The 72,089-nt window shown below is 41.3% G+C and overlaps 1 protein-coding gene across 1 annotated transcript; it reads right to left on the reverse strand.

Annotated features, from left to right (window-relative positions):
- Window positions 1–2,757: 2,757 nt before the first annotated feature.
- LOC124805748 (myrosinase 1-like) lies at window positions 2,758–53,931 on the reverse strand. Its single transcript, XM_047266316.1, has 11 exons — window positions 53,778–53,931; window positions 51,260–51,393; window positions 44,615–44,749; window positions 43,190–43,312; window positions 32,968–33,151; window positions 29,867–29,961; window positions 25,914–26,058; window positions 24,250–24,398; window positions 16,115–16,249; window positions 12,079–12,185; window positions 2,758–2,884 (listed from the first exon to the last, which is right to left on the reverse strand). Exons 1-11 carry the CDS (start codon window positions 53,929–53,931, stop codon window positions 2,758–2,760), a joined length of 1,488 nt encoding a protein of 495 aa, XP_047122272.1.
- Between the last annotated feature and the right edge of the window lie 18,158 nt (window positions 53,932–72,089).

Below are 72,089 nucleotides of genomic sequence, written 5' to 3' on the forward strand. Positions count from 1 at the left end.
CCGTTCAAGCGTCCAAAGTTTACGCTCTTTACACTAAGCGAGGCGTCATTTGGCATTTACTGTGGTGTTGTGTGGCCAATGAGCAGCCATTCGACCATGAAATCGCCGCTCAGAGAGGCCGAGCGGTTCTAGGCGCTACAGTCCGGAGCTGCCCGACAGCTACGGTCGCAGGTTCGAATCCTGCCTCGGGCATGGATGTGTGTGATGTCCTTAGGTTAGTTAGGTTTAAGTAGTTCTAAGTTCTAGGGGACTGGTGACCTCAGAAGTTAAGTCCCATAGTGCTCAGTGCCATTTGGATTTTTTTCGACCATGAAATCCCAGTTTTCTCATCTCTCGCCTAACTGTCATAGTACTTGCAGTGGATCCTGATGCAGTTTGGAATTCCTCTGTAATGGTCTGGATAGATGTCTGCATACAACATATTACGACCCTCTTCAACAGTCGGCGGTCTCTGTCAGTCAACACATGAGGTCGGCCTATACGCTTTCGTGCTGTACGTGTCCCTTCACTTTTCCACTTCACTATCACATCGGTAACTGTTGACATAGGGATTTTTTGAGTGTGTAAATCTCGCATATAGACGTGTGACAAAACTGACAGCCAATCACCTGACCACGTTCAAACTCCGTAAGTTCCGCGGGGCACACCATTCTGCTCTCTGACGATGTGTAATGACTACTGACGTGGAGTACATGGCAGTAGGAGATAATACAATGCAGCTAGTATGAAAATCGTATGTTTTTAGGGGTGTACGGATACTTTTGATCACATAGTGTATGCAGATTAATAAAAAAAATGGATCAGAAAATTCACACAGGACGGCTTCCTTATGTACATAAACTAAGGAGGTTTCAGCCAACAGGTATTGCTTCCATATTTCAAGCTGAAACATTCGCTGTTATGGGGCAATGGGACAGTAAAATACAAAATATCCTTCAGATCCCCACCGTCTCGGAAAGCGTTCAAATTCAATTTTATCACTGAACGGTAGACGAGAAGAGGGAGAATGTGAGTAAGGAAGCAAAATAAAAACAATGTCGGTGCAGTAATGCAACGTCTGTCTCCTCTCGTATATATATAAGAAATGTATGCCTGTCATTAGAGTGTAGCATATCATTCTTCAGCTGATTAAAAGACTTAAAACTGCTTGAAGTTGAGGGAGTTATTCTTGCCTCCGTCAAAATCCTACATTATGAAGACGATATTTACACTACTGGCCATTAAAATTGCTACACAAAGAAGCAACGCAGATGATAAACAGGTATTCATTGGACAAATATATTATACTACAACTGACATGTGATTGCATTTTCACGCAATTTGGGTGCATAGAACCTGAGACATAAGTACCCAGAAAAACTACCTATGGCCTTAATAACGACCTTGATACGCCTGGGCATTGAGTCGAACAGAGCATGGATGGCGTGTACATGCAGCTTCAACACGATACCACAGTTCAACAAGAGTAGCGACTAGCGTATTGTGACGAGCCAGTTGCTCGGCCACCATTGACCAGACGTTTTCAATTGGGGAGAGATCTGGAGAATATGCTGGCCAGGGCAGCAGTCGAACATTTTCTGTATCCAGAAAGGCCCGTACAGGACCTGCAACATGCGGTCATGCATTATCCTGCAGAAATGTATGGTTTCGCAGGGATCGAATGAAGGGTAGAGCCACGGGTCGTAACACATCTGAAATATGACGTCCCACTATTCAAAGTGGTGTCAGTGCGAACAAGAGGTGATCGAGTCGTGTAACCAATGGCACCCCATACCATCACACCGGGTGATACGCCAGCATGGCGATGACGAATACACAGTTCCAATGTGCGTTCACCTCGATGTTGCCAAACACGGATGCGACCATCATGATGTTGTAAACAGAACCTGGATTCATCCGAAACAATGTTTTGCCATTCGTGCACCCAGGTTCGTCGTTGAGTACACCATCACAGGCGCTCCTGTGATGCAGCGTCAAGGGTAACCGCAGCCAAGGTCTCTTGAGCCGATTGTCCATGCTGCTGCAAACGTCGTCGAACTGTTCGTGCAGATGGTTGTTGTCTTGCAAACGTCCCCATCTGTTGACTCAGGAATCGAGACGTGGCTGCTCGATCCGTTGCAGCTATGAGGATAAGATGCCTGTCATCTCGACTGCTAGTGATACGAGGCCCTTGGGATCCAGCACGGCGTTCCGTATTACCCCCCTGAACCCACCGATTCCATATTCTGCTAACAGTCATTGGATCTCGATCAACGCGGGCAGCTGTGTCGCGATACGATAAACCGCAATCGCGATAGGCTACAATCCGAACTTTATCAAAGTCGGAAACGTGATGGTACACATTTCTCCTCCTTACACGAGGCATCACAATAAGGTTTCACCAGGCCAGCCGGTCAACTGCTGTTTGTGTATGAGAAATCGGTTGGAAACTTTCCTCATGTCAGCACGTTGTAGGTGTCGCCACCGGCGCCAACCTTGTTGCTCTGAAAAGCTAATCATTTGCATATCACAGCATCTTCTTCCTGTCGGTTAAATTTCGCGTCGGTAGCACGTAATATTCGTGGTGTAGCAATTTTAATGGGCAGTAGTCTATACTTATGAGTCCACCAATAGTCTGGATCAGCAGCGTGTGAGCAGTCAGAAAGAACGGGCTTAATGCATAAGATATTAAATAGTTTTATTTACAAATGATTTCTACAGAAAAATATTTACAATGTTTATTTTTAAGTTTGCCTTGACACATTTACAGCCAAAAAATTATGTGAAATACTCTTCTGGTACACTCATGTTTCTGTAGATGCCAGCAAGGAAGCTCGCAGATGCCTTGGGTGTTCTTGTCCTTTCAGTACTGTTGAAATCCACGTGGTAGATTCCGAATTTCACTCTGAAAGAAAGAACATAAGAATGAATTTCAATTTTTTTCAGAAGCGGCAAATTATTGCAGTACGAAATTTCAAATTGCATTTAAACTATTGAATAAAAGACCTGGGCATTACTAAAAAACAATGGTTCAAATGGCTCTAAGCACTATGGGACTCAACATCTTAGGTCATCAGTCCCCCTAGACTTTGGACTATTTAAACCTAACTAACCTAAGAACATCACAGACATCCATGCCCGAGGCAGGATTCGAACCTAAGACTGTGAGAGCACCGTGGCTCCGGACTGAAGCGCCTAGAAACGCTCGGCCGCAGAGGCAGGATAATACTCAATACTGCTACATATAGACACATCTGTCATGAATGTCAAAGTAAACCAAGCTTCCTCGGCGTAGTTCGCTAGAGAGCCCGTGTCTCCAATTCTGAATGGGACAACTTTTCTGGCCGTTACTACACGTCTATGAAATGTAGCGGAAGATATTTTCAAGCTTAGACCGTTGGTTTTCAGCACTCGAAATTACAGGTGAACCGGTGACGTCATTCGTACATTCAAGCGCTGCTGTGACAGACAAATTATTGATGAACTTCCCCGTTCTGGTTGCCTGCTGTCAATAACACAAGCTAATAAGCATGAAAGGATATCTATATATCTCTATATCCATTCATCCTCAATTTTAATCTCACTCCAGAACCTTCTTTTTATTTCCGTCATAGCTTCTTCGATACAGAGACTGAGCAGGAGGGGGGATAAACTACATCATTGTCTGACAATCATTTTTAATGCAGGCACTTCTTGGTCTTACATTGTCACTGCACCTTCTTTGTTTTGTGTGTATTGTATATTGCCCGTCTTTCCCTATAGCATACACGAATTTATCAGACAATTTCGAACACCTTGCTCCATTGTACATTGACTGTTCTTTCCGACATGTGCGAAAGAGCAGACACCACCCCTATATAACTTGGGCGAGAGGATTCAATGGCTCTTTCTATGCGGGCACACACACACACGCCCGAACTGCTAAGGTAATTGGCGATCGCTACGAGTAGTAAGGATAACGGGCAGGCGCACTACGTAAGTAGTATGTGGAGATGGCAAAAACGTAGAACGTTCAGGGACTGTGTCCAGAAGGCACAGGCGGTCGAAGTAACGGTTCGCGATAAACGGAGAAACTCGAGTTTGAATCCGCGTCCGGCAGAATTTTCAACTTTCCCCAATAATTTACTTCATTTTACTATAGCAGCTACTGGCATTATTACTTTGATTATCTGAAAGGAGATCAGTGGAAAGTTTCGCTGATGACACCGCTATCCTAAATGAAAGCGAGGAGCAGGACATACTGAATGTAATGAACGCTCCACAGCAGATATATTAAGAGCAAAGCCAAAAAAGACGAAAATAATGAGCAATAGCTGAGATGATGTTAGTGAGAAATTATCAACATTTTGGGCTAAGAAGTGAATTAATTGAAGGAATTCTGCTTCCTTGGAAGCAAAATAACGCATGACGGACGAAGTAAGGAGGACATGTAAAGAGCAGTCAACTGAAAACGAAAAAGATGTAGAAAAGTAGTTGAACTGTTAATTATTTCAAAAGTAATCGCCATAACTGTTAATACGTTTATCCCACTGGAGTATATGGCAGTCAATGTAACGAATGACTTTCTTCAGGACTCTAAAAATAAAAAATCTCTTGGGATGAAATCGGGATTGCATGGAGGATGTGAAAGGGCTCTCCTGCGATAATTGTGCCACGTAGTCGAAATAAGAGAAACACCATCTCCGGGAAACTCGTGATGACATTTTTCTTTGACTGCAAGGGATTGCTTCTCATTTCACTTCCGGAACACGGCGCCATAACTAACTGACAGCGATACGTGAACACTTTGCAAAAATTAAAAGTGCGCCACCAAGTCCAAATGTCGAGGAGTATCAACGGACGGCGTCAGTCTTTTGCAAGATAACGCGCCCCCACAAGCTGTTGAGGTTGTTTTGACTACGTTGCAGACATTTCGGTGGGAGGTCCATACACATCCTCCATAGAGTTCCGATTACTCTCCGTGCGATTTCCAAATTTTTGGAGCGCTGGAGAAAGGCATTCGTGTCTGTCGATTTGCTTCGGACTGAGAGGTACTTGCCTAGGTACAGTCATGGTTTCGTAGACAACCCTAAACGTTTTTCCATGAAGACTCTGATCGTTTTGCCTCACAGTAGGTTAAAATCCTTGACTAATAGCAAAGAGTTTCTTACTTTTTTCCAGAGGTGTTTTTTTCATTCGACTGCCACTTACAATAAGTTAGTTCGTTACATGTTCAATAGATCACTTGAACGATTTTTTTTATCGAAATGATATGGAACGAGTCAATTTACGGGATGCGTATAAATGATTAGTGCTAACTTAAATAAAGTTTATTTTTTATTTACTGTTTTTATTTCATTTCTTTTCTTTAGTGGGTACCAGTTTTTACGTGGGAATACTACAATGGAATAGAAGAAGTCCAGTGGACCCGCTTTTAAATTAGATTTAACAGTTATTTCGCTACGAATCAGTCATTCTATTTTATTGAGCATATGATAAAAAATTTTTATTACTCCATACTGAATTTCTCTCTGAGACATTAACAGATGATTCAAATGGCTCTGAGCACTGTGGGACTTAAAATCTATGGCCATCAGTCCCATAAACTTTACAAATACTTAAACCTAACTAACCTAAGGACAACACACAACACCCAGTCATCACGAGGCAGAGAAAATCTCTGACACCGCCGGGAATCGAAGCCGGAAACCCGGGCGCGGGAAGAGAGAACGCTACCGCACGACCACGAGCTGCGGGCAGACATTAACAGCTTGGACCATGGGTAGTAAAGTTTATTTTTGTCTTTAACGTTGTAGGTATGTGCATCACTGCCCTTATCGGATTGTGAGGGATTATTTATGACGAATTTCGTTAGCGAAAATATTAACTGCGACAGCGTAGTTAAAATGCCTAGTTCCTTGGAGACGTACCCATATGACACCCGTGGTTAGCACGACATATTATTTCCTACTCCTAGTTTTTGAGAAATCAACTTTTTTTTCCTAAGTGATGATGGTTCAAATGGCTCTGAGCACTATGGGACTCAACTGCTGTGGTCATAAGTCCCCTAGAACTTAGAACTACTTAAACCTAACTAACTTAAGGACATCACACACATCCATGCCCGAGGCAGGATTCGAACCTGCGACCGTAGCGGTCGTGCGGTTTCAGACTGTAGCGCCTTTAACCGGTCGGCCACTTCGGCCGGCCCATCCTAAGTGATGAGTTACCCTAGAAAATTATTTCATACGACATTATTGAATCGAAATGTGCAAAATACGTCAAGAAGTTGATACGTTTGTTGTTTCCAAGATCAGCAATTGTACGAAGAGCAAATAATCAAACAGGCACCGTCAAAGAAGGTGTTCCTGACCAAAATAAGTTCTGTCTCCTGAAGCTATACAAATTAATGGATGTCCTCTTACCAAACAATGGACACGCACATACAACTAAGTTCTCGAATACAGAGTGACAGCTGCGGGAATGAAGACGTGTGATCAAGAATCAAAGCGATCTGGATGCGATTCAGAGACGTCATTGGTATTCTTTGTGATAAGAAAATGGCTATCAACCTAATGTGAACAATAGTGAAGGCAGTAAAATTGTATAGTGGCGAGTGTTGTCACACACCTAGAAGTGTTGAGTAATCACAGCGTATCATAGAAATGCTACTACTGAGAAGGTCATTAGGTTTTTGCTTGCTCGATCGCATCAGTAATACAACGATCAGACAACGAGCTGGCTGGGGAGGGGGGACTTTCCGATTAATAAAAAGATGTAGGAATGTAGACTTCACTATCATGGACGCATCATATGGGCACCAACTGCTTCAGTCATCAGCTCGGCCTCTCATCTCACTGTCGAAGGCCAGATGCATTGTTAAAGACCTACATACACTTTGGTGGCTGGACAGTATGACGACAGATCAAATATCAAGAACCCTAATTCTACAGAAAGCGTTAGAGCATAACAATGGTGTACATTGACCCTGCTCCAACGGGACGGCGCTAAGAATAAGAGGGAAAAAAAAGCCAGAGAGATTTTAATTTCCCACGTGTGCAGAGATGTAACTTATGATTCGCATATTATTTTGTAGTTTAATTGACAGTACAGCTATTTTCGTAGTTTTGGAAAAATCATTCTGTCTATCTTCGTTCCTGATTAATCTAAGCCAAGACACACCAGTTGAGATGCAGGTGGTTAATAAACCCTTTGACTTTTTTCCATTTCAGCAATTTGTCGAAGAACCGTTTTACCTTTTGCTGAATGACTATTTGTCCTCGGCCTATCATCCGAGTTCAAAGCAATCAGTGTCTTAGTAAGCACTATAATCATATACGAGAAAAAGTTCTTTGGCCTCAGTTTCTCAAACCGACAACATGGCGTTCCTTCAGGCAAGTTGTAGACGAAATGGTGATTGCTGTCGACAGTTCAAGGAGTGATAACGAATTTAAAAGCTAGGCAAGATTGATGTAATGCAGCAAAGAACACAGAAGAATCAACTTTAACGATTCGCTAACAATCAGAACCATGGCGGAATAAAATGTGGCCGTTTCGCAAGAACCACTCCCTCATCACCTGAAGTTATTTGAGGAAACCGCGATACTTGCAAATAAAAGATATTCGTCGTTGCAGGTGCTCAAACTCGTTTATTTCACTGAACAGCTGAGGAGTGTTACTCCCACATCACTTGCGAAGTTCCAACACACGCGATAAGTTATAGCTGTTACGTCTCATGTGTTCATCTACATCTACACCAACTTCTGCATCTACATGACTACCCTCCAGTTCACAATTAAGTTCCTGGCAGAGGGTTCATCGAACCACCTTCAAGCTATTTTCCTACCGTTCCGCTATCAAACAGGGCGCGAGAACAGATAGATCTTTCTTTGCGAGCTCTGATCTCTCTTATTTTATTATAATGATCAGTTGTCCCTACAAAGATGGGCGCTATCAAGGTTTCTCGCTTGCAGAGGAGAAAGTTGGTAATTCAAATTTCTTAAAAAGACCCCTCTACAACGAAAAGTGAGACACCAACGCTGGAATCATATCCGTGACGCTCTCTCGTCTATTTAGCTCTCCGTACAGAACGAGCCGTACTTCTTTTAACAATTTGATGTACTCTGTCAATCTTACCTGGTAAGGATCCCTTACCGCAAAGGAGTACACTAGCGGAGGATGGAGAAAAGTGGTGTGCACAGTCTCTTCACTGGAATTGTTGCTTACTGTAAATCGGGGGTAGCCAACATACCGGCATTTAACCTACCGCCACGCCACTATGGCTTAGTGCTTGGAGGGGGCCGAGGGAGATACTGCAAATATACGGCATTTACACGGCAGGTTTCAAATTTCGCGTTCCTCAGCAACACAGATCGCAAACAAATGTACAGTACTATTAGGACACATACGGACAATTTCATAGATTTTCGTATCGAAGATGCGATGTAATCATAACTTATTTTGTTTCATATTCGAAGAAAGGTCTTCCCTACAAATATGCCGACCGAGGTATTGTAGCACTTTCGCAACCTCATTATGGAGATGCGGAAAGTCTGCCTGAGGAAAGAAATGTACACGTCCTGGACAGTCTTAATGTAAAATGATTTATCATTAAAACAGGAATTACCTTACAAGTCTATCAGTTACATTTGCAGATGCAGAGGGGCGCTTTCAACTGAAGCGACAAACGGTCTCAAAAACAGCTCAAAAACAAATGTAAGACTGACAGCGTCCCCAAAACGTTTAGGACACTATCTTCGTAATTCTTTCAACGCCACAACGAATTCTCTAAACATCTCCTTTTCTTTAACAGCAGTGAGCGTAGGGAACTGGACTGTCATTGTTAGAATGCGTCCCTTTCATAACGCGATTTTCTTTATAAGCACATCGCCATCAGATCAGAAAGAAATTGTTCCTCACCTTACAGCGTCTTACTATGGGCCGTGTACAGTCAAGACCACTTTAAAAGCGACGTCTACACTGCATTATGCATATAGAAGTCTTGAGTTCGAGTCTCAGTCCTGCACACAATTTAAATCTGCCGGGAAGTTTCATTCTGCATATTCTAATTTTCGTTTCTGCACTAATTTTTCCTTCATAAATATAAAAATGTCCGGGTTTATATCGAAAGTTTGTCTGGGTATTCTCCTTGACTTAACCAACGTACTATCCCGTAGTACATAAAGTATCCATATTCTCGGCCAGCCTATGTGGTCGAGCGGTTCTTGGCGCTACAGTCTGGAACCGCGCGACCACTACGGTCGCAGGTTCGAATCCTGCCTCGGGCATGGATGTGTGTGATGTGCTTAGGTTAGTACGGTTTAAGTAGTTCTAAGTTCTAGGGGACTGATGACCTCAGCAGTTAAGTCCCGTAGTGCTCAGAGCCATGTATCCATATTCTCCATTCAGTTCCATCGAAAACTGTTGTAGATGACATTGGAAAATGAATGCGAGTTTAAAAATTTTGCTAGTCATACCACCAGTTTTTTAACGCGCTGAATGCCTAAAAATTTATCAGAAAATGCTACTTGAGCTAATGAATAATGAATGCCGTCTTTCGGTAGTTGTAATTTTTTGCTCTTTCGGTGTCGATTAAATCATAAAATTCTTTCTGCATAGTTTGCAATATAGTTTCAGAGTAAAGACGCGTCAAATGTTGCTTATGCTACTGCATAACTGATATTGAGAATTCTCAACCCTCTCTTCTGTCATTCCCATTCGTTTTTAAAGGCTTGTTACAATAAATCGCTAGACTGCCGTTTTTCGTGCAAGCAGCCGCTGGACCTGTGAACCTGCTCCACATCGCGAACAAAGAGCGAAGGATTAACAGCGCTGAATCGCGGTTCTGTCGAACTGAAGAGAGTTGTATCGAGCAAAATATGCCATTCTCTAATACTAACTGAAATGTCGCACTTACCAAGTACTTCCAGGAAGCTACGAGCAAAGTGGAAACAGGCCGGGTATATTGCTCGCACGCGGGTTGTACTATCGCCCCGCGTGAAGTTTCACACGCTGTGACCGACCCTGCTCTAATTGTTCTGCCAATGAAACTTGCGCTTTGGTTAGCTTTTCCCACAAAATTATCAATGTGATCGTTTCAAATTAAGTTTTTCGCAACTGTCATCCTTAACCCTTTAGCTGTATTTACATCCTTTAGATTTGTGTGACTTATTGTGTAACCGAAATTCAGCGGGTTCCTTTTAGTAGTCTTGTGGATGAGTTCACACTTCTCATTATTTAGAGTCTGGTATCACTTTTCGCACCTTACAGATGTCTCGTCTAAATATTTTTGCAATTCGTTTTGATCATATGGTTGTTAGACGTTAATGACACCGTAATTCGAAAAAAGTCTAAGAGGCTGTTCAGCTTGTCTCCTTATCGTTTACGTATCAGGAACATCAGAAAGCCTATGCCAATGTTCAAATGTGTGTGAAATCTTATGAGACTTAACTGCTAAGGTCACCAGTCCCTAAGCTTACACACTACTCAACCTAAATTATCCCAAGGCAAAACACACACACACGTGCCCGAGGGAGGACTCGAACCTCCGTCCGGACCAGCCGCACGGTCCATGACTGTAGCGCCTAAGACCGCTCGGCTAATCCCGCGCAAGCCTATACCATTCGGTGGGAAACGTCCAATATTTCTGTTTCGCTCGATGAATTTTCATGAGTTATTATAGATTCGAGTATTTCTGACAAAAAATTGCTTGCATAATTAAAACGATACAAACGATGCTCCACAGGAAAGCAGTTTAAAAGAAGTTCCACTACAGCACTGCGTCAGGTATCTTCATACACATAACAGTGGGAATACCAGTTCCAATGCTGGTAGCTAATGCTTTTATAATAGGATAGTGTTTTAAAAATCTCTGTCAGATTCATGAATCCCTACTACTTGTAAGTTCCAGCGATATTGTATAATTTTTTCGAGTAGACTCAAGTATACGATATTCCACAGACTGTATCTTTGTTAGCCTTACACAATCTCCTAAGTTTGTGAGAAAACATGAACACAAGATTCCAAGATCTACCAATTAAATTCATCGGACGAAATCGTCAGGACTTTGTTTTATAAATTTTAATATACTGTCAATACACCAGTCTTCGTTCTCCTACGAATTTTCACAGCACTACCAGTTGAGATGTTTAAAAACAACTGCTCATCATAAGGGTAATAAGCACCCATCTTCTTATTCCATGTTTTATAACACCAGTGATAGACTTCAATAGACTTCATTGTGACTATTAGCAGCTATTCACCGAGAAGCTCAATATTTGCCTTGAGAAATTAATAAGTGGTCAGGATCGAGCCAGGGAACAAGTTTAGCAGAAACAAACCGGCACGAAAACTCCCCGGCACTCAAGTTCAGGATTTCGTCGCCTGTATTAACCGTAGTCATTATGAGGAGACAATAGAGGCAGAAGTCTGAAGTTAAATCCATTGTTTCCGTTTGTCGCGGCTAGAGAAATGAGACTGTCTTATCGAATTAGGTCTCGCGAAAGGAGCCTTTTCCTTGTTAGTCGAGCAGTTCTAGGCGCTTTAGCCCGGAACCGCGCTGCTGCTATGGTCGCAAGTTCGAATTCTGCCTCGGGCATGGATGTGAGCGAAGTCCTTAGGTTAGTTAGATTTACGTAGTTCTGTGTCTAGTCCCATAGTGCTCAGAGCCATTTGAACCTTGTTAGTCCTGTGGGATGACAATGCCGCTTGATGACATGACAAGGAAACTACGAAAGTGATCATTTGCGACCTAATGTGGCCTTTTTGTGGTCAGAGGGTCATAAATGGTAGACAGCTGCAGAAAGTTCTAACGTAATATCCTCTCCAAAGTCGAGAACATCCAGTTTTGTTCCGGAAAGTAGGATCAGGGCCTTCATCACGTTGTTACTTAATACGAAATTTGAAAGAAATACGAATGTAATGGTTTCAAAAACAGAACAAAATGAATGATCTAGTTCATCGAAGTAAGAAGGCTTGAAGAAGTTTACAAATATGATTCTTGTGTTACGTATTGCATCCCTTTTTACCCTTATCGAAACATTTCACTTACGCTGCTGACAAGTGAAAGGACGTAGTATGTCTGTACACAAGACCACGCCGTATCATCTAATATCAACTTACTCGTAACCAGAGTTCCACTCTAAATTGTCCAGAAGGCTCCACGCTGTGTATCCAATTACGTTGGCTCCATCTTCGTTAATAGCTTTCAGCATTTCAGCCATGTATTGCTGAAAAAGGTAAGAAAGATGCTGGTAAGTTCACTCAATGAGATCAAGCCCACACACGTTTTTCAGTAAAATAATTGCTTCCAGTTAAAGAACCGATCAAAATCCAAGTGTATCCCTTGAGTACTGAGAGAAAATATGGAGCTATAGTAGTACATCTCATTCTTGTCTTGTAATGTTTCATTCAAATCTGATATCTTGGTTGAGTATCTCATGACGTATTCAGTTCGTTAATATATAACTGTGAGAAAGAAATACCATGAATATAAACTATATAATGTTATGTGCAAACACACTGCTCCTAGATTATTTACTAGATCCAAACGTACTGTCTTACAAAGTAATTAGTGAAATAACCTTTGGCAAGAAAGTGTGAAACATCTAATCACTGAATATGGTAATGTAAGAGGTGGTAAGGGGTTAAGTGTTTCTGAAAGATATTACCCAAAGAAATAACAAAAAAAGAAATATATATATTCAAGGAGATAAGTGACTCCAGTTCACTCCGTATTGGCAAGTTCTTCCGGTCTGGTCCTGAGACAGTGTGGTCATAATAATTAATAGTCGTTGGTACTACAACGTGAAGGTCGAGTTTGCCGTATACACCCAGTGTCAAGATTACTCCAGATTCTCGTTCCAGAGTATTCGTGGCAGGCAGATTACTCTTGTCACGAGTCACCTCTGGCAATACATGCGCATTACGTCTACCACATAACCCTGTTAGCTGACACATCTGCATGCACTTCTACATCTGCACCTACATCAGTACTCCGCAAGTATCCTGACGGTGTGTGGCGGAGTGTACCTATGGTACAACTAACTGATCCCCCTTTACCTGTCCCACTCGCTAAAGGCACGTGGGAAGTGTGATTCTCGGTGAGGTTCTGTATTACCTCTAACTACTTGAATCTTCTCGTCGTGGTAATTTCGCGAGAAGTATGTCGGAGGAAGTAAAATGTATCCGACTCTTCCCGGAAAGTTGTTGTTGTTGTGGTCTTCAGTCCTGGGACTGGTTTGATGCAGCTCTCCATGCTACTCTATCCTGTGCAAGCTTTTTCATCTCCCAGTACCTACTGCAACCTACATCCTTCTCCCGGAAAGTATTCTATCTAAATATAAATAGCAAACTTCTCCGTAATGCACAACACCTCTCTTGAAACATTTGCCACTTGCAGTAAAACTGATTACGGTGATATAAATTTACGAACCGAGCTTGGATCATATGAAATGACCGACTTCCAAGTTGAAGACTTGAAACCCAGAAATCCATTTCTTTATAGCTATACGAAAAATTATAAACTTCAACATATATAATGTAAAAAGTTAATGTAATTACAATACTGATTATGGACTTCTTGAAAATATAAGCAGTAATAAACAATAATTTGTACTTTATTTTTGAAATGTATATTTCAAAGGTGATTTTGCAGAAATGGGTATATGATAGTACTTTCTTTGCTACGTGTTGTTAGAGGTAAATCTTTGTCCTTGGGCAGTTCGAAGGACGAGTCCGAAGTGCGAGGATGAAGTACAGTTTCATGTTTATTGTGTTAACATGGTGGTTGACGTTAATATGTATTGTGAAGTGACACGACTGAAAATATGTCTATTCGACTACAGAAAGACCACCAGTGTTCATATTATTTAACAAAATGAAGCCGAGCATCTTCTAGACAAGGATAAAAAATTGCATTTCAGAATGGACAACGAACCTTGAAACTTACAACAAAGAAGAATAAAAGAAGAGTATTATGAAAAATGTTCATTCAGATTCTACCGTTGCTAACTCTCCCCGCAGGCTGTCACTAACTCACCGTGCCAAGTGCTGTGAAAATGTGACCAGCTGCCCAAATTATTAACTTAATTCAACCTTAATAAATCGACTTTGGGGTACAAGATGGTGGTGACGGTCAGAATATGGTGACGTCGTCCGGTGTTTTTCAGAAAGTGAAATGCGAATACTGTGTTTGGCTATTTTTCTTGTTGCAGTTTAAAAGTATATATATATATATATATATATATATATATATATATATATATATATATATATATTACGAAAATTTTATCTGAACGAGCGGCGAAATATGAACCATAGTTACGAAACAACAACAATAGCAGCAAAAGGAGTTCGCAGTCAAGAAGAAGAGAGGGATGAAAAATAAACAGTGAGGTGAACAATTAACAACATCAGCGTCAACAACAAAGTTAAGTATTGGAAGTATTTTATTTACTTTTTTCTTTTACTGATGGTGTGTTTTGTTGAATAATCATTAACAATGACACTCATTGAACAGGAATCTGAAATAGTGGTGAGTAATACAGACATGGGAAAATTAAGGTAAGGAAATCTTTATTGATGAAGCAGTAGGACAGAAAAATGACGCCGATAAACCCTGTAAATTAGTAAAAGGAGACGCTAATAATGACATAAGTTTCGTGTTGGCATTGTTAATAAAAACGAGTAATGAGTACCTTGCAAAAATTAATGAGCAACTTGGAGATCATAAACAAGAAAGTGAGGGCCAGTTCAGAGAATTCGGTCATTCAGTAGGAGCGTTATTTGATTGCATCGGTAAAAATACCGTTCAACTAAACGACCCCAGATTTACGAGATATACGCACTAATCCCCTAGTGAATCAGCCGATCTTTTAGTGAAAACAGTATCAAAATACCTACAGTGTTCCAGAGATCAGACCGCACATACATACAGGAAAATACGGTGGTGAACTCCAGTCTGTAGTATGGTAGATATACATGTTGCGCTAACGAGGGTTATCTATTTCTGGGAAAGAAGGCAGTGCCAGTGGACGCAATCTATTTCCCATCTTTGTCTGATCTGCTATCTGCTGTCAAAGGAAACATACGGAAGAATACACAGCAAGCAGTCAGATACATTTAAAATTCAAGGGCCATGTTTTGTAGTTGAAGGTACTCATAAACTCAATGTTACCTCTACCCAACTATCGTACAAGTACATGGAACACGAGAATCATCCTTCCCTAACTGTACCACTCCCAAACGCATCTTGGGAAGACCAAATGGGAGCTCATTTTTGAATCATTAAATATAGCTTATAATAATGCCAGATTTACGAGGAATACTGAAATACTGGTAGATACTGAGTATTCTATACTAGTTCCTTCTCGGTAAGATCCACATAATACCAGCTACGAATCACACATGACGTTCGAAAGAATTATACTATATTCCGCAGCGGCAGCAATCTGTGCTGATTATCAAACTGCAAATCCTGAAGAACGTACTCAGTGCATTTCTTTTATTATTATATTGCTTTAGGAAGAAGCGACGGAAGGCTCAGTTAATATGACAAAATGTGCCACCATAGCACAATTATCCGTCTTTTACTGTAGACTACCGAGACAAAAATCAAAGTCAACACAACACATCGGTTTCAACAAACAGTGTTTACAACGCAAAATAATGTCAGCATATAGTCAGAAGAAACTCGTATTCTTCACAAAGTGCGTACTCATCTAAAAGTGATAAATATGACAGTCACACCCAAGCGGCACCTATGTGATTTTCTGTTTTTGATAGTGAAGTACGTCAATGAGTGAGTGCTCTTTCTCATGCTATATTAGTGGAACAAAACAAGAAATAGCTACGATTAATAATGTGAATTTACCTCTAACCCAAAATTGCAAACTAAATTTTTGCAAAGTGAAGTTAACCTCCCAGCGTTGATCCTTCCGACAACTAAACAAAAGCTGTAAGAGGAAAGATTTAAATACAATCCTTCCCACCCTCCAAATAAAAACAACTACATGTGATGCAGAATACGTTAAATCCTGTTGAATGTACGCAATATAGTGCTTTTCACTTATTATTATGCGACGGTAGAATTAGTTTACGTGATAGAAGAGTAGCAATTATTTACTAAGATTTCCATCTTACAATACGTTGTACTTACGCCATAATAGCTGATGCGTCCTTGATCGTCCAGTTCTCCCGAATCAATGTAGCCATTCTCCGTGATAAAGATTGGATAGTTCGGGTACCTCGTTGACACCCAGTTTATAACTTTTCGGAAACCCCACGGCACAACCTAGAGGAAGAGACAGTCAACGAAAAATATAAAATAAAACAAAATCTGATTCTATTTTCGTCATACTATGTTGTACTGCACACAAAGCAATGCAAATCAAAATTAGGTGAAACTTATCGCACGGAAATGAGCAGGAGTGGACTACGCGCATAGTTATTTTTTTAATATGAATATCGGCATCCTGTTTCAGAAAGAGGCGAGAAATACACTCCTGGAAATTGAAATAAGAACACCGTGAATTCATTGTCCCAGGAAGGGGAAACTTTATTGACACATTCCTGGGGTCAGATACATCACATGATCACACTGACAGAACCACAGGCACATAGACACAGGCAACAGAGCATGCACAATGTCGGCACTAGTACAGTGTATATCCACCTTTCGCAGCAATGCAGGCTGCTATTCTCCCATGGAGACGATCGTAGAGATGCTGGATGTAGTCCTGTGGAACGGCTTGCCATGCCATTTCCACCTGGCGCCTCAGTTGGACCAGCGTTCGTGCTGGACGTGCAGACCGCGTGAGACGACGCTTCATCCAGTCCCAAACATGCTCAATGGGGGACAGATCCGGAGATCTTGCTGGCCAGGGTAGTTGACTTACACCTTCTAGAGCACGTTGGGTGGCACGGGATACATGTGGACATGTATTGTCCTGTTGGAACAGCAAGTTCCCTTGCCGGTCTAGGAATGGTAGAACGATGGGTTCGATGACGGTTTGGATGTACCATGCACTATTCAGTGTCCCCTCGACGATCACCAGTGGTGTACGGCCAGTGTAGGAGATCGCTCCCCACACCATGATGCCAGGTGTTGGCCCTGTGTGCCTCGGTCGTATGCAGTCCTGATTGTGGCGCTCACCTGCACGGCGCCAAACACGCATACGACCATCATTGGCACCAAGGCAGAAGCGACTCTCATCGCTGAAGACGACACGTCTCCATTCGTCCCTCCATTCACGCCTGTCGCGACACCACTGGAGGCGGGCTGCACGATGTTGGGGCGTGAGCGGAAGACGGCCTAACGGTGTGCGGGACCGTAGCCCAGCTTCATGGAGACGGTTGCGAATGGTCCTCGCCGATACCCCAGGAGCAACAGTGTCCCTAATTTGCTGGGAAGTGGAGGTGGGGTCCCCTACGGCACTGCGTAGGATCCTACGGTCTTGGCGCGCATCCGTGCGTCGCTGCGGTCCGGTCCCAGGTCGACGGGCACGTGCACCTTCCGCCGACCACTGGCGACAACATCGATGTACTGTGGAGACCTCACGCCCCACGTGTTGAGCAATTCGGCGGTACGTCCACCCGGCCTCCCGCATGCCCACTATACGCCCTCGCTCAAAGTCCGTCAACTGCACATACGGTTCACGTCCACGCTGTCGCGGCATGCTACCAGTGTTAAAGACTGCGATGGAGCTCCGTATGCCACGGCAAACTGGCTGACACTGACGGCGGCGGTGCACAAATGCTGCGCAGCTAGCGCCATTCGACGGCCAACACCGCGGTTCCTGGTGTGTCCGCTGTGCCGTGCGTGTGATCATTGCTTGTACAGCCCTCTCGCAGTGTCCGGAGCAAGTATGGTGGGTCTGACACACCGGTGTCAATGTGTTCTTTTTTCCATTTCCAGGAGTGTATTTTTATGTGAAATTATTTGGAACAGACAACTATTAAAGTATTGCATTGCCTAATACATTGCCTTGCCAGAACACGATAGACGATTTCAGCTGGTTAATGGCTCATACAGGATTTAACAGGCATAACTGCACATTTTTTATGTGTAGTACCTAAATATGTACGCACATAGGTATGTTGGTTGTTGTTTATTTGCGCTGAACAGTCTTCCCACAAACACGTCACGAAATTTACATTCTGATATTTTGCTACATGGTGGTAACTGCACCTCTAAGCGAGATACGCTCGTCAGTATAAAATGCCTTCCTTGCGTCCACACTGCAACACCCCAGGGAAAAAAAGCATTACTGGCTTGCTCTTGACACATGTACTTGGAGGAACTAACCAATCTAAAAACAAACTACTAGTAAGTGGTACTCGTACAATTATTAGTCTGCAAATGTAAATATTGATGTAATGTTGTTCATTACGTCGTCTTTAGCAACCAACAGAGAGATCTGCATTTATACCCTTACACCCTGTATCGTGTGGCAGCTGAATAAGCTCATCGACACGTTTGTGAAACGTATCTGCCACAAAACTGAGGGTTCTCTACGAATGTCGTTGCTGGAGAGGTCCGCAGTCGCACATGTTTATTCTCTATATGTGTCTGAGAAAATTCTTCCGCATTAATCATTTTACTAAATGTTTTGCTTATTGAAACTAACTGGAACTGTCAGTGATGAATGCAGCTAATGAAACAATAAACATCATATTTTAAAAGACAGAGATTGGTTGTTATGTATTATGAAGAAACGCAAGAAAAACAGAGAAACATTGTACATGGAACACAGGTGCAAAAATTTTGACTTTTCTTCGGAAAGTATGATGCGTTAAATATATAAGAAAAGTTAAAAGCAAACGATCAAACCAAAAGGAAATTCGGAAATAATCTTTGTAATGGATACGCGAGATAAGCGGTATAAATGTACAAGGGCATCTATTTCGAGACAGCAAAATCCTGAAAGAAAACTGGAACGTTTCAAAAATCACCAGGACCGAAAAGCGTTCCACGATGATTGGAAATATGGACTACGAGCTGATTATGTAACTGGACCAGTATCTCTCATCGTTTAGAAATAAAGAGCCTTGGCTTACGATGCATGTTTTCACAGAGTGTCGTCTTGTGGAATTATGTCCAGCGGCAGTGAACACGATATGAAAAAGGTGTATATTTTACAAGAACAAGCAGTAAGAACACAGTGTGAAGTACATAATCGCGTAATATAGTGTAAAGTAGATGGCTGGAAAGCGTGAAATGATCGTTTTGAGGAGCTCAGAGTTATTACACTCACATCCAAGTACATTTACTCCTTAATGGTCTTTGTTGCTGATATTAAAATTGTGTTTCAACTACACTGTGATTTTAACAATCGGAATACAAGACGTAAAAAAGTCGGATAAATTTTCCCTCCTTGGCTATTGTTCACAGTGGAGTTACATAATCCAGTGCAGTGGTTTTCAATCAGCTCTCTTCGAAAATAAATTAAGAAACGGGAAGACACTACCAATTCAAGACATATTAGAAACGTACCTCAATAGTCCAAATATGAATTATCTGATTATCTAGATTCAAAAACTGAACATTCCTGTACGGTGCGTGGCAAGTTGACGTTTCCATTGTATACTAGCACGACAAGTTGTAATTGATTCTAAGCGTGTCTCTGTTGTTACAAATGTAAGCAGCTAATATCTTTACCAAATACAGATCTTGACTCAAGGCGAACTGAAACTGAGGAAGAGTGTTGGTGGTAGTTGGTTGCATAAACCGCCTTTTAGTGTTGTGTTATGTCCTTCCTTGTAATCCTGGCTGAGTAGACTATATTATTCGCTCTATTTCAATGACAAAAGATACCTGAGGGAATGGTTACAATAATTACTATAAGGACGGTAACTACGTGTTTTAGCGAGTCTTGAGAATTTGTATATACTGCACATATATGATTTTAGTGAGTCTTGAGGATCTATATACAATAAAAAACAAAATTAAATGACCGCTCCTTCGAAACCCGATAACTATCTCCCAGTCTGAAGCATAAGTTCGAAATTTCGATCAAAGATATCTATAACATTACCCTGTAACGGTGTAAAAGCGTGGCGTCCTGCAACACTTCATACTGCAAGTTCTCGACGTATGCAAGAAAAGACTACAGTTCTGAAATCCATGTGAGCTATAAAGTAAGTTAATGACGCCACATTGGCACCAAATGTCGCCACAATTCTGTCTAACGCCACCGAGGACGTGTCCCAACACGAGAAGGTCGTCACACCCCGTCTTACACACAATGCACCACTTCTATTGACCATTCTGTTATGGAGATCAGAATCGCGACTCCCACGATTGAAATCACGCAGCTTTCTCATGGGAGGCCGAGGAAAACATTTCAGACACACCGCCGCTAACAAGTGACACGAAGAGGCCAAGGGGGTGGCATAAAGGGCGTCCGTGGAACCATCCTTACCCTTAGAACGTTGATACCCAGCGGTCGAAAACGACAGTTTGCAGGACGATGAGCAGAAAGACGACGTTCTTGACAATGTACGTTATTTGCTGCATGTATCCCAATCTCTGTCTACTTCTACAGTTTTTACCCTCTATAACTGCCTATAGTACTAAGGAAGTTATTCTATGGTTTCTTAACACATGTCCTATCATCCTGTCTCTGTCAGTATTTTCAATATGTTCCTTGTATTTCCGATTCTGCAAAGAACCTCCTCCTCATTCCTTGCATTATCATACCACCTAATCTTCAATATTCTTCTATAGCACACATCTCAAATCCTTCTGTTCTCTACTGTCCGGTTTTCCCTTAGTACAAGTCCCACTGACATCAAATGCTGTGCTAAAAATGTACCTTCCTCAGAAATTTCTTCCTCGTATTAAGACCTGTGTTTGATATTAGCAGGTTTCTCATGGCCAGAGATGCCCTTTTAGCCAGTGGAAGGGCCTAGGAAGTAAAATTCCTTAACTTCGTCTACATCGAGGAGCCAAAAAATGTAGTACACCAGAATTGAAATCTGCAGCAATTTGCAGAAGAGTTGCCCTTCTATCACGATGAGCGTTTGTCTTCAGTTCAGTAGCAGCAGCCAGTAGACTGTAGGCTCAATAGCATGATGTGTCGTAGTGTGATGATATTAATGAAAATAGTAACACAGTTTGATAATTACGGTATGAAACGAGCGAGTTACTGGACCTGTTGGTAATGTATTGCCCTAAAGAATTGCAATGGACATGAAAGTAGTAACCATGATAGTTGGTACTGCTCCACTGAAGTAGCTGCAGGTAGGTACAGTAGCGCTCAAACGTATTTTGTATAGAGCACTAATTACAGTTAGATAAAGATAAGTGTATAATCGAAAAAACCGCTAGTGGATAGTTGAAAAGCGCGAAATTATAATCCATTTAGTACAAAACTAAATTTAGTTTAAACGAAGTTATCTTACATCAAAACATAAATAACCTCTCTTGTGGCTCGTAAGTAATTTGTAGTTCAAAGTATGTAAAAATAAAATAAAACTATTTTGTAATCTGACGAACAAATCAGTATTTCATCGCATGTCAATGGGCTTTGATCACAACTACACATCTGATTGGTACTGAACTTATAAGCTTTTGTAATACGACAAGTGGGGGATTTGACCAATTGTCAATAAAGAAGCAGCAGTTGACCCTTCTGTGACGAACTCGTCGATCCGATTCATGCCAGAGCTGTTCATTTGGATGTGGCAACTCCAAAAACTTGATATTTTTATCTGGTTATAATGTTTCATGTGGCCAGAGGTGTGCTATGAACCGTTATCCAGTTACGTGGCATATTCTTCCACCCATGTGGAATAATATTCTTTCTTAAAATGACACTGTACTAGAAACGATCCATTTTGCCTTCTATTTGGACTAGAGAACCAACTTCACGTCTCGGAACAAATCCCCACGCCATGCAGCTGTCACTACCAAGCTTAATGGTCGGCTCCTGATACTTTATTTGTTTTTTAATCCTCATATATACTGCACACCATCAGAAGAAAATACATTAAAATTACTTTCCCCATTCCATGAAACTTGTCCAGTCTCTAGCACTATTAGTTAGATGTTCATTTTCAAATTCTATTATGGTCTTCCTACTTTTTATAAATTTGTGCGTGATTTGCGCGATGGTCGTCTACTATTCCAATCACCTACTATTAGGCGACATTAGCTTCATTTCATGACGCTGTTCCAGATCATCCCTAACATGTCGAACCAGTTTTCCTGGATCATCAGCCGACTGCTTACATATCGTTCTGTCTTTTTTCCGTGTTGTTTTCGAGGACGACTTGACTGTGGCTTATTGGCTACTGTTCCTTTCAGTTTGCAGTCGACTTCATACACTTGTTCAACAATGGCTCTGAGCACTATGGGACTTAACTTCTGAGGTCATCAGTCCCCTAGAACTTAGGACTACTTAAACCTAACTAACCTAAGGACATCACACGCATCCAAGCAGGAGGCAGAATTCGAACCCGCGACCGTAGCGGCCGCGCGATTCCAGACTGTAGCGCCTAGAACCGCTGCGTCACTCCGCCCGGCCATACACTTGTTGTGATATGATATAGTCTTTACCAGCGCAACACTACGCCTTTCCCTTCTTCATCGCAAGCGAAACATCTTATCAAACACCAACCTCATATTCTTTGTGGATTGGCATGCTTCTAGTTATCTCGATAAATAAACAGACACTGACTGAATGCCTCAGTAACAATAGTTAATATACAACGTAAAACCAAAGCAAATTACAAAGTACTTTTCAACTAAAAGAATACATGCTTACATTGCTATTATGACCTTGCTTGTTTACTAGCTATGTAATCACTGTGTGTGAATCTCTTGATGAAGCGACACATTTACATGCGTTACTGTATGCAAACGGTACTGACCACATAACACTGCAACTATAAAATAATTTTGAGCACTATTGTACGGCGGTAAGTGGGTGCAATGGAGTTGATGGTAAAATGCGGAAGAGTAACCTTAGACGATGTGATTTGTATGGCTGCGAGGGGAGTAGGTAAGATGAAAGATACACAGAGAGACCAAGAGGAAGAGTGGTAGAGTCGGATTATTTTCTTTTTTCTTTTTTTTTTTTTTTTTTTTTACTGTTGGGATAGGGAGATAACTATACAACTGAATAAAGGGGGATAAATAGAGGGAAAAAATGTTCAAATGTGTGTGAATTCTTAAGGGCCCAAACTGCTGAGGGCATAATTCCCTAGACATACACACTACTTAAACTGACATGCTCTAAGAACAACACACACAGCCATGGAGGACTCGAACCTCCGGCGGGAGGAGCTGCGCCATCCGTGACAAGGCGCCTCAAACCGCGCGGCCACTCCAATCGGCGCAATAGAGAGAATGAGGTAGAAAAGACAGAGTGGAGTAATGCATGGAATAGATAACACTTATAAGCAAAATGCGTCTTTAAAAGTTGAGTAGAAAAAAACGATTGTAGTCTAATTTCTGTGTTAGTATTAAGTAATTGTATGAGTCGGTATACAGTATTCTGTAACTGCTGTATAACAATTAAGAAGGCAGACGCCACATTATTTATTCTAGAAAATAGAGAAAAATTACAGCTAGATGCGGAATAGTGCCCTCGACGTCAAGTACCCATAAGACTCCACGAATTGTATTAAGTGAGCAGCAAAGCTGCACAATAGTTAATTAAAATACTTGTCGCACTTGTTTTTATTGTCGAACTGCCCTCCTTCGGCGTCTGTTTGTACCGAAATTATGAACCGCACTAAATTTAGTTATAGGCATTTCTGTACTGTCAGTGTGCATTGAAGAGCGCTATGGCGTCCAAGTGTGTGTCTCATAGTTTTTGCAAGAAATATGACGAGCTTTGGGGTGATGTGGGGTCATGTTCGCTGATGCTTCCTAATAATGCTAGGCGTCCTTTAGTTTTCACTGATCCCTCGACGCAGAGAGTTGACCGATCTATTAGGGTCTTGTAACAATGACTGCAGCTTACTACCTACGTCAGTAAATTGATACCCTGTTTCTCAACAAGTAACGATGAATGTCTCTTAGTACTTTTAGAAGCGAATCAATTTTCCTAGGCCTATCGTGCTGAATGATGGCCTGCCGCTTCTCGGGTGAAGAGCCAGCATTAATGATGCCTACAATCACTGGTCTCTAATAACTGTCACTCCCCTTTACGTAATCTGGCGTTTGTCGCAAGCTCGTGATAAATAACATTCTATTTTGCAGTATAAGTTAAGAGCAGGGATTTTCGGGTTAGAAGCAATGATTGCATGCACAGCTAATGTGGCAAACATCTGCAGTTCACTCACCCGTAGCCACGTGGCTCCGCTGGCGGGCCACGAGAGGTTGTACGACCTGTAGGTACCCGTGTCCCGACCCCACGAGGGCGAGAAACCAAATTCCGCAGACCTCACAACCATAGTTGTGTATGAGTTCAAAGCAAAGAAGTCCGCAGATCCTGCGAAAGATACGCCAGCGGTTAGTACAGTAGCCACGAAAGCAGAAACTGCAGGATACAGAAAGAACTACAATGTGTAGAAACGTTGGAGGAAGCACTGGCAAATGCGTTCGCTAATCTGGAAGAACCCCTGAGTATCGAAGTCACCTGTGCAGTACGAGCGATATATACCGAATGCCTCACTGTTGAATCGTTGCCAACACAAACGACAAGAGACGAAGGCGCTGTGAACTGAAGAAAATAATAAATGGAAGCATAATATTACTCATTCAAGTTAAAGCGATGTAATAAAAAGAGGAGTAATTGTGCCTACTTCACTCGTCAGCGACATCCTCACCGTGGACAATGTCGCGTGTGGTATACCTATCCGGCAGCATTCCTTGCTTTCCGTAGCCAAGACAAATGGGTTGCAATATCTCTGATAAATATTGGAAGAATTTGCAATAGAAGTTATTTCCCTGACAGGTGTAAGTTATGGAAATGTAAGTACTGGAATATATGGAGTCATCTGTTTCCCTCGGACGACCTCTCTTAATAGATGACTTTAAGATTTCCATAAACTCTCCTGTGTTTTGCGTGGTGACCGATCAATCGTCAGATGAAACTAACTTTACAGAGTTGTGGACGAAATCGTGGCCGATCCTTTTTTTCGCAAATTTCTATACAATTTCCATCTGTCTGTTATGTACCAGGTAAAATAAAATGATTTATTAGGCGCTCTATAGTGGCCATACCCTGAGAGTTCACACGAAGGATAAAGTATTTCTTCGATTCTACAGGCCCGAAGGATCCAAATATCCTTTGGCGTATGTACGACTTGTGAGATACAACTCGTCAATATCTACGACTTTGTTGTGACCACCGATGGGGACATTTTCGTTTGTGACAATGACATAACACACTTCGCGACAGAATCTATAATAGTTACACATGATCACGATAGACTGTTCACTTTCAGAAGCAATGGTATCTAATCCATAGATCCTCACCCAGTAGCATAGATAATGACACTCTTTTCAATGCTCAACTTTTACTTGTAAAACAGGGTATTGTTCCTTATTGATGTCTTCTCTTACATTTTGTGCAATGCACTCGAATTATAACTCGAAATCACAGGTTTTCTTGTAAAATTTAGCGCTTGTCTGACAGTGACATTGGACGTATTTTTTTCCGCAGTTGGCAACAAGATGTACTCCCAACAAAACTCTAAGCACTTTCCCACAGTACATATTCGAGGAATTAATTTCTGTCACTACTATTTGTAGCATTGTATGATATTCCCTTGGAAATGAAGAAAACAAATTCACTGCTTCGACTGTGAGGGACTCGATATACATCGCTCGTGTTGTACACGTAACTTCGATGCCCAAGACTTCCAATTTTGCCAGCATTCAACCAAGGCAGCATACAGTAATGTAGAATAGAAAATAATGCACAACGCAAGGAGGGGCTGCAGGAATGAGTAGCAAAACTGAAGGCAGGAAGTATGACTGCACCTTTAGCAGGTGTACTGACCGTTGATCATCCTTTTCTCCTCGTCTGTGAAGCTGGGCAGCCGAGACCTGGGTCGACCCTCGGCTCTGCTGTTGTTGTCCACACGTTCTCGCACCACAGCCGGGTAGTCGCCGTCCACGAAGATAGGGTTCGCGAACAGACCCAACTATAAAAGATGCATCATATGATAACCACTTCACACAGGGCTAGTGAAATCTGTCTTTGCATTCAACTTACGTTCTCTTTCCTAGCGTTTGGCCCATTCCATTAAGGTCTCTGTTTTCATGATATTACGAAATTATTTTATTTGAGATTGTAGACTGGACACTCTTCCACAGTCGTCATTTGACCTAAGGGAGTTAAGTTACGTGCCACAGTTGTCTGCGAAACGTGTATTATTGTTCTCTTTGTTATCATAACTTAACTGTTCGTGCATCGTATTTTATGAGGAGTAGATTGAGGACCAGCCCAGCACTTGCCAGAACGAGCGTGGTAAACCAGATAAGAACTAGGGTCAGGTAGGCTGGTGCATCAGAACAATGGTAATTAATCTGAATATGCAGTTACTGTCTGGATCTGACTAACCTGCTTATCTCGTAATATAGCGAGCTGTATAGTAAACTATATAAGCTCGTCTCTACGTCTTAACCTAGAACAGAGAGCAAAATCGAGGAACAAGGTAAGAATTAATGAGAAATCTGTCTCATATTCATAGCTACATTCTGAAACTGTCGTTTGCTATAAACAACAATTTTAGACCAGAGTCTGTCTTCACATTTTCCGTAAAGTGTTACTGAACTGTTCCTGTAATGGAATACTGTGCGAAGCCTGGTACTTTAGCAGAACATCTTTTTCATTTTGATGGTTAATAAAATGTAAAAAAATGAGGAACACTTGTTTTATTCATTGAAAGCTACAATTTCAGATCATAACTAATAACATAGATACCGTAATAAAATTTAAAACCAATTAAAGACGTTAATGCAGAGAAAACGCAATGTTATTGAGAGCTACTTCCCACAGAACACTGGTATTCTGTGGAACAAAGTGTACCCTAAAGTTATGCCAATATACAGGATGTCCCAGAAATGTTGTGACAAACCTCGAGGAGTTGTAGAGGGAGTCTTGAGAAACAAATAGAGGATTGGAACCTGTGCCCAGCAACGTCATCCAACGAAGCTACAGAACGTCGAAGTGATAGGGGCCAGCGCCTGCCAATATTCCACCCCTTCAGCAGTAAACGTGACTTTGTACACTGACGGACTGTAAGCGGAATGTCTCGCAGTATTATCTGTTAGTCAGTCATCACAACCTATTGCCGCGATGGCAAGAGAAGAAGATAGATTTAGTTGCTGGGAGGAAGGACCCTGTCTCTTACGAATGGGATGCTCTGTTGGCTCTGTTTATGATGGCTGTGGACAGGAGTATCCACCTGCAGTCTATTTTTCTCCCAGAACCCTATAAAATCTACGATGTTTTTGTCGTACAGAAGTAAATACACTTCTTTTCCTCTTCTTCCGGTTCATATCCGTACCGGATGTTGGCAACTATCTTGTCTTTCCTGTCACTTGCAGCTCTAATTAGCTCTGTAGATGTTTAGAGGTCCACGTTGTGATGTTCTTAAACCAGGATATCCTTCTCCGGTTAACGCTTCTCTTCCCTGTTATTTTTCCTTCAGGACGATCTGGAGGAGATGGTAACTGTTGTTGTTCCACATGACGTGTCCCAGGTACTGAATCTTTCTTGCTTTTACTTCGGCAAGTACTTCTTTCTCTTTCTTCATTCTACGTAGAACCTCGACATTTTTGATATGCACTGTCGACGGAATTCTTAACATTTTCCTGTATAGCCACATCTCAAAAGCCTCCATCCGCTTACTCAACGATTCTGTCAATGTTTCAACACCATAGAAGTGGGTGGTAAATATGTAGCAGCGTTGAAGTCTGATCTTCGTCGTCATTGCTAAGCCATGATTCTTGAAAAGGTTACTCATCTTATTGAAGACAGCCCTGGCTTTACACTGCGGATGGTAAACCTGCGTTCTAAACCGTCATCCAACAAGGCAACAGAGCACTTCATTCGTAAGAGACTTGGCCTTTTTACGGAGCACCTACATCCATCATCTCCACTGACGATCGCGCCAATCAGTCACGATTGATGAGTAACAAACAACTTTGCGAGACCTTCCACCTACGGTCACGCTTTCTGTCGAACGGGTGCCCTAATGGCAGGCATCGGCACATGTTATTTCGACGCTCTGCAGAGTCATTAGATGACGTGATAAGACAATGATTTCTATTTTCTGTTTGGTCCTCGAGTTACTCTGTACAATTCCTCGAAGTTTGTCGCAACATTTCCAGGGCATCCTGCATAAGGTGAAACGTTGTTAGCAAAATGATCCAAAAATTCTTGACTGATTTGCTTCAGTTTCTTACACAACTAATAAATATTCGGACATACATACGATGTACATTTTGTAAACCTTGATGTCTATGTTTTCAGTTACAAGTGAGCGAGAGAAAGAAAATGCTGTGATCTGCTATAAAAATCTCTGATTTCATTATTAGCACAACCTCTGTGACTCTTATCCGTTTTGTAGCTTTTTATGTCAAATTCAGTGACTTACGTGTTAATTATGTCATCGTGATAACGAATGGGACAGTAATATTATATACATAATCATGCAAAAACCATGTTTAAGAAATTATGCTTATGGAACTAATGAGGTGCAGCATGGTTTTCATGGTCATAACTGCATCTGTAACGTCTCAAACAGTCTAATGGTTGCTCAGTTCCTTGATCATCGCCTCCCATCATACTAAATTTAACTTCGTAGTGTCTGTCTGAGATGTGTGTTGCTGGATGAAATTCTCCCATTCTACTACGAAAGCAGGTTCACGAATTTTTGTGTGAAAATTTTCATGGAATACTAATAAGTGAAACATATTTTCTTATTCTCATCGCACATTCGTGAGATGATGATTGGTTTCGATTGCTCGAGCAATCATCTTCAATTAATTAAAATTTCTTTACTGTGAATAATGTGCAGCAGAAACATGTAGCGGGTGAGTTTTATTAACACAGTACATGTTGGTATTACATGTGACGACTTGCTTATTGTAACGACATTTTTAACTATTGAATGTGATCGCTAGGACAGTAGAAACGAGCCATCATTTTATAAATGAGCAATCAACTCGAACAAATTTTACATATAAGTTGCATAACCTTGACTGTGACAAGTCTTATAACACTAATGACTGCATTTTTATGTGTGTCCCCAAGTTGGCATTTTTCATTGATTTGCCTACACCCTCTAGTTACTGAAGCAATATTATCATTTAGCCCGTTGTTCTTCTTTCGAAACAGTTACCGTCATGTATAGGGATAGATCCCTATATTATACAAACGACAGTATCTCAGTATTCGGGCTGGAATACAAACCCTACCTAGCACCTACACCTTCAACTAAACATCTCTCATCCTTAGATTTCTAGTTGCTGCTAATTACTGCTTCAAATATAACTCCTGTTGTGTACCCTTAATATAACGATCAGTTAATAGGTATCCATTTGCGATATTCAATAGGAATAAGTAATATATTCTACATTGTATTTCAGTCGAAAACCCTGATTCTTAAGTGTTCTTTCATTGATGTGTCAGGGCTATGATAAGAGCTAGTAGGGATTAATTGGTACGTTTTTGATCGCTATCGGACATTCTTCAACAAATGATTCAACGAAAGGAATAATCGTACTGAAAACCTCCAGCCAACATGAATCCTCCAGTGTTATATATTATTTTCGATTTACAGTGGCTCTTGACACATGCCTTATGCGAAAAAATTTCTAAGGATGTTATAAATGTTAAAGTATTAAAAGACACCTAATTATATCAATAAATCACGGACTATAAACTATTTAAACTTCAGTCGAGGTCAAGCAGAGCACGTTAGGAAGGCGAAGTTCCCCTACCTCAAACTGCAAAATACGCTCCTGGGCTGCCAGGTTTTCCTCCTCATCGTTGTAAGGTTCGTACCAGTTGGTGCTCACCGTGATGCCGATTCTGCCTGCAAAAGATACGGTAAAATATCACAGTAGATTACATCGCCAACAAATGATGTGGCATCAGAGACCGTCCTACGCTTTTATGATGTAAAACAGACACCTTAGTTCTCCATTACATGATGAATTCTTTTGCAAGTCTTCTTTCCTATGTAGCAGGTCCCATTCGTCTACCTACCACTTTCAAAGCCCATATGAATCGCTAATAAATACAATATAAGCTTTTCTATGCCATGCCGCGCGGGATTAGCTGAGCGATCTAGGGCGCTGCAGTCATGGACTGTGCGGCTGGTTCCGGCGGAGGTTCGAATCCTACCTCGGGCATGGGTGTGGGTGTTTGTCCTTAGGATAATTTAGGTTAAGTCGTGTGTAAGCTGTTAAGTCCCATCGCTAAAGTGGGCCCAGAAATGACATATGGACATTTCTGTCTTCTCAATGAACACGCGTTCCTCTCTCAAAACACCGTCAATAAGCCATTCGCTTTATTATTGAGTTCTTTAAACACTACCTTAAAGTTTCTTCCCATTTGTCCCTCGTACCTCATATCATAATCCTTACTCTTTATTTGAATTAAAAATATTCTTGGTTGCAACTTGCTCGTTTATTAACAACGCGTTTCACTTTCGTGGAGTATCTTCATATTATCTTAAAATTTTCCTTTAACAACGTATTAGAGATGAGAAAACTGCTCTGTGCTAGACTAAAACACGTGTGGAATCAGATGGAAACAACCGTGAATGACATTTCATCCTGACACTTTCTTTCGTAACCTACCGCTTTCTCCATCCAGTTCTCCACTATGCCAATCTTATGCTTTAACCTCTATTCCAATTTGTTGTCCGTCCTGAATGCAATTTTCACCAACAACTTATTCGAATTACCGGCGTTAGGTTTAATGTTTGCGGTTGGGCATTTTGTATGGATGCACACGATGCAACATAGGTGTAGATTTGGTTCGTAGAATTTACTACGACTTGACATATGATGTTCGTAGATTTTATAACAGACTGTGGTATCGTTAGGGACTGTGAGACAAGCGCTGCAGGAACGTGCTATCTTTTGTAGGTGAAAGAGACTGCCTTCAGTTTACACCTGAGCCTTGAGAGTACAATACGTCGACATGAGCTGTCCAATGAAGAATTTCATGTTTGACAATGAATGTTGGCTGCTAGATTTTTACTTCCGATGTTATTAATGGCACAAAAGTTTTGACGTAAGTTACATTACAGGACGATAGAAGTATTTTTATATGCGTGTCAGTACGTATAGAATTACGATTTATTGAGTTGTTTCCTTGTTTTATAGCACTTGATACTGGGATTATGTAGTCCCGAAATATGTTGAGGTAAAAATATCACACGTTTGATAAATTGTGCGTAACACTGTCAATACGGTGTTGTTTTTACCTTTCATTTTATTTGATGAATAAATAATGATTGCACTTAATACACACATATTTGCTTCTTGTACTGGTGAAGTAGATTATCTGACATCATTTTCGGGTAGAATGCGACAGCACTTTAGACGAGGCCAATTGAACAATTCTCGCACGCTTTGGCGCCGAAGTCGACGGCTTCTCCTTTTCACATGGAGAAATTGCTTTCTTTATTGGCGATACCACTAAGTAAACCGCAGATATACATTTTATACAGCTTCGTCGTCAGTAAATATAATGTAAGAAACTCGTACTTCTGATGACATGCTAGCTATAAAACAACTGCAGGTAGGACAATAATGATCACTTGAGAATGTCACTTGAATTTGTCTGAAATGGAAAACATTGAAAATTAAGCACGCTACGGAAAAAACAACGTATTCCACAAAACTCGTCTCAAACATTTTGTTAATGGCCTAATATTTAGAGAAGAACTGAAACAGACAAAAAAATGGCGAAACCATTCCAGAAGCGTTGCATAGCGTGGAGCAGATATGTCTCCTGCCTACATTTCAACATAATAAATATGGAAATCAATATTACAGCATAGCGGAGCAGCGCACAGATATTTAATTATAAAAACTGCGGAATCGGGAACGGAGGTACATGTGACACCTACAGACTGAATTCCGTGTGGACAGATCTTTAGGGCACAGCCTGGTGAAAAGATCATCTGATAAGACGCATCCTTTTTTTTATCAAGGAATGGTCAATTTGTTTATGGTTGGATGGATGAAGTTCTCAGCACTTGCCCAGAGATGACGAGTCTCGCACAGGTTAGACTAGGGTGGAAAGCTGCATCGAACCAGTCTTCGGATTGAAGTCTACTACAGCAAATATAACAAGAGAAAATATGAAACTGAAATTTCTAGCGCATTTCGCGGGACATCAGACTGAGAGTCATCTTCACGGGAAACACTTTCAATCTCGAGACCAAATGATTATAAATGAAATGATGTATAGTGCCTCCACGAAAAGGTAGAGCTCCTTCTGGTGGTTCTGTCGAACCATTCAGTACTGCCTCCCTTGCCGCCATAGAAAGTTAAACTCTGCCGCCCTCCAAATTACAATAGCACAAGAAACTGATGTTTCTGTTTTTCGACAGATATTAGCTGATCTGACAAGATTTTGTACCTAAGAGTTGTGTTGATTTGGGGGGAAAAGACCAAACAGCAAGGTCGTCGGTCTCCTCGGATTAGGGAAGAATGGGGAAGAAAGTCGGCCGTGCCCTGTCCAAAGAACCATTCCGGTAATTGGCTGAAGTGATTTAGGGAAATCACGGAAAATCTAAACCAAGACGCGGGATTGAACCGTCGTCCTCATGAATGCGCGTCCAGTGTGCTAACCACTACGCCACCTCGCTCGGTACCTGAGAGTCAAACTGATCTGAAACACTAGCTGTCACGCATCATTATTCGATTGATTTCAAAATAAGTCATGTCTTACAATTTACAACACCTTTCTAAAAGTAGTGTTATCTACACCAATAATCATATACTCTGTCAATGTCTTCTGTTCCCTGTCAGTTATTTAGACGGATAATTTTCAAAAGTCGTCATGAAGAAGGTCAACTCACCATTCTGCGTGGAGCGGTACTGCTCGTCGTAGAGGCGGTAGACTTTTGCGTGGGCTCTGATGACGGTGTGTGTAGCCAAATAGTTGCCGATGCCGCGAGCTTTCTGCGACGGAGCCTGGCCTCCGCTTGTTGAATAGCCGCGTACGAACGTGATTGGTTCGTTGAATGTTGTCCACCATTTTACCTACAAGAGAAACGTGGTACCTTTATACCGTTACCCGCCACTGATTTTACATGGGTACATGCCAAATTGTGGGTGTATACTGGATTGTAGCGTCTTAGAATAACTTTCTTGAAACTATTCTATCTTGCCCGAACATGTTTAGCCCAATTGATGTTGGTACCGATCAGAGAACATGGAATCTCACATCCACGGTGACAGTTATTGAACTACAAGAAAGAAACGCAAATTATTTACAAACTACGGCGTGCACACACTTTATTCAACATTTAAACGTCACTACAGATGTTAGAATTTATCTTATGACATGCTCGATATGTCTGCCATCAGTGGCGATAATGTGGCGCAGATGAATAACAAAATTCTTCATGACGCGCTGAAGCGCCCTAACATCGATGCCGCCGATGGCCTCCAGAATGGCTATCTCAACAATAGGGTTTCTGCTGTACACTTTGTCTTTAATATAGCCCCACAAAAAGACTCGCTTGTATTCAGATCTGGAGAATATGGCGGCCAATCGAGCCCCATGCCAGTGGCCCCTGAGTGCCCCAGAGCCAAAATGCGGTTCCCCAAACTACTCTTACAGGACATAAAACACTCTCCTGCTTCGATGGGGTCGAGCTCCGTCTTGCATGAACCACACCTTGTCGAAATCAGGGTAACGTTGGATAATGGGGAAGAAAGTACCTTCCAAAACCTACACATACCTTTCGGTAGTCACTGTGCCGTAAAGGAATATCTCACAGATTATTCCGTGAGTGGACCTTGCACAAAAACCTGTTGAGGGTGAGGAAACTTCTCGATCGCGGAATGCGGATTCTCAGTCCCACAAATGCGCCAGTTTCGATTTTTGACGAACCCATGCAAATGAAAGTGGGCTTCGTCGCTAAAACAAGCCATATTCATATCAAAGTCCTGTTCGTCAATTCTGTGAAGAATAGTGTTGGCGGAACACAACCGCTGTTTCATGGCGCTGGGGCTAAAGGCTAATAGGTATGAATTTAGTACGGGAAAAGATGAAGGTCGTCAACAACAATTTGTCGCACTGTCTCCTGGTTGATTCGGACCTGTTTTACAGCTAGTCTGATCGATTTCTTGGGGCTAGTTTGGAACACAGCGAGTGTCTTCTCAATGTCTGCAGGCGGTTTGACTCTTTTTGGATGACCAACATTGCCAACACTGTAATCACGGACACTACCCGTTCTCTCAAATTTCCGAATCAAATTCTTGATTGTTAGCACACTTGGACCAGTTGTCTTCGGCTTGAACTCGGTCGCAGACTTCCTTTGAGCCGCAGCTGCTCTGTTATGGCTCGCATTGTAGGTCTTCACAATGGCTACATGCTCAGGCACGCTGTACCGTGACATTTTCAGCTGAAAATGGCCGGGAACGCCAAGGCGCGTGGGCATGCGCATACTAATTTCCATCATGCCCCGTGCCAACTGCTCAGGTTGAACGTCCTAACGCAACCCGTTCACAAGTTGTGGTGATTTTACTTCATATTATTCAATAATTGTCACCCTGTATGTTAAATTTAGGGAAACGAGTCATGTTTGGCTTTCTTGCCTATGCAACAGTCAGCTACTGAAAAACTCAAGATTTGAAAAACAGTCGACTCCATGGATGTTTGGCAGTTAATGCGAATTTTGACTACGTCATATGTGACATGTGTGACAACAAAAGGTATATTTTGTTTTGGATTCACATGGACTTGCTAGTGACTGAATTGGTTGTGACGATACAAACGTTGAGGAGAGGCAAACTCGTATAATTTACAAAATATGTTTGGCTAACAAAGACCTACAATGTTTATTTATATGTTACAAAACCGTAATTTTAGAAGAGATATAACTCGCTAAAATCTGTAGCACCTGAATCTCTGTCATGCAGTCACAATGCAGCCCAAATCACTGTTTTCTGGATTACTAAAATACTGTAACTAAAATATCTGACGGACACTAGAATGCGAAGAACCACATTATCTACTGACATGACTATTAACTGTCGATACATCATGCAGTGGAGAAATGTCTAACTCTATTATACCGTCGTGAACAAGAGCTGTCAGAACTTGATTGTAGTCTAGATTCGGGTAAGTACTTGATGTCCATGATTCCTAAGTAAGAGCTACGTAAGGAATCACAGAATCATTCCATGACGTCAAGGTTTCAAGTGGCCTAATCTGTCATCTGGAAATAACACGTTACTTACGGAAGGTAGTGTTATTCAGTGTAACTGCTGTCGTCGTTGTAGCGTGAATATCTAGCTCGTTAATACACTCCTGGAAATTGAAATAAGAACACCGTGAATTCATTGTCCCAGGAAGGGGAAACTTTATTGACACATTCCTGGGGTCAGATACATCACATGATCACACTGACAGAACCACAGGCACATAGACACAGGCAACAGAGCATGCACAATGTCGGCACTAGTACAGTGTATATCCACCTTTCGCAGCAATGCAGGCTGCTATGCTCCCATGGAGACGATCGTAGAGATGCTGGATGTAGTCCTGTGGAACGGCTTGACATGCCATTTCCTCCTGGCGCCTCAGTTGGACCAGCGTTCGTGCTGGACGTGCAGACCGCGTGAGACGACGCTTCATCCAGTCCCAAACATGCTCAATGGGTGACAGATCCGGAGATCTTGCTGGCCAGGGTAGTTGACTTCCACCTTCTAGAGCACGTTGGGTGGCACGGGATACATGCGGACGTGCATTGTCCTGTTGGAACAGCAAGTTCCCTTGCCGGTCTAGGAATGGTAGAACTATGGGTTCGATGACGGTTTGGGTGTACCGTGCACTATTCAGTGTCCCCTCGACGATCACCAGTGGTGTACGGCCAGTGTAGGAGATCGCTCCCCACACCATGGTGCCGGGTGTTGGCCCTGTGTGCCTCGGTCGTATGCAGTCCTGATTGTGGCGCTCACCTGCACGGCGCCAAACACGCATACGACCATCATTGGCACCAAGGCAGAAGCGACTCTCATCGCTGAAGACGACACGTCTCCATTCGTCCCTCCATTCACGCCTGTCGCGACACCACTGGAGGCGAGCTGCACGATGTTGGGGCGTGAGCGGAAGACGGCCTAACGGTGTGCGGGACCGTAGCCCAGCTTCATGGAGACGGTTGCGAATGGTCCTCGCCGATACCCCAGGAGCAACAGTGTCCCTAATTTGCTGGGAAGTGGCGGTGCGGTCCCCTACGGCACTGCGTAGGATCCTACGGTCTTGGCGTGCATCCGTGCGTCGCTGCGGTCCGGTCCCAGGTCGACGGGCACGTGCACCTTCCGCCGACCACTGGCGACAACATCGATGTACTGTGGAGACCTCACGCCCCACGTGTTGAGCAATTCGGCGGTACGTCCACCCGGCCTCCCGCATGCCCACTATACGCCCTCGCTCAAAGTCCGTCAACTGCACATACGGTTCACGTCCACGCTGTCGCGGCATGCTACCAGTGTTAAAGACTGCGATGGAGCTCCGTATGCCACGGCAAACTGGCTGACACTGACGGCGGCGGTGCACAAATGCTGCGCAGCTAGCGCCATTCGACGGCCAACACCGCGGTTCTTGGTGTGTCCGCTGTGCCGTGCGTGTGATCATTGCTTGTACAGCCCTCTCGCAGTGTCCGGAGCAAGTATGGTGGGTCTGACACACCGGTGTCAATGTGTTCTTTTTTCCATTTCCAGGAGTGTAGTTTTATCAGTACACCTTCGCTCACGCACAAACTTTATCCGTAAATCTTGGCAATTAATGTTATTTTCATTAATTTAAGTGCATTTCTCCATAAGATTGCTTGCATGCAGTCAGCTACAACGGAATCGTTGAAGCAGAAAATACTATAGGAAATACACAGTTCTCTGCCAAAGACAAAGAAAATGAATGATTCGAGGATAAGTGCTGAAAGTGCCAAATATTTATGTTACAAATAGCCCAAAATTTAGCGACAGAAAACATATTTCATTGTATCACAATGTACTAATGTATCCATCGTTTCCTTTCACAGGTGTGTACTTTTACTTTACACTCTGTCGTGAACTGGGATCACCTTATAGCCGATGTGTCTTAAGATCATTTTCAGTTTTACTGCCACCTCTTCCTTGTCCTGTTCTGTAACTATACCGCGCAACAGAATTAAGGAGTCAGTCTTTCGGAACACCGTAATTTCCTCCCGTTGCGACTAATAAGTTTGAAATTTCACTCAAAAGTGCCTGCAGCGTCCCTCTGTAACTGTTCAAAAGCGTGGAGTCCTTGCGATGTCACACTCTAGGTCCACAAAGCATTAAAGATCATGGTTTTGCCATACTCGAAAAAAGACCAAAGGTCAGAATTTCTTGTTATATGTAAAATGTGTTAATGGTGGCACATTCACACCAAATTTCACCAAAATTCTGGCCAAATCACCACGGACGTGTCACACGATGGGATGGTCGGCTTAAACACATTTAACTCCTTTTGCTGCCTCTGCGATGAACGTCAGAACCGCGACACTGAGAGTTGAAATCAAGTGGTTTTTTGCGTGTGGCCGAGGAAAGCATTTCAATCACACTGACGCTCAGAATCAACACGAGAAGGCGTAAGGGGGTGGCATAGCAGGCGTCAATGAAATCACAGCCGGCCTGGGTGGCCGAGCGGTTCCAGGCGCTTCAGTCTGGAATTGCACGACCGCTACGGTCGCAGGTTCGAATCCTACCTCGGGCATGGATGTGTGTGATGTCTTTAGGTAAGTTAGGTTTAAGTAGTTCTATGTTCTAGGGGACTGATAACCTCAGCAGTTAAGTCCCGTAGTGCTCAGAGCCCTTTGAATGAAATTACATCTTTCCCTTTGGCGTTGATTCCCACACATTTCACCGTCAAAAACAACAGTTTGCAGTTTGATGATCAATAGGAAGACGTTCCTGACAATCTTTGATCCTGCTGACATCTCCCTGACGCTTCAAACCGTCTCTATGGACATCGGAGGCTAACAGCCCTACTTAACGTGACCTCAACAATTTTCGGTGTGAGGGCAATTTTTTCTTTGGTATCCACGTTGAAACCGCTATGTATCGTTCAAAAACTTCCGACGTTATGTGAACCTGACCTAAAGCAGGAAACGGTAATTATGCTTTTCTGCTCCTGTGGACAGATCGTGGAACGGTGTGGCATTGACAAATGCGTGGATACAAGGACAAAGCCTACCCTCCTCCCGTTCAGCATTATCCTCCGTGGCACCCTCCCTGATTTATTGAGGATTCTTAAGATGAGCATTTCCAGAGAATACCTACGAAGTAGTCCTAGGCACCTGCAGGCAGGAAAATGACATGAGAGGTGTGTCAAGTGGTTGCCTGAATGCAAACACTTAGGGTTACTTTGCAGGGTTTCTCTGTAAAGGGACATTTTTAAAATTCTCAATAAATGGGGGCGGAAGCCACCGAGGGTTTCGCCGAACTTGGAAGTTGGATGTGGCTTTCTTAGAGGGAAACTTCACAGTTTTATTCACTCATGCCTCAATGTCGCAGCCTTCTGTGATCACACCAAAGGAGAGTGTGAAACAGGAGCACTGAAACAGCGTAAACACCCTTTGCTGCTTCGGACTACGTTCAGACTTCGTCGAATGGTTTCGAACGATCCATAGTAGCTCTATCCTGTACACCAAAGCACAAATCGCGCACGCAATGCGCTCCAAATGAGTGATATTACATTCAGTGGTGTTACCAGGTTACGATGTCGTTGGAGATGGATTGAAGCTTCAGGGAGGTGTCAGCGGTATCACAGATTATCAACAACGTTGCTCATCTATCGCACACTAGATAGTCGTTTTCGACCGCGAAATGTGTAGGAATCAATATCCGAAGGAGAGGTGTGATTTTCTCGACGCTCTTTATACGCCAGACCCTGAGACCTTTTCTTGCAGATTGTGACTGACAATTTGCCTAAAATGTTTTCCTTGTACTCATAACAAAGCCGAGTGACTTCAACGCCGGGCATCGCGTTCCATCACGGAGGCGTCATAACAGGGGATGAACAGTTGGGAACAGAGGGTGTGGTGGCCTTCCCATCGTGTAAAACGTCCGCTGCGGCGTTGATCCGAATTCTGGTGAAATTCGGTACCAATGTGAGATCATTAACCCATTTTACAAGTCCGATTGACTTCTGACCTATGGTGTCTTTTCACTTACGTCGACATCTTGCAGTTTGAAGCGTCTTCGAGCACGAGGGTGACGCTCCAGATCGCTACGCTTTTGCTGCGTTAAAAAGGAAGGTTGTAGACACCTTTGAGGATAATTTCAAACTTATGCGTCGTGATGGGAGACAGATATCTGGTTTCAAAAAGATGATCCTTTGCGCAGTGTAATATGCTGCGGACGCTGTGCGTACTTTCAGAACCCTTATTTGTTCAACCCGAACCTGCAAAAGTGGAATTCCATTACTAGCTACATGGTACTACCAATGCATATTTCCAACCACTAATGTTCACAAGTTATTGGTATGGTATGAATTATACGAGCGAAGTTTTTTTATAAGCTCAGTTATAGGTGACTGACTGCATGTTAACATAAAGTGAAGCCCACGTTTCATTTTTCTAGATTTATATTTGGTTTCCGGTCATTACATGGAAGTGAATCTTTGTATCTCTACGACACTAGGTTCATAACCACTTGAAACCACTGTCTTGGTGACTGAAACAGGTCATGGTGTTAGAAAATAAAATTGCAACTGGTGCCTTTATTTATGTCAATGACTGAAGTTGCGGACCTATCATGTTAAACATGCTGCACATAGAAATGGAGTTTTTCTGAAGCCCTGGCTGTTCGTTACAGCAGTCATAGTCACATCGGAGAGAACGAGTCATATTTAAAGGCCTGAAATCGCAGCCGTTATTTAGCTCTCTTTCAATTTTTGATCATGGCCTGAAGCATTCTTCACTACGAATGTACATCTTTAACATTACTCTCAACTGTTCCGAGAAATGAAGAAATAAATCACTTTAGCTCGTACAGTCTACATCTACATTGACATCTACATACAGATTCCGCAAGTCACCGCGTGGAGTAGGGTACCATGTACCGCTACTAGTCATTTCCTTTCCCGCTCCACTCACAAACAGACCTAGGGTAAAACGACTTTCTGTATGTGCCCGTGTGAGCCCTAATTTCTCTGATCCAATCCTCATGATCCTTAAGAGAAATGCACGTTGGCGTCAGTAGAATCGTTCTGCAGTCAGCATCAAATACCGGTTCTCTAAATTTCCTCAATGGCGTTTCTCGAAAAGAACATTTCCTTCCCTCCAGTGATTCGCATTTGAGTTCTGGAAGCGTGTTCGTAATATTTGCGTATTGTTAGAACTTGCCAGTAAGACATCCTGCAACCCACCTCTGAATTGCTTAGATACCTTCCTTCACTCGACCACTACTCAACAATAGGTGGTACTAATATCTTATATGTTGTCTTCTCTAAAGATGAAACACACTTTCCTAAAATCTCTGTAAGTCAATCATTTTAGACATGGTTGCGGGACTCGGCTGTTCGATACAGGATTCCAAATTAAACATCTTTCAGCCGTCTAGTTTCCAACCTTATTTTATTTGGCAACCAGTTCCTGCGTTTTACTACGCCGTCTTTCTTAAAATTCTCCCAATAAACGGAAGTCGATCATTCGCCTCTCCTACTACAGTCCTTATATTCTCATTCTATTTCATACTGCTTCGCAACGTCACGCCTAGTCATTTAATCGACGTGGCTATGTCAGGCAGCACACTGCTTTAACTTAAATATCTGCATTTAGAGCTAGCAGTCATTCTTCACATCAAATGTAAGCTTTGTGTAAGTCATCTCGCACCTCCTACAGTCAGAAAATGACGACACCTTCCTATACATTCCAACATCGTAATTAAACAGTAGCAGTTACCCTGTCCGAACGATCATTTATGTATATAGAACATTATAACGGTCCTGTCCCTCTTCTGTACGGCACTCCTGACGACGCCCTTTTTTCTGATGACGCTAACCGTCGAGGGCAACACATACTTTACTTGCTTGCTCACCAGGGAGATTGTCGCCCCAAGCAACATTTGTGTCAGGCTTATTTTATATCATTCATCATGCATTGTGAACGGTTATATGTGCTACCTCCTGCGTCTGAAATCGTCACGCATTGTGAAAAACTGCAGGTGCTACCTTCTCCATTTGAAAGCTGATCATCTCCAAAACTTTGGAGGCTGAAACGACTATACTGTTACTGTTTAGCTAATTACAGATGATAGCATTGGAAGTAGCAGAATCGGCGGACCATTTAAGGTTCTGAAGCTGACTGCGGCGTACAGAAGAAACTACTGTGGTCAATGATACCCTTCTTCATGAAAGGTGTCGTAGAAGATCTATGTTACAGGTCTCGTGAGTGTTGCTCAACAATTCATCATCATCATCATCATCAATCCATTCACTGCTAGATAACCCGCTTCCGCGCATTGGCCTTCAGCATTCGTATTGCTCCTGCACTTACCTTCCAGATCATCGTCTTATTAATTCAAGTTCGAAAATTTCTCGGCCTTTCTACCATCCACTTGCTTGTTCACAAGTTCCGCCAAACTCACTACCATTACGATCATAATTATGGCTCCACTCTGGCCTGTTTCCTGTTCCACTTTTTTATCTTTCTGCTTGTCTTAGTCATTACAAAATGCATTTCTCCGTTAGTTTGGTGAACGATACTTAGTCAACGGTCTTCGCAAATCAATTCCATGTCTCACTACCTTAGCCCAAAGAATGGTAGTATCCGGCAATAACAAACTTTTCCGTTACTTGAGGAGCAATTCATTTTACCACTAGGATCCAAAGCTCTTTCTAATCCTTAAAAAGTACCTTATGAAATTTACCTTTTGGAGCAGGTACAATTGGTGGCTTCAGCTAAGTACTGTTAGTTATGAACTGCTTGTTAATTTGTAATTTTTTCGAGATATCACTAATACCTAATTTTAGTTTTACTTTTATCGGTTTTCAAGCTTACTTTCATATTTACCAATTAAGTTTTTCCTCATTAGTAAGTCTGTCTGCAAAAAAGGCTAATAAATCTATATCACCGCTGCTAATACTATAGAAATATGCGACGTCAAAGTAAATGTGATTGTTTTTCTCCCTGTGATGTATAGCTTTTTCACTAAACTCGTGCTGTCGTTGCACTAAAACTTCTATTGTTTCTGGGGTTACTCTGTTGTTCCTTATGTCACACGTTCATATTGTTTGTAACAAGTCTCTTACATATTACACAGTTAACTCACCTAAAGTTGCTCTGTGAACAGCAGCTCACTTCGCCAATATAGCATACGACACAGCTGCTCTCAGTCTTCCGAGCATGTCGTGAACCCAAAGTTGTTTTTACAAACGATCCGTCTTGAAATTACAAAAGGTATTAGATTTTATCAGCATCGCAGATGACAACGAAACATCATAATAAACAGATTTCACTCCAATTCTCAACTTATTACTCTCCCACAAACAACAGATTTTCATCTGGCATGCAATGTGTCGTTAGCTTCCTTCACTTCACCCATAATACCCCAGTTCACTTCGTCAGCTGTCAAAAAAATGGAGTTCAAATCTCAGTCCCGCCTTTGTGAGATAAGTTTTCTATGATTCACTACACTGATTCAGGCTGACGCCGAGATAGTTACATTGAGAAGGCTGGTTTATTTTCCAGTAATTGTCGAGTCCGAGCTTGCAGCACGTCTCGGAAAACTTGGAATTGACAGTATGTTAAACGCTAATCTTAGTTCGACTATGAAGGATTAACATTTCAACAAAAAAGTCATTCATTCGCCATGTAACTGTCGCTTTCTGGGAATTAGTCATTGATTTCTAGCCTAAAACTCGGGATTGTAGCCTACCACGTGAGTCACGTTGAAGAAATGAAACCTTGTGATGGTAGCAAGACTGTTTAATTTAATGAACATCTTTAATACTGTCTGAGGTAATTCTAAAACTATTTGGTTTTAGAAACTGTTGGTGCTCAGTATCATGAAGACCCATGAAAGAAATCTGAATATACAGGAACTCACCCTGTCGCCGAAGTTGTCAAAGAGCACCCTGGCGTACTCAAGGAAGTAGTCCGCAAGTATAGGGTTGGGCCAACCCCCTATGTACTGCAAGGCTTGCGGCAGATCCCAATGGTACATCGTCACCTGTAAGCAGGGAGACTGGCTATGAACAAAACTACTGATACATTTCCATGGTGACAATCTCTGGACCAAATAATGTACTAAACATAAAAGAGACGGTAAAATGACTCTTCATTGTCCCGACTCTTTCTTAACAACATCATCATTAACAAACATTACTGAACAGACCATTTCAAGGGATAAATATGTGATTTATTTATTATCATATAATATACTGTATTACTCTAAATTATTAGTAAACCATCTATTGTTAGTTATTAAAATAATAGCCCTGAGGGTACATTTCATCTGTTCTTAACCTTTAAACAATGGAACACAAAGTAAAATCGTGGTATCACGAGAAAACCGAGGCGCCGCCAGCACCAGCCATAAGGGGCCAAAAAATTCTGAAGATGGCTTTAACACAAATCGAAACCGGTTAATAAACAAATATTATGGCAACTCGATTGTTGATTTTAAAATAAATATGGCACCAGATCGCTGCACTCCATAGACATTGTTGTCTAAATTTATGAAGAAGCAAGATTTTCTGCCATGCAGTGTATCCAAGCCAATATAAAATAATTTTAGTTCACTCAACTGCAGGGAAAGAAACCTAGTTTTTTCCCTTTCTCGGTATTATCAGCCTTCTTAATTATGATATTTTAAATGCTGCATAGTTAAGAGGGATTTTTCGTCTAATCTAGTAATAATTAATTTTATTGCTCTGGTCTGGCGCAAAGAAATAAGGAGTCTAACAGTCAGAGAAATGGTACACGTACAGCGCAAACTTCTGATTCGTGGGCAAGATGCGGTGAAAACCTAATGGTAATATTTCGCTACGAAAAAAGTAGACCGGGAACTAATACTTATTCACCAGACAAATACCTTAAAGGAAATGAAACCAGTCATGACAATCATAAAAAATGAGGAAAACAGTTACAGTTATGATAACTGTAGTTAGTTGTGTACCAGTAGTTAGCTTTATCTCATCTAAAGGATAAGGGAAAGACTTTGCAGTCATCACTTCCTTTGTGTTTGGGATATTACATCAATGGTTTCCTTTACCTCAAGTTTTTGTTGGTGTTATAAAGCTAGAGTACAGTACATGTGTGAGTAGAATTTAGGGGAAGCGGCCGAGGGCCCAATCTTTTACCTCACTAGCCTTTTGAATTTATGACTCAACTTTTTTTCCCGTTCAGTACCGGTAGGGTTTGTTGTATAACTGTGCCATGATCTGCCAGTATTATTATTTGTGGTTAAAGCACACTCTCCTCCACCCGTCGTCAGAGATTTATGAATTCTTAACAATGAATAAATTCTTACCACTGGCTGGATGTCGTTCTCCAGTAGCAGGTTAATGAGGTTGTTGTAGTAGTCGATTCCTGCCTGGTTGATCACGTCCAGGTCCCCATTGGGGAGTATACGAGGCCAGGAGATGGAGAAGCGGTATGCTTTGGCCTGAAACAACCAATAAAATGTCACAATAGCACCTCTGCAAGATGTGAGGTCAGAAACTAACGTGCACAAATACTAACATGCACAGAAAAGGGATGTATCATTAGACAATGATGGTGAACTGCTAAGTGGGAGATAAATACTTATCAATAATTAAACCTTGCAGTTTCCAGCTAAACCTTTCATATCTGACGTCTACCGTAGTGACATCTGCTGAGACCTCTAACATTTATCGGACTTGACGAGGCCTGTAAAGAGACAGGAATTTACTGAGGTGTCCCACTAAAATACACTGGGGACCTGTTACTTCCATAGGATTAGATAAAGAGGGTAATCTGACTTGTAATATGGTTCTTTGTGCTTGGCTGGTATCAGGGTCGAATGTGGCGTACTGTAAGAGGAAGTACCCACACTGTGTGAAAGCTACACAAAGGAAATCCAAGTAAAGGAATCTTTCGGGCTGCCAAACGAAGAAATCCTATTAGTTCGATTGCAATGTCAAAAAATAACCGGAACAATTATTGAAATTGGTCAGATATCTGTGTGTTGAGGCAGGTCTTAAGTAAATGTCATTTGATCATTCTTTCAACAAATCCGGTCAACGACTTCGGGAGTACAAGGGACAGGGGAGGTCTGTAAGACAAGTGACTATCGGTTTGGTATCTTGGACTATGACTGAAGTAACCGAAAATTTCAAGAGGAGTCAGTAACACTCGTGACGTGTTTCACCGTTATCAACAGCACAAATCTGCATAAGTACTCACCGTCTGGTGAGGTCAAGTATACCAGTACATGTAAACAGTTTGCAAAAGTGACTACAGACGATTTTGAAATTTATATCTCACGTCTAACTTCATATCGTACCGCATCGGTTGATATACACTCCTGGAAATGGAAAAAAGAACACATTGACACCGGTGTGTCAGACCCACCATACTTGCTCCGGACACTGCGAGAGGGCTGTACAAGCAATGATCACACGCACAGCACAGCGGACACACCAGGAACCGCGGTGTTGGCCGTCGAATGGCGCTAGCTGCGCAGCATTTGTGCACCGCCACCGTCAGTGTCAGCCAGTTTGCCGTGGCATACGGAGCTCCATCGCAGTCTTTAACACAGGTAGCATGCCGCGACAGCGTGGACGTGAACCGTATGTGCAGTTGACGGACTTTGAGCGAGGGCGTATAGTGGGCATGCGGGAGGCCGGGTGGACGTACCGCCGAATTGCTCAATACGTGGGGCGTGGGGTTTGCATTGCTGCGAAAGGTGGATATACACTGTACTAGTGCCGACATTGTGCATGCTCTGTTGCCTGTGTCTATGTGCCTGTGGTTCTGTCAGTGTGATCATGTGATGTATCTGACCCCAGGAATGTGTCAATAAAGTTTCCCCTTCCTGGGACAATGAATTCACGGCGTTCTTATTTCAATTTCCAGGAGTGTATTTTTAGGTATTAAGGTGTCTGTAGATGGTATCTGGGGAGCAATCACACCATTGTTAGTAATATGACAGCCAGTGTTGAAAAACGAGCTGCCTTAGGTCTATCCACACTTTCCATGATTAATTCTATCAACTCTCCCCTGAGCTATGGCTAACCCATGTCTCAGAAATAACACTTTTTCCATGAGAACTAATCCCGCAAGGTATGCCGAACAACTTCTGTGACGTTTGGAGAGTAGGGGAAGTGGTACTGGCGGTGGTAAAGCTGTTAGGGGGGTGAGGGGGGAGGGGTAGGAAGGTGCATAACAGCGGCAGGCGCGTCTGGTTATCTCAGTCCGTAGAGCACTTGAATGCGAGAGGTAACTATCCTAGGTTTGAGGAAGTTTGTACACGCGTATCCGAATTCGGCAGTTAGGTCTTCATCTTGACCTTTCATTATCTCTTGAGAACCATGACGGTGTCTCCTCTGTCCATCATCAACTATTCGGCAGGATACACTTTCTGTTGAACACTATCTCAAAATGGCTCTAAGCACTATGAAACTTAACATCTCAGGTGATCATTCCCCAAGAGTTAGAACTATTTAAACCTAACTAACCTAAGGACATCTCACACATCCATGCCCGAGGCTGGATTCGAACCTCCGACTGAAGGAGCAACTCGGTTCCGGACTGAAGCGCATAGAACCGCTCGGCCACAGCGGCCATCACTATCTCAATTTCATGAACGTCACAATTACGTCCTCCACATCTATTTGCTCCGTGTTTCAATTTTATCCTTCGTTTGTCGCCTAGCAGTGTTATCATGCGTCTCCTCGCTGGTCTGTGGAGTTAAGAAGCTTAAATTTCAAATGCAGATGAATTTATCAAAAACATTTCTGAGTCTTTATGTTATGTCTTTTATTGTTCTATCTATTCGACTCCCGGCAAGGAGGCAGACAGCTAACATGGCACAACATGATCGTAATTTATTTTGCGAATTTCAGTTTCCGTTGATAGTTCCTCAGTCACAATGTATTGTTCACTTACTATTCGCTCGAATTTACAACTCGTTTAATATCCATAATACATTCATGTTCAGAAAAAGCAGAACATTTTGAACGTCTAGATTTGGACTTCCAAATTCACAGAACATGCACATTAGTGTGCTATACAGAAATGGTTAGCGTTTCAGTCACTTCAGTTCAGCATGTGCCCTGCTGTCTAGTAAGCATAGAGTCCGCCAATGGTGATGGTAACATGTTCTCTTGCGATGGTATCGACGCATATAAGGCGCGAATGGCGTCCTGTGGTATAGCCATCCACGCTACATTCACCTGTTTCCAAAGTTCATCTGCGTTGGTTGGCACCGAATCACAGCGCTGCACCAGTCGTTTCGTTATATCCCAGAGATTTTCGATTGGCGACAAATCTGGTGATCTGGAGGGCCAGGACAAAAACCTGACAGCCTGTGAGACCAAGAAGGCACGTGTTCATGCAGCAACATGTTGCCGTGCATTGTCTTGCTGAAATGTGGCGTCTGGGTTGTTTTACAGTAAGAGTATGCACTGTCGAAACACTTCGTCACTCACGAGCCGCGATTTCCCGGACGGATGCATCACAGTCCTCATTCTAATAAGTGGCCCTCTTTCAAGCCCACTGATTTGACTGTACGGTCTGCGCATACGCGTTCTGCACCTCTGCTCAAGTCACACTGATCTCTTACCTTCGGTTTATTGCGACAGCGAAAGCCGCAGACGCATTTTGCCGGTAGGTGACGTTGCGCCGTCATGTCGATATTGACCTTGAACGCCCTGGTTAAAATGCTAATCATTTCTACAGAACATACTAATATACATGTCCTGTTAATATCAATGTTCTGTCTCTAGTCGTTCTAGGTGTTCAGAACATGAGTATAATTATCAGTTGCCTTTTTGATATCTCTAAGTATTAAGAATAGAGGTAAAACTTTTCGTGATTTCTTTGCAAGTCCTCGTTAACAGCATCTGTCCTTGTGCAGGTTCCAAAGTTTCACGTGGAATCCCATTCATGTTTTGAAGTTTACAAAAAATGAAATATGAAGACTGTTTTATGAAGTAGAAATCACTTATTTCTCCAGAAGACCTACATCTATGTTATTTGTTAGTGAAGATCTTGGACATTCATTCCAACGATGTCGACGTTTCGTCAAAAAGTTGTGGATAGATTAGAAGCAATGGAAGTAACTCTCGCAGTTCAATGAACTATGACTCGAACAATGATGTGCTAATTGAAGTCCAGATCAAAAATGTTATACCTATCAAGCCCAAAGAAACTATGGAGAGTAATAGTTTTCAGTGACAAAGAAAAGGCTGTAAATTTTTTGGTAAAACGAAGGAGGGAGAAAACACTTGAATTCAAGTAATGTCCATAGCTAGTTCCGTTTCGTTAAATCTGAACGTGAACTGTACAATTAGAGGATAGATTTACATGGAGTACGAGATACATGTCAAAACGGAACTTGCAGAAGTGTGTGAAGGAAAAACTATTCGAAAGACTTCTGCGACACTGGGCACTCAGAATTTCAAATGAGACGAACATTACCTGGTTAAATAAATTAAGGAAGTTGTATGGAAAAGAATATTGCCAAATTACGAAGTGTCATTCAAGTAAACCTGAACAAGAGTTGTCAGTAATAGCTAATACTTTAGAGAAATTCATAGCTAACTTGAAAACAAAGCTTCTTGTTAGCCCCAAAGGTTTGTGTATAAAAGCAATCACTTAGTTTTGTTCCAAATATGAGTACAAACGGCACTTTATAATTTCGAGCGAAAAGAAAGAAAACTTCACTTGTGCAGACGATGAATGCTACGTCACTTTCTTATACGACAGTGCCATTCGTAACTATCATTGGGTTACTGTATCCACAGCTTTATTTCTGTATGTCAGTAAAAATAGGGATAATAATTAAAGGACAAAAACTGTTTACTTGAAAATATCTTGTAATGTAGCAAAATCTGGAAAAATGAGAAAGAATAATTTTCACTGTTATATCCGAAATGTCTTCTTATGGTTTTTAGAAAATAATTCATCGCCTTTGTTGGACTCTTGGCGTGGGCATAATGACACCTCTGTCTTTGGATTCCACACGGAACTAAAACAGTGATTCAACCTCTCCATCAGAAAAAAAATCAACAACGTAAAATATTTTTCAGAAAATTGCCAGATAACATAATTTCCTTTAGTTCTCCGTCGTTTCGGGTTCAGCGGAACAGTATCGTTACAATTCTGCATTGTAAATTTGTATCACCACATTTTACGAATTTGATCAAGTATGAGTGGTACTAGCATACAGCTAAGATCATTTCTTACTCAGTTGTGCCTGAATCTATTAATTTTTCTTCTATCGGGTGTCCATGGTGCAAGGAAAATATTTGTTTTCCTCGCCCAATAACCACTTCGCATTTTTGTGACGACTGCAGGAAATGAACAAGAAACTGTTTCATTGCTACTAAAATGTCCATCATTCAAAAATTATTTTAAGAACTGTGCTATAGGAATTGTTATAAAATATTTAATGTCAACAAATTAAAGGCCAGACTGATGAAAGTCGCGTTAAATGAAAATCATACACAGCCTTGATTTTCTTTCCTCTGCTTGTGTCTTGTGTAACAACTACACCTGCAAAAGCTTAACTGTCGACATGAACTGGAAGTTATTCAAATAACTGGTAATTTGAGACATTTTTGGACTCGGTTAAACCTTTAAAATGTCGCATGTGCACTTTGGGCTTCGCGCTACGCAGCACATTCGCTTACCGATGCTGTGACAGCTGCGTTTTGCTTTATACGCCGATTCACATACTAGACAAGAAGGGCCTGTTCTGTTTCACCGCTCTGCCCCGCCTACGACGTCCGACATCTGTAACTAGGGGTGGCTACCCAACTCCAAGACGTCTGGACGTGGTTCACCTAGGTTCCGCCACTTGTTGAAGACACTCACCACAACCGACAAGTCATGCGGTTTCCGAAATGCTCATGCCGAGTCTCCGGGCCATCACAATCCACTGTCGGCCAAACTCAGACAGGTCTCGTGACTCCTCCAATTTACACACGGACGGCACGCTCACAGATGCTACATGCACCTTGCGTGTGTCTGACTGGCAGTCATTCCTCGCCAGGTGGCGCTGCTATCGCCTTGATGGGTTTATATCGATAGTAGGTCGGTCGTCACAATTTTGTGGCTGATCAGTGTATATTATTTCTGAAGAATCATCTTAGCAAGATCGCTATCAATTCTTTAGATTATAATGGCCTGAAACAGGTCTACGCTGCCATCCTCGGCTTTTGTAAGATTGTTAGCTGTACACGCTTCTTACAGTACTGAAAGTCACATAGTGATATTGCGTCGAATAAAATGGTGCAGGAAACATCAGAATGTCACAAACAAAGGAAGACACAATAAAAACATACATCATGGTGTGCTGGTGTCCCAGCACATACTAATTGCTTGACTCCACAATGGCGACGGAGCGGGTGTAATACTAGCTAGAGCGCCTTTGTGGTGTCAAGCGATTAGTATACGCTGCGACATCAGCACAATGGCGACTTAGCTAGTATAATACCGCCTAAGTTGCTTTTGTGGTATCAAGAGATCAGTGTACACTGGGACACGGGCATAACATGTTATTTTTGTGTATTATTTTATTTGTGTTGTGCTGATGTTCCTCGTCACGTTTTAATTGAGGTAATATCACTTTGCGACTTTCCCTATTATAACAAGAATGTGCTACTAATAACGTTACAAGATCCGAGGATGACACCATGGATCTGCCGAAACCAATCACTGTAATAAAAAGAATCTTACCTGATTATTCAAGAGAGATATAGCTTTGAGATCATCCGAAACTGAGTCAAACACATATTTGTTTAACTTTCTGGCAACAGCTAGATGTGTATCACTACAGGTGACGACAGAGACTTGGATTGTGGAAAAAAGAAACTCTATTACAAAGCATAAGGATATCGAGTTTCTTCAGCATTCTCATAATGTCATCAGTTTTGTACTACAGAATAACAAAGCCCTGTGTGTCGGTTTCCTTCTGCATTACACTCACCCCCAGTTCCTTGAGCGCCTGCACATCCTCGGCATACTTGTGGTACGAGTCACAGGCCACGTCCCCATTGTCCCCGTTGTTGCCGTATTCTGGATGCTCGTGCAGCATGTGGTCCCAGATGCTCTCTCCTTTGCCTGTAATGTAACACGGTAGAAGGGCATCATGTTAACTTAGAAAAACTTCTGAATGAAAAAAAAACTTCCAGTTTCGAAAACAAAAATTATGTTCAGGTTCCAAAAGGGCCAGACCAACATAGCACAGATACTAGTGCTGTCAGCAATAATGATATTAAAGTATATATAATATCTGTGATACCTCAGCTATGAATAACAGAATTCCACAACCGTATAAACATGGAGAACAATTATCGTTAATTTGATAGATTTATATTGGAGTGAATAGTTGTCAGCAGACTAAAATCTATACAATTAGGGCGACAGTAAATGCCACACCAAAATAGTGTACACGTTTGATAAGACTGCAGAATCAAATAAAAAAACTAGAGTACCAATTTGAAGCTGTAATAAGAAATTCTGCACGGCAAACAATTTTTTAACCGTCTCATGGGATGAAAATCTTGTTAAATTTGCGAGTCTGAGTTTTATTATTAAAATTATCATGCATCACCAAATATGAAGGACATGCATCAGATCCTGATAGTATCAACTATCACTCACGCCTAAATGGAGGTGCTTCAAAGTATCGAGCTACTTCTTTGCCTTATGTCCATGATGGCATTCTTTTCGTACAGTGTGGAAATAATTCTTGTCAGTTCCGATGCTTTAAGCTCTTTTTAAACCAAAGTGGTAATCAATACAATGCAAGAACAGATAAAGTTGTAAATTTAATTTTGGTTTACTTGATGACTGGTTTCGGGTCGGGACAGATTTTTGGATTATCCGGATATTCAAAATAGTGTTTCCCAATATATAATAACCATGTTCTTACAACCAACACATGTGTATGAGAAAGTGCAAATGAATAGTTACACAGCAAACATGTATGTTTGTCGTCTTGAAATGATTGTTGTATTTTATGAAATACCATTTCGACTATCTGAATGATTTGAAAATGGGTACCGACAAACCATTCATCAACAAAATAAAGTGAAATTAGCAATTTTGGTTGGTTTTCCGTTGTACTGATTAAAAAAATTTCCTGTCCTGGAATTACTCCAGCATGATGGAAGTTCGTCACATGATAATGATGCTCAAGAGAGTATGTTCTTGCACTGTGTAATGCTCTTTCCAGAGCTTGCAATATAATTATTTAGAATTAATTTACTACCAAATATTAACAATATAACTGCAAGTGAACAATCGTAAATTTAGATAAACCAGAATGCTACTAGCGCACAAATAAAGTCTGCAACGGATAATCAAAATGCGACTGGAGAAAAGAGAATTAGTTTCAGTGATACACTCATGATACATTTATTATTACATAATACAACTTTTCCTAATGTCTCCTAAGGTCTTCGACAGGTCCCACTTACAGTAGCTAACATTAGAGAAATGAAGTGCGTGCAGATGATGTGTTTACCGGATAAAATTTACTAACAACGGGTCGTAACAAATTTTCATGTTTCTTGTAATGAGAAGAAAATTGAACGCTAAGTAAAGAAAAGTCCTCTGGCATGAATGACTGGGAGGTCCCGAAAGGCAGGTTCATCCGCCTAATGGCAAAGGTTTTCCCTATCCGCTTCTCCCTCAGGCTCCTTTCCGTCGCGAAAAGGACCCTGGCGCGGCGACTAGTGGCTGAGAACTTCATGTCACGGCCTCTCCTTCCATTGCCGGCCAAATACTAGCAGTGAAAATTTAATTCAGCACCAAGATTCGAACCGACATACCTCCATGTGTGCAGCACGACAAAGGCGTGAGTTTCCGTCCCCGGCCACAAAGACTGGTAATCGACGATTAAACTGGATGGAGTGAAATGGGTGGTACATGAAGCAACGAAGTGCTTTGCTGGATTCTTAAAGATAACTCTGGGCCAAGCACTTCATGGAAGACGGGTAGACGACTTCAGAAAAGTGGTAGATGCCACATCAATCCCTCTAATTGAAAACTTTTGATCGCAGAAAAATCTAGAGGAATTCTTTGCCCAGCCGAGAATTTCAGTTGACTTAAGGTGCGACATAAAGTCGCGTAAGAGGCCTGCGACTTATAACGTAAATTGTGCACACATCTTGTACACTGTTGTAATGGTTCGCTTAGAAACAGCAGATCTCTTGTTGTTAAGAACTATATCTGACGCGTTACGGGCTTAGCCTATCTTCAGAACATCAAATAAAATTCCTTCATGTCAAGAGTCACATGTATGCAATCTGAGTCGTGTGGAATCTGAGTATAGCACAGTATAAGAAGTGTTCAGAATGTCACTTGGCCGACGATGACGGCAGCAATTAAGAAAGTAAACAATAAGTAACAGTATTACTCGAGGCCTGTCTTAGCTTGTTCCTCAGATTCTAACTCTCCTAGAAACGTCTGGAAATTGCTGAATATCGACTATCGCTCACCATCCTCGTTCCAGGCGCCCTCGATCTGGTAGGAGGATGTGGCAGCACCCAGCAGAAAGCCCTCTGGGAACTGATTCACCTCTCTGGCGCAAGCGGTCGCCAGCAGACAGGCGACTCCCAGTATCTCCAGGTATAATGACACACGTGCCGCCATGCTCAAAGTTGCAGCTGTAACGGCGCTCGTTGTCACTTATAAACATTCAGTGGCACCTGATAACAATCAATTATCAGTTACGAAATGTTTGTAATAGCGTTTGATAGTTTTTTATCGCGTATTTTGACCTCGTATTAACGGTTTTGTAATCAGATGATGAAGCTCGTCATTTCCTTTACAGACTACAGAAAACGTTCTCACGTTCTGCGACTTTGTTTATACTAATTCCTCTGTCAGTACGGATATTAACAGCACGTGACATAAAGGCTACTCCCATAGCTACTCTAGACCCATCAGACTTATCAGAGCGTTTACTGATGGATTTTTTATCTGATATTTTCGCGTCATAATAACTGTTATGTAGATGATGGCATGAGTCATTTCTCATGCAGAGACTGCAGATTTTTGCTTACTCGCGACTTCCTCTGTCGGTGATAAAAACTACTCAAACAGCCACTCCAGAAGATAGTGCTCGTCAGAATTACTTGCCCTCATTTTACATTTATGTCGCCGTTCGTCATTGCTGTTTGAAAAGGGGACTTCGGTTGCTGCCTGTAAACTACGCTGCAGTGTGCAGTTATGTGACAACTTTAACATCATGCTGCCATACTTGCAGATGCAGTTAAGAAGATTTGGCAGCTGAATCTGAACATAAATAAATGTATTTGACTTTGCTGCGTAGTATCCATTAACATTTTTGAACGGAAAAATCCGCCATTGTCTGCGTACACTTATTGTAAACGAAACAATTGCAATTCCTACTTTGAATACACCGGATCTCGGCAGCTCAGTTCAGCAACGTCACAGCATTGTACGGTACCTGCTTGTGTACGGAATGTGCTGTCGGCTGCTTTCCGTTTGCCTTTATGGCAAAGTGGTTGGGGAAGTCACGTGAAGTCCCGGATCGCCAGTCTTCGTGCCAACGTTGTCCATTAAATTCCAGTGTACGCAATGTATAATGAGGCTAGGGCATGTGACGCTGCTCATGCTAATCAGTGTGTCGGATTGGGACGTTCAGCTTGGTGGCCCCATTGGTGTTATTCAAGAGAGTAGCCTATATCCCAGCATCGAGTTTCACACTTTCTCTTTCGTTACCATCAACAAAACAAAGCGTCGTCTGCCCCCAACTCCATATCATCATCATCGTCATCATCATCCAACACAAGCATGACACCACACTGCACATGCAGCCATTACAGTCGCTTTCCAGATACACACAAAGACGTGAAATTCCCTCTTCGTGAAGGAAGGGTGCCGCGCTGTGCAAAAGATAGGAAAAACCAATTCATCCTTCAGCTTAGCCTGAACTCATGAGTCTACTAGCGAGCAATGACATTCGACTTTACTTATAAAAGGTGACTGATGTGTTTTCTGTCTAAACCACTCCATAATGACATCAATTCGAAATCTTAACAGATTTACGCTAAATACAGACACTCAATAGTGAAAATCTTTTCGCTCAGTATATTAGTGTGGTGCAATGCTTGTAAAAGGACGAAAGTATGGACACGTCTTTTAGGGGAAAAAAATACCACCGTCCTGCCCAAAAAGGCAGGTAAAGGCTACATCGGATTCTGTAGGTGGCCAACTGAAAGACAGAAATGAATGAGAGAGTTTGCAATCACCAGGAAGCTCACTGTCTCTCTAAAAGAAGATTCAACATAATCAAATATATTACATACCGACACACAACATAAACTCACTACTTAGAACCGGAAAACTCAAGGCTTTGAATTACATAATGAAACCATTGCAATGAGGTACTAAGAAACAAGAAACATAATAGAAGGCCCGTTCTAATCACAAGAATATACCATTTGTAGTGGGAAACCAGAATGGAGGGCAATGAAACAAAGTCCCCAGTTTGTTCAAATGGCTCTGAGTGTGGTGTCACCGCCAGACACCACACTTGCTAGGTGGTAGCTTAAATCGGCCGCGGTCCATGTAGTACATGTCGGACCCGCGTGTCGCCACTGTGATCGCAGACCTAGCGCCACCACCAAGGCAGGTCTCGTGATACGAGAGAGGACTCGACCCCAGTTGTACGAGAACCACGCTACCGACCAGTTGTACGCGAACCTAGCTATCGCCCCAGTTGTACGCGAACCTAGCTATCGCCCAGTTGTACGAGAACCTAGCTACCGCCCAGTTGTATGAAGCCTTTCTCTCTCATTAGCCGAGAGACAGAATAGCCATCAGCTAAGTTAATGGCAACGAACTAGCAAGGCGCCAGTTGTATCAGTGCCTATAGCTTACGAGTATTCAAGAGAGATGTATTCCAAGGAATAAAGAAAAGATAAGTAAAAAGCATTTACATACTTTTCTTCTTATTCATACATAAGTTCTCATGTTCCAGACTTCACGCCCGCCTGCTTTATGCTGTGCGTGCACTATCGGCCACAGCGTTAGTCTAGCTTTCTTTTTCAGCAGTCAACTCCACGGTGTCGGTCCAGCTACCGACACTACACTGAGCACTAGGGAACTTAACATATGAGTTCATCATTCCCCTAGAGCTTAGAACTACTTAAACCTAAGTAACCTACGGACATTACACACATCCATGCCCGAGGCAGGATTCCAACCTGAAACAGTAGCGGTCGCGCGGTTGCAGACGGTAGCGCCTAGAACCGTTCGGCCACCAATTTGTAACAGGATTTACAGTGACTATAAAATTATGGATTCAACAAATTTGCAAACAATATCACACAGAAAAGCAGCTCGGACATCTAAAATAATGAATAAAACCGGCACAATTGTAAATGCTCATGTTCCTACAAACGATAAAACTTTTATAACAGAAACGAAGGAAGAGACAGATAAATTTTCGGATGCTCTCGGTCTAACTGTAAACAGAATAAATAACACTAATGTAAAAATCTTAAGGGAGAGTTATGGAAAAAAAGGAAATCTAAAGATACAACCGGAAATTGGAGCCCACATAACCTTACATTCAAGAATGGTCAAAAAGTTGTAGGACTGTACAGAGAACACAATATTATATCTAAATCAACATACTTCAAGAGGAAGTCAAATAAACTTGAAACATGGAAACACCCAGACTAGAGGAAGGGGCTGTCACAGCTACACCATGTCTGTATAGACAAAAATTTTCAACATGAAATCTACAGTATCCCATACAAACAAACAAATAATTCATGAAAGTAACAGATGATCTAAAAGAACTGGTACCATCTCAAGAAGCAATCCGAGAATATAGTTCCCTGAAATTCACGAAGAAAACATGCGTGGTGGACTCCGGAATGTAACAAAGCACGGTTAAAGATTCAAACAAAGAAAACAGAAGAAAGTTTATCACTCTCAGAAATGATAGGAAAAAAAGAAGTTCGCTGGCCGGGGTGGCCTTACGGTTCCAGGCGCTACAATCTGGAAACGCGCGACCGCTACGGTCGAAGGTTCGTATGCTGCCTCGGGCATGGATGTGTGAGGTGTCCTTAACTTAGTGAGGTTAAGTAGTTCTAAGTTATAGGTGACTGCTGACCTTAGCAGTTAAGTCCCATAGTGCCCAGAGCCAATTTTTTGAAAAAAATTCAAACAAAACATAAGGGAAATTAGGAGAAGATTCCATAAAGACGTAGTAAACTCTACAGAAGATAATTACCACCAAACAAATTGTAAGAAATATTACAAAATCTTTGGGAAACAGGATGAACGGCACATGGTAAAAGATAAAATAAGAGAATTATGGCAGACTATGAAGAACCCAAAGAACTCTTACAAATCGGCGTAAATACTCCAGTTAAAACCAAATCTAGCAAATTAGGCCACCAATTTTTCAAAGCTGTATAAAGAGTCCTCAAACGACAAAAGAATTATGAGGCATGTGGAGATCAGGTTTTTGCTGATATGTGGTAATATTAATGTGATGCTGTGATGACCTCCCTACAAAAGGCTCTAACAAAAATATGGATAAGAAAAGTACACGAGAAGGGCGTTGAGAGGAGTCCAGACAACTACAGAGCAATCCCTCTCCTAAGCTGCACGTAAAAGATCTTGTCCATAATTCTGTATGGAAGAATTAAGGAACAACTGGAACAGGAGTTTAGGCTTTGCCAGAGAGGTTTCAGACCATGGAAAAGCTGCGCAGAGCAGAACATTAGTTTAAAACTGGTTACGGCATACTACAGCAAACAGAACAAACGCCTCACAATAACGTTTGTAGTCTCGGACTCCATCCAAAAGTAATTAAATTAATAATCTTCACTCTGTCAAATACCACATTGAAAGTGAAATTTAGAGGTGAAATTTCTGAATCATTCCTTATAAACAAAGGCTTAAGACAAGGTGACTGTCTTTCACCTTTATTGTTCAATTGTGCCCTGGAGTACATACTGAAAGAATGGTAAAAGGGAACCCAAAGAACATGTGGATTGTGAGTACTATAAATGATATAAGCTTGACCTGCTTGGGATTTGCTGATGATCTTGCTCTCCTGGCCAACAATATTCAAGAATCCAGGCAATAAATTATACCAGTACAAGAAACAGCACAGAAAATTGTCCTCAGAATACCATTTGAAAAACAGAGATTATGCTAACTTACCAGCATCTTGCAAAGCAAATTGCAATAGGAGTAAAATAAATTAAAATCGTTGATAAATTTAAATATTTAGGTGAAATCATAACTTACAATCTAAAGGAGAAGTCATAATGCCAAAAAAGAATAAAAACCTGAACAGAGCACATTACGTTACAAAAAGCACATACAACAAATAAAACTTATCTACAGATGCAAAATTAGAATTTTATAAAACAGTTACATAACTGGAAGTCATTTATGCAACTGAAACCATCTTTTAAACCACTAATGCTGCATAAATTGACAAAATGCAAAAGATAGAAAGATAAACAATCAGGACATGTATAAATAAACAGTATCAAGCAAATGAGCATTGGAGAATAGCTTCAAATGAAACAGTATACAAGAAAATAAAGCCAGTAATGAGCACGATCCAGAGGAAACGTATATCTTGGACATCTGAGAAGAAGACAAATAAACGGAGTTAGTGAGGGAATAAGGGATAACTTTGAAATAGTAAGAGCAACATTAAATGGATCACATAGATTAAGGAGGATATAAGAGAACTGCATATTACAGTAGATGACTTAAAAAACAAAACAAAGAAAATGAGAATACTTCAAGAAACAACAGAAGATGATGGCTACAGGACGAGTAATCTGAGATGAAGAAGGACCAAAAAACTGAAAGATTGGAGAAGTATTAGGTAGACAGAGGAGCAATAAGAATAAATTATAATAATCCTTGTATAACCACTGTACTATTGAATTGTCCAATTCAGTGTTATTCAACTGTACTGTATTACTGAACAACAACCACCTGCATAAACTATTTTTTGGCTTATTAGAGTGGCCCAATGAAGGTCATAAAATAAAAGTAGAATAAAAAGACGAACAGGTGCCTTACCGTTTCATTCCTTGATCGGCCTTCAGACACTGTGAACAGTGATCTAATGTTACGTATCTGGACTGATTTAAGTTGGGACTTCCACACAAATTTTTCTCTGAGGCATAGGAAGAATTCTCAGGGAGTTTAATTCACGTAACAAAGAGACCGCTTGCAAAACACTCGTTCAAAACACGATATAGCTGTGCCTGTGTTGTTCATAAGTATGGTAGAATATTCCTTGTGACATACATATATAATCGAAGTAACAGGGACTGCGGAAAGTGCAGCTAGAATGAAAGACACGTATTCGTAGTTACTAATATAGACATCTATCAGCTGCCATAAAGCAATAGAAAATTTGTGGCCGACCAGGGAGCGAATATACATACCCCGCCATCGGGAACGGCCACCTAACCATTAGGCTATCTGAGCACGCTCAATGGCCAGACCCGAACTTCCATATATGTCTACCATGTGTCTACTACCTGCACTCGTACATTCATTATGTATATTCCCCTATGGGTGAGACATTTTCATTGAAAGCCACTTATCCAGTGTCGGCTAATTAATACGACTCTTTTCCGGCAGTTCCTCTAACAGGAAACAATCCCAACACTAAGGGAAAATTCTGACCCACTCAGCTGACATACACTGATGGGAGAAAAATGTCTAGGTAACATAATACCCATTAACATTGTAAGATCACAGCTTAATGTAAGCGCGAGTTAAACCATTACAGAGTGGGCACATGAATAACAGGTGGAACAGCAGAATCTTGAATGTACGTACATTGTGTTGTACAGGTGACGGATGTCATTTTGTGGGATGGAATTCCATGTCAGGTGCTCTTTGCCGGTCCATACAGAGACGGTTAATGTTTGTGGATGGCGCTGGGAATGTCCGATGATGTCCCATATGTCACGTGCTCGACTGAAGACAGATATAGTGATCGAGACCGAGGCAATATGTCGACACTGTCTAGAGCATTTTGAGCTACAACAACGGTACATGAGCGAGCGTTGTCCACTTGGAAAACTGTCCCTGGATTGCTGTTCATGTATGGCACCACAACAGTCGAATCATCAGACTGACGTACAAATTTGAAGGCGAGGCTTGAGCGATAACTACGAGAGTGCTCCTGCTGTCATACGATAACGCATCTCAGACCATAGCTTCTGATGTAGGTCCAGTGTGTCTCGCACACAAACAATTTGGTTGCAGGTCGTCAACTGACCTTCTTCTAACCACGATATGGGCACCACTGGCACCGAGGCAGAAACACTTTTCATTTGAAAGCACAACTGACCTCCATTCTGCCCTCCAATGAGCTCTCGCGTGACACACGTTGAAGTTGCAAATCACAGGAGTTTGGTGTCAGATGAATGCACGCTACAGGGCGTTTGGCTCGGAGCTGTCCATGAAGTAACAGATTTGTTACAGTTTGACGTGTCGCTATGGTGCCAACTGTTACTCGAATAGCTTCTGAAGATACAGTACGAAGCGCCAGAGCTCCACTCGTAACAGGAATGTCGTCCCTGTCGATAGTGCCACATGGTCATCTGGTTACCGCTCTTCTTGTGACCAGGGCTGCCAGCAGTCTTGTACAGTGGCCAAATGCTTGCCATGTCTTTCTGCAATATCTCAGAAGAAACATCCGACTTCTTGTAGCCCTATTACACGAACTCGTCTTTATTTTATTAATTTTGGTTGAAGAACAGCGAAACAAAATTGAAGTAGAGGAGAGACTGCAGCCATCCACAAGTTTTCTTCAAGTGATTTGTTGTACCATTACGGGTTTTGGGCCTGAGACCATCGTCAGATGGTAGCGTTGACTTCTTGTGTCGTAGATATAACAAAATTTTTGTGATGCATTGTTTACAAAAGACTTTTTCATTTTACATTTGCGTCTTAAATTTATTAAAGCTTTTCTGATTACATAGTTTTACACGTACATAAACACCTTATATTGTACTTCTACATCTACATCTACATCCATACTCCGCAAGCCACATGACGGTGTGTGGCGGATGGTACCTTGACTACCTCTATCGGTCGCGCCTTCTATTCCAGTCTCGTATTGTTCGTGGAAAGAAAGATTGTCGATATGCCTCTGTGTGGGCTGTAATCTCTCTGATTTTATCCATATGGTCTCTTCGCGAGATATACGTGGGAGGGAGCAATATACTGCTTCACTCAATGAAGGTATGTTCTCGAAAATTCAACAAAAGCCCATACCGAGCTACTGAGCGTCTCTCTTGCAGAGTCTTCCACTGGAATTTATGTATCATCTCCGTAACGCTTTCGCGATTACTACATGATCCTTTAACGAAGGGCGCAGCTCTCCGTTGGATCTTCTCTATCTCTTCTATCAACCCTATCTGGTACGGATCCCACAACGGTAAGCAGTGGGAGAACAAGTGTACTGTAACCCACTGCCTTTGTTTTCGGACTGCATTTCCTTAGTATTCTTCCAGTGAATCTCAGTCTGGCATCTGCTTCACTCACGACTAATTTTATATGGTCATTCCATTTTAAATCACTCCTAATGCCTACTCCCAGATAATTTATGGAATTAACTGCTTCCAGTTGCTGAACTGCTATATTGTAGCTAAATGATAAAGGATCATTCTTTCTATGTATTCGCAGCACATTACACTTGTCTACATTGAGATTCAATTGCCATTCCCTGCACCATGCGTCAATTCTTTGCAGATCCTCCTACATTCCAGCACAATTTTCCATTGTTACAACCTCTATATATACCACAGCATCATCCGTATAAAGCCTCAGTGAACTTCCGATGTTATCCACTAGGTAATTTATATATACTGTGAATAGCAACGGTCCTACGACACTGCCCTGAGGCACACCTGAAATCACTCTTACTTCGGAAGACATCTCTCCATTGAGAATGACATGCTGCGTTCTGTTATCTAGGAACTCTTCAATCCAATCACACAATTGATCTGACAGTCCTTATGCTCTTACTTTGTTCATCAAACGACTGTGGGGAACTGTATCGAAGCCTGAAAAGTCTCCTTCATGTATTGTAGGGCAGAGGATCGACTTTAGTTTACAGCCCATACTGATCAATGAACGGAACTAAAACCAGGATGGCAGAAACATTTGGTCTCCAGATCATACTCCAAACCTACCGCCGTTAAATCAAGCTTCAACCAGCGCCCCAGACATATAGCGAGGGGATTCACCTTCCAACTCTATCCCAGCCGTAACTCGTCGTGTATCGACTCTTAAACACCGTCACAGCCGTAACATGTGATGCTTATAATTCCGAACCCTATTCTAGCCATAAAATATTATGGATCCACCTTTGAACCCCGTCCCCATCACAATGCCTGGTGGATCCACCCTCGAATCGTATCTCTGACATAACACATGGTGGATACACCTATGATCTCTATCCTGATCCTATCCCAAAACTACCCTGTGCCACAGGCCCCAACCGCACATGAAACCAGGTGCAGGAAAATTCTTGTGTATGGGAACGAGTGTGTGACAGCAAGAGGAATAGGAAGAAAAGTTGAAGCGGCAGCACCAGGAACCAGTCATTTTTCGTTGACAGCGATAAGACGGCTGGAACTGATTGTTTAACTAGTGTGACCGTCACGTAGAGTAATAGACTTATATATGTCAAATCACAAGCCCAGGTGTGATTCAAAGTTGTGAGCAACAATCTTATAGGGTTTTGTGAAGTGTTCTTAGCTAAAGAGCACTGTATTACCACCTTTTGAAATGCATATACAACTACAGAATGGAATGTGTGCTTGACCCTGTGCAAAAGCCGGCCGGTGTGGCCGTACAGTTCTAGGCGCTTCAGTCTGGAACCGCATGACCGCTACGGTCGCAGGTTCGAATCCAGCCTTGGGCATGGATGTGTGTGATGTCCTTAGGTTAGTTAGGTTTAAGTAGGTCTACGTTCTAGGGGGCTGATGACCACAGATGTTAAGTCCCATAGTGCTCAGAGCCATTTGAACCTGTGCAAAACTCTTTAAGGGTTTCGGACTATAGGAAGTAGTATTTACAGTATCTCTTTGTGCTCTCTATCAATCACATCCATGGGATGTCAGCTAACAAATACCTTACAGAACAGTTATTGCATGGTTTTTTATAACATTCTGCTGAGTGTTTATTGAGGCAATAGGGATACATAAAAGCTGACTGCTGTCTTTGATTCTTTCCTTATTTTGGTGCCGATTTCATGACGGTATTCCTTGCGGGATCGGAAGAAAGCGATGTACTTACACATTTGATCACTCCTTCCCGATGTGTTTTACAAGACCTGCATCTTCCAAAGTTAGATAAACAGATAATAAAGACATCGAACTCCTGTGAATTGATTTCTAGAACTAAACAGTGTATCCTTTGCTATGTAATTGATTTTGTCTTGATTTTAGTCTTGTATTGTGAGACCCATCCTCTCTAGTACAGACTGTCTTTTTCCCACCAGGTTCCAGAGAGGGGTGGGGAAAGAGAAGAGAGCGAGCAGAGGGGAGGGCTGGGGATTTCCCTGAGATGGAGGGGGTATTTAATGGATTGATTTACTTAAGAAGTCAATTAATTTGGTATCAAAAGTGTGCTTCCACAGGCGATGGGAATTTCCGGAGCGTTGTATGAGGTGGAGGAGGAGGGGTTGCCGTGGGGGTTTCGAAGAGGAAAGGTTTCCCCAGCGCCTCATAAATCAATAAACATAACAGGAGTTTAAGGAGAGAGGGAGGGTTTACATGAAAAATCACTTAGCAGAACAATAGGTTAAGGTCATAAATGAATCAGCTGTCACAAATTAATTACTTTGCATGTAACTTTTACATCAAAATTGCTCCAGACTATGCTTTACCCTACTACAGAACTACAATTACAGATAACTATGACAAGAAGGTCTCAAAGGACGATGAAAATGAGGAGACTGAGATCCGCTATGGGCCTAGTCCTTGAAGTGAAGAAGAAGAAGGAGAAGGCTGTCAGAAGACGACAAGGGTTAATTCAAATGCTACAGCAGGCTTCACGTCTTCCAACAGCACATATTAATTGAATGTTGCATGATTCTGTTAAATATAATGTGCTATATTCAGGAGCGCTGCATGAACGGTTAAACAGAGGTGAACCATCCACCACTTCCTGTTCGAGGAGACTGTATAATAATCATCAACGTAGTGCTACTAGACTTTGATGAATCACACAAATACTTCCTAACACAAGATAAAAACTGTCCATACAAGACCATGAGCCACGTGTAGTAATCAAGTGGCCACGCACAGATGCCGATTATCTGTTTCTTTAATCTTCAGGAACGACAAGCGAATGGTACTCACATGTGAAAAACTTTCTCACGGCAAGTAACTGAAAACAGGAAGCACTGTAACGTGTAGCGTTCATCATTGAACATCAAATGAGTCACACACACAAATATTAGACATATCTCTTTAATGGTGTGTAGTATGGGTGTGTATAAAGCCACTGTGAAATTCTTGAGGGTAATTTTCAAGCACAAACTGTTTTAATATGAAACAACCACTGTATTTCGTTGTTTATAAGTTAGCTAATTTCGCTCTCTTTTTGAAGCTACATCACATTAAAAAAAAAAAAAGAAGAAGTATAGCACGAATTTTCCACACATTTGTGGGGAGGAAGTGACACGTGATGTGTCCCTGATAAGGATTTCACACAATCATAGTTGTAAGCGGCACAACTATCCCCGATGTGCTAAGAGTTATTCTTACTAGGCAGCTGCAACTGTATAAGTCTATTTTGTAAAATGAGGAAACCGCACAACAACTGCTTGATTCACAAACTTCTGTAGTGTTCATGACTAGTTTTGGAACACTTAGAGCTCCATAATCTGGTGTAAAAATTAAAATCATCTAACCATCTGAGGCTATCCTCAACTGAACAACTTTGAGGTGGTTAAATAATTTTATTTTTTCACCAGAAGATGGAGTTTTAGGTGTTCTGAAACTAGTTGTGCACACAATAGGACACTGTAGAATAAGCAACTGTTGGGTGATTTCCTTATTTTATCCATATATAAAAAGGAACATATGTGACCCTCTTGTGGGTTTTGTCAATGTGCCATTCACATTGTAATGTATTATATGGCTCAGCGATAAAAAGTCACAAAGGGATCATAATTATACGTTTTAAATACTGATATCATGTTTGAAATAATGAAATATAAGGTGTAATGATACTTCCATAAAAGTATATATGAAATGCATGTGGAATATGTGCGGATTTGTGCAAGTGTGTGATGGTTCAAAATCCCAGTCAGCTAAATCAAAAGTACTCAGATTAGTCAGTATGGGAAGACAATGTATCCTGCAGAACTTTGTTGTACTGACTGGAGAAACTATAGCTCTGAATATCAAATAAAACCTTTACCTGAAAACACTAGTTTCACTTTCCTAAATGACATTTTTGTACTATATTGTCCTTCTACAGTGTAAACAGAGATATTTCAAGTACAAACTAGAAAAACCTACCGTTTTTCAGTTCATTGTACTGTCCAAATAATATACTCAGCTAGCTTAACATTCCTTCAGTTGCAAAAAATTAAGTTATTTGTGACATTACTTTGAATCATGATTCCATGTGCATGCTGTATTCAATCCCAAGCAATTTAAATCCAATATTGCTCAACAGTATGTACTTTACTGAATGTAATAGCAAATTTCTTCTAAACAAATATTCTGTGTCTACCATCTGTACAAAATGTAAATCTCTACTATTTTTCAACAATCATTACTCATAATTAAACATTCCTTCACTAGCAAAAACTTCTTAAATTATCACTAAATTTTTCATATAAATATCACAAGATCATACTAGTATCATAATTAGTTTCAATGTCATCATAATATTTCCAAGTAATAACTGTATCCAATGTATGAACATGTCAATCTGTCTGATTCGAACGTTCTTTGATGTGTGCTTTAGCATGGGATTCAAGTGCTGTGGGGTTCAAGATGAAGGTTGTGGAGATGTGGGGATCAATATTTATATCGTTTATTTACTGTGAACAGCGAGTTTAATAAGACAGAAAGCGCAGTTAAATAACAAAATTTCTTTGACATCCTTATAAATCTTAACAGAGCTTATATAGCACAAAATATCTTTTTCACATAATGAAAATAATTCATACAAAACAACTGAAGCTGGACCATGAGGGCAGCCCTTATAACAAGATAACACTTCGGAATAGTGGATTTCGCCTTCTATAGTTATGTCAGTAGCAACTTATTATATCACAAAATATTCAGTTATCTGTAATATAAAACTGAATATAATCCCTACTAGATACTACTTACCTGTCCATACCAGTTACCTCCAATCAACAACACAACAATTACACATATATCACACAGGTATCAAATGGTTCAAATGGCTCTGAGCACTATGGGACTTAACATCTGTGGCCATCAGTCCCCTAGAACTTAGAACTACTTAAACCTATTTAACCTAAGGACATCACACACATCCATACCCGAGGCAGGATTCGAACCTGCGACTGTAGTGGTCAAGCGGTTCCAGACAAGAAGCGCCTAGAACTGCACGGACACAGGTATCCATGTTTCATTAGAACAGCACATGCAAACAATTCACATAACAGAATATAGCAATCTACAATACACATGAGTAAACCACAGGTTCAATAGAAAGACTAGTACTGAATCGATATGAAAACTACAGAGTGCAGAAGAGATCCATAGTTGTAATAAGATTTTATATTAGATATCGCTTTTGCACAACCCTTGCACAGTGTGTACTAATAAGAACCAACTTGATTATTGGCACAATACCTACTAAGCACAATCCCATATACAATAACTACAACAGTCTATACGGACAACCCCTGGACAAAGTGAGCTACTACTGTCTTCACACTGCATTTTTGTATATGCAGTGTGACTCACCTTGAACAAAAAGCACTAGCATAAAAATATTAACTCAAAATCGCTGTGACTATGTACCTTGCAATCTGCTGAAGCTGTTCTTCAGTCCCCTGAAATCGTTGTGTATGATTGGAAGATACAGGATCAATTCCAACAGATTGCTGTTCACAAGCCAACGACACCCATGTTGACCCTGTCTGTCTGGTGGTGCCTGCACTCCAACTTGATAAGCGGCTTAGACTTCCCTTTGCGCACAACATTTCTCCTTGGTAGTTCTCCAGCTACTCCAATCACTGACTGTCCATCCATGAACACCAGTCAAGCCTTGAACCCTGGCCATCACCACAGCTCTGTGTGCCTTGTGCTGGCTATAGATGGTTCACCACTGGTTCTGGCATAAGACTATACGCTTACTTCAGGGAGATATATATTCAACTCATGTTCAGTTGACTGACTGCTTGCTGCTGTCTGCATCTTTCCCCAATAGTGTCAGAGTGGTGCTCCTGTGAGTCACATGTCTCACAATGGTCGCACTCTGGAAGCATCAGTATCACATAGCCAAGAACAAGCTCGCTAGTGATGGGGAAATGGCCATGCAGTTTATACAACATGCCTCAAGGTAATAAAATTTCATCTAAGCATTACTATACTCCCAAATATATTTATGTGATACAAGTTTTGCAACAAAACGTCATCCTAGTTTAACTATTCATGCAATTCTCCACACATCAAATAGTGCAAAACGATCTTGAGTTATGTTGTAGGTGCACATCATTATAGGGAAAAATGTGTGATAACTCAGACGACACATTACATTTAAAAATTTGAAGAAATCAGAGCTAAATTAATACTGTGACAAAAGACATTGAAAACCATAAAACATTTAGAATTTGCATTACTTGACGTAACAGATGTTCTTCACTTTAAAAAAGTTTTTAATAACAGCCTCACAAAATAGGATTAAAATAACTGTACAAGAATCATCTGACCTTTGCATGTCTAAAGAGAATTATAAACATTAATCCTGAAAATTAATTGTAAGTACGTTATAATCAGTGTTAATTATAAAGAAACATTTACATTAAACAATTTGTAATACCAATGAGAGAAAATTGATCATTAGTGACCTAGCATGGCTAACTCTAGAAAGGGTAAGCAGACAGAAACTTAAATAGCTCTGAAGTATGCAGTAATAAAATTATGATGCACATCACATATGCTGTTCATGTTTACAGATCCAGAGTAACCTGAAATATTGAACCAAAATAATGTACTAGGAGAGCTCAAGTTAACAAATGGTCACTTTATCTAAAATATTCCACAGTAGAAAATTTTTTCGTATCACTCCAGTGATACTGTTCACCCAACCCAATATCTGATTTTCTAATAATATTGAGTTCATCAGCCTGAAGAGCCATTTTCTGCAGTTCTTCCCCATCCCTGTTCTATAGAATCCTTGTCAGCCCTGAATTACTACTGGAACTTAAAGTAATTTCTATCTGCTTACCATATAGGATCCTTGGTCTCCCCTGTACAATTTTTACACCACGCATTTCCTTTAATACCAGATTAACAATTTAGTGGTGCCTCAGGATACTCTGTGAAATGATCCCTGTTTATAGTTAGGTTCTTTCATAATTTACTTTTCTCCCCATTTCTATTCTATATCTCATTTCTGATTCGATTTATCCATCTAATTTGTAGAGTAATTATATATCACTACATTTCAAAAAATTCTATTATTTCCTTGTTTCAACAGCTTACCATCCATTTGTCACTCCAATCAATGGCTAAACCCCAGAAAATACCTATAGAAGAGATGTTGTAAGGCTTATATTAATATTAGAGTTAACAAATAATTCTATTTCAAAAAGGCTTCACTTGATGTTGCCAGTCAGCAATTTTCATCCTCTCTAATTAAGCCATACCGACTTATTTTGACTCCCAAACACCAAAAACTCATTTTTAAGTGTCTCATTTCATAATCCATCTCTCTCAGCGCCACCTGATTTAATGCATCTGCATTGCAGTTTTCTTGTCTCACTTTGTGGATGTTCGTCTTATAATCTCACTTGAAGACAGCACCCATTCCATTCATCAGTTCATCCAAGTTATTTGTCATCTCTGACAGAATTAGAGTGTGATGTTTAATTTCCTTTCCAAGCTGCTATTGTGTTAAAGGTTGTACAACGATTTCCATCACTTAAACATAAATAAAAATGTATGGAGAACCAAGAAATGAATAATAAAAAATAAGCAAACTATTAACACATGCTACATATATGGTTTCAGCCCTGTAATGTTCCTCAGACGCAATTATTTTTTATTTAGGTTAAAGTAACCTCTATGCATTTAGCTGAGGATTATCCAGGAAGTCAAACACCGCAATGTAATTATCAAAATATTTAATTTTATCTGACTGACTATCACCTTTTTTCTGTTTTAATGGGTACCATACCAACCACTTCACAGGAATTCATTTTTAGCATTCAAAATATATTTCTTCTTCCTAATCTCTCTCTGTCTGTCCATGTTTTTCGCCAGATTTCTACTCTTTCTTGAGATGTAATGCTCGTACATACTGCATACCCAATGAATTCAGATAAATGTTAGCTGTATTCCTGTCATATGGAGAATGTCGTGAAGATGTGTGTCATAAATTATTTATATATCTTCAAAATTACTGACATATTGCACCCAGTCTGAATGATTGTTACTGCAGTGTATCCCACACAGTCTACAAATCTCTCACACATATAATTCATCTGTTTTGACTGATGAATGGTAAAGAGGCATGAGAATACTTTTTCACATCTTCCCTGTCAACAAAGATTTTCTGTTTCTCAGAGGTAAACTGTGTTCTAAAATAAAATACCTTTTGGTGTCCCTACATGTGGAAAGAAGTATCTCTTCATTTTTGAAATAATGTTCTTGCTTAATGTTATATAGCTTACGAAATCAAATCTGCAATAATAAAAGTGTAACAAATCACATTCTGGTTCTAGGTAAAGTATCATACATAACTTCTGCAATTAAGCTTATTTGTGTAGTAGGTATTGTATTCTGCATAAATCCACTTTACGTGAGGTTCCTAACCTTAAACATCTCAACCTTGTCAAAAGTTATGAGAATTTTTTAAAATTTTTTGTATGCATTGTAATGCTCCATACGAGCCAAAACTGTTATATTCTTATTTGATTACAATATCAATAAAATGTTTAGGTCAACATAGTTTTAATTATCATAATCTAAAACAGTTCTTCTGGAAAGCACCCCATTATGAAATGTACAATATTGCACAAGTTTTTCATGCTCCTTTCTTCCCACATAGTTTTTCACCAGTTTCCAGTTTTCATCATGATTCAGATTTCTCCATAAATGTTTGTAATTCATTATTCGTCTTTATTTCCCTTTGGTTCCAAGATTTTGAACTCTTTTCGTTTCCACATTACTACTCTCTATGCCACCATCACCCCCAGAGGCAACCTGGATAAAGTGTAAGAACACAAACAATTTTCTTGATTTTGTTTCTAATTAAACTGCTACAAATACAATACCCATTCGATGAAACTACTGTGGTAAAGTCTATATTCTTGCAAGTAGCTTAACACTTTTGTCACAATAAACATTCACTTTATGACCTGTAAGTTAATCTTTGAACTTTTTAAATAACTAACAATTGCTAGTAATTCTTTCCCAGTATTTTCTCATATTTAAATAACAAATTAATAGGCACTGGACCTGTGCTCTAGTCTCAGACTGTTTTTGAACTAATGTACTTACTGTTGTGTTCATCATCAAAGTTGTATAACTTTTGAAAACAAGTCCACAACCATAAAAATGTAACAAACAGACCTCTAGATATAATGTCGTTTCCTACATTTAAATATAACTTGTAAGACTTTGTACAAAGGACACCGTGGAACATTTCTTTAGGTGCCATTGGCTTGTAACAGCAGGCTGTGGACTTATAAGTTGTAGCAGCATTTACGGAAAAGGATTGCGATATGGGCTACTCATGCTCAGCGAAACATGCCCCAAACAGTGGTAATGACTGGAGCCAGCATGACAGCGTCACCACAACAAGGTAAGTACAGTATTAGCGCTATGTGACATGGTTACAGGTATCAGTGTAACAAATCTACCTTATAGACTAATAAACAACTGAACATTTTGATTCAGAGGCGTTTGGATCCCAGCAGTGCTACCAAAGCACCAGAGTTTGCTAGACGTCGAAAGAACTGGGCACCCCCACGTGCAGCCATGGGGTCGACACTGGGTCGGAATAGCAGCCTGTCGCACCAAGTTCACACTATGGCACTTGATGCCGTGGCACTGCCGAGCCGCCGACCTGCCGTTCGCGCCTGCCGCCACTAGACTGGTGCTAGGTGGCAGTAGGTCATGTCCAGTGCACATCAGTCTTCATTTGTCACTATGGGGGATGCGAACTGGGCCTGAGACCCCTGAATGCAGGTGTTCAACAGCAGAATGCAGTTGCGCCACAACAAAGAGAGTGCTAATGATATCAGGTCCTTGGGAGATTCATGGGCCGCAGAGTTACTGGTTGTCAGTACTGCAACCGCTGACACGTGTGCCTCTTCGCTGATGTTGGAGCCAGTTGACCACTGGCCATTTCTGTCCCAACAAACTGGAGTGGGCCATGTCTGCCTTACGGTAATAATGACAAGATGTGTAATTGATGTATAATAAAGTATTTCTCTGGACCACCAGCTAGTCACTGCGCCTCACTGACCTGTGACTCGAACACTTACCCTACAGAGTAATGTCGGGAGAGCTGTCATCGCCGCCAGTGGAGTGTAGATGTAA

This window comes from Schistocerca piceifrons, chromosome 7 (genome assembly GCF_021461385.2).
Source record: "Schistocerca piceifrons isolate TAMUIC-IGC-003096 chromosome 7, iqSchPice1.1, whole genome shotgun sequence".
NCBI lineage: Eukaryota > Metazoa > Arthropoda > Insecta > Orthoptera > Acrididae > Schistocerca > Schistocerca piceifrons.

Bases quoted from the DNA above. Each gene is read 5' to 3' on its own strand.
- LOC124805748 (XM_047266316.1), bottom strand. From the start codon at position 53,931: ATGGCGGCACGTGTGTCATTATACCTGGAGATACTGGGAGTCGCCTGT. The intron at 44,750-51,259 runs GTGAGTGTAATG...TGGTTGTTTCAG, and splicing joins AGGCGCTCAAGGAACTGGGG to GCCAAAGCATACCGCTTCTC. The intron at 43,313-44,614 runs GTAAGAATTTAT...CCCTGCTTACAG, and splicing joins AGAACGACATCCAGCCAGTG to GTGACGATGTACCATTGGGA.